Source organism: Salvelinus alpinus, chromosome 6, assembly GCF_045679555.1.
Source record: "Salvelinus alpinus chromosome 6, SLU_Salpinus.1, whole genome shotgun sequence".
Lineage (NCBI taxonomy): Eukaryota > Metazoa > Chordata > Actinopteri > Salmoniformes > Salmonidae > Salvelinus > Salvelinus alpinus.
Window position 1 is genome coordinate 29,505,058 of NC_092091.1, and position 72,089 is coordinate 29,577,146.

The 72,089-nt window shown below is 42.2% G+C and overlaps 2 protein-coding genes across 15 annotated transcripts in view; both read left to right on the top strand.

The window, feature by feature from the left end:
- LOC139578505 (ras-specific guanine nucleotide-releasing factor RalGPS2-like) overlaps positions 1-1,252 on the top strand; it is a 151,684-nt gene extending 150,432 nt beyond the window's left edge. For all 12 annotated transcript variants that reach the window (XM_071406191.1, XM_071406192.1, XM_071406193.1 and 9 more), the window contains one exon: positions 1-1,252. This exon is cut by the window's left edge. The gene's annotated coding sequence lies outside the window, so the exon portion shown is untranslated.
- A 3,146-nt stretch (positions 1,253-4,398) lies between these two features.
- Positions 4,399-22,548, top strand: fam20b (FAM20B glycosaminoglycan xylosylkinase). 3 transcript variants are annotated; one of them, XM_071406187.1, is made up of 10 exons: positions 4,399-4,633; positions 14,030-14,117; positions 17,779-18,108; positions 18,201-18,448; positions 18,651-18,737; positions 18,856-18,965; positions 19,149-19,320; positions 20,839-21,030; positions 21,814-21,873; positions 21,991-22,548. In XM_071406187.1, the coding sequence occupies exons 3-10, from the start codon at positions 17,980-17,982 to the stop codon at positions 22,220-22,222; spliced, it is 1,230 nt and encodes a 409-aa protein (XP_071262288.1). In that variant the 5' UTR covers positions 4,399-4,633; positions 14,030-14,117; positions 17,779-17,979; the 3' UTR covers positions 22,223-22,548. The 3 variants fall into 3 exon arrangements, with proteins under 3 accessions (XP_071262288.1, XP_071262287.1, XP_071262290.1); XM_071406186.1 differs by lacking the exon at positions 14,030-14,117; XM_071406189.1 differs by lacking the exons at positions 4,399-4,633; positions 14,030-14,117 and adding an exon at positions 17,587-17,671.
- Positions 22,549-72,089: the final 49,541 nt, after the last annotated feature.

Below are 72,089 nucleotides of genomic sequence, written 5' to 3' on the forward strand. Positions count from 1 at the left end.
CAGACAGAGCCTCATGGCTGCCATTTCTTCACTGTTGAGCAGTGGGTAAATCTGTATAGAATGTGGTATAGCATATTCTGTGTGGAGTGTGATTGAACAAGGAAGGATATAGTAGAAATAGAGGGGTGAATGGAACTCTGATGCAACAGGAGCTGTACAGAGAAGCAGGCAGACTGATGCTCCCCACAGAAGACCAGCAGAAGAGAAAGTAGTCTTTCTCCCTTCTTTTTTCCCCCCTCACAGACCCCTCCTTCACATCTCTCTCCCTTGGACATAGAGGGCTTCAATGCAGGCTGAAGAGAGCGGCAGATTAAATGGCAGACAGGAATGCTCCCATGTTACAGTGTAGTGTCAAACAGTGCTGAAGTGAGGGATGTGGATGCCTATAGGGAAAGGTTTAGGAGTGTGAGTTTTTACAATCTGTTATGGTGGGCTTTTTGTTTCTGAGAAATGTCAAAATGGTTTGTTTGTTTTTAGAGGTTTCCCTATTGTAACCAGAGTTTCCACAGTTTGTGTCCATGTACAAATACACAACCAGCTGTGTATTATTTACTGTCTAGAGTAAAGTTTATTTTTGGATTTGTCTGCAGTGTTAAAAAAAAAAATACTGAGAAATCCTTTAACAGATAAGATGAGATGACTCGGTAATGTGTGGTGGTGTTATGTGTGCTGTAGGGATGGAGAAGTTGCCCGCAGCTCAAGGGTCAACTTAATCCCCTTTAAATCCAAACTTTAACCATTAGGGGAAAATGTAAAACTGACTTTAGATCAGTTTCTAGAAGAGACATCTACCTACTCTATATGGCTCAGTTTGAGAGTGATGTTTATGATGTGTTGACGACGTCACTTAGCTTTGTCCATGTCCCATGACCTGTGGGGTGTGTCCACGTGCTATCCCTCTACCTCCTGTACTCCGACCCCAAGTGAGGACCCACCCATGTTACGTGACCTGGGTTTGAACTATGACCTCTGAATTGAGTGATGTGACCTGAGTTTCAGCCAGATAACCAATAAACACACTGCCCTTTTTATACTCTGCCCCTCGGTTCACTTTCATTTATATTAACATGGTTTCAGCTACATGTGGTGTATGTGTGCCGGGCCAGGAGTTTCTACTTACCACAACCTGTTAAATGTCCTGGACAGGGCATGTGGTTAGGAAAAATGTATGTGCTTAACCTAGTGTTAATACACTTTAGGTGTGGATTGATCTGTAATCTTTCCTACTGAAATAAAACCTACTTGAATTGAACTGGTGTAATGGTTTTTCAACTGGTGTAATGGTTTTTCAATTGACAGTCTCTTTCAAATAAACCCAACAATTTAACTCCCATTCTAAGACTTATCTTGTAAACCTAGTTAGTAATTTCCTGCTTTTTAGAGGGAAATGAGTGAGTTTCTATTCAACCCTGGGCAACCCTCTTTGTGTTGTGTAGGACACTGGAAATCCCAGGCAGAGGCTGCATCTCAATCTAAAGTGGCGTTCTTTCCTTATTTCCTCTCAACACGGATCTGAAAACACAAGACTAGTGAAAGCAATATGGCATACTGAGAAAATGGCTTTCACCTGTCCAGTTCTTCTTTCACTTAGGCTATTGGGATGCAGCTTCTGCCTGGAGAGGCTAATGTAGAATATTGACATGAAGCCGAGGAGGAGGGCATTTTACATTGGCATGCAGCTGTGGATTCCACAGTGTTGACCTACTGAGAGCAGATGTGTGCAGCTGGACTGGGAGGGGGCTGCTTGGGTGTGTTGGTGCTCAGCAGGAACTATGTGTGACCCCAGAAGCCTCCTTACACTTGGTCAGAGCGGGCTATGAAGAAATGCTTTGTGCCGTGTGCTGGCATTGATTGGGCCATCGATGTGTTTGGGAAAAGCGGCTGTTTAGTAGCCCCAGCGGAACTTAACTAGCTGCAGTGATCAAGACAAGCCTATGATGGTGACTCTATACACAAACCCACACCAGGAGACCTCTGTTTGGGATGCAGTTTTATACACACACAAGATCCATATGCTGTAATAGTTAACCCACCACACACAGCATGTACTGTATATCTAAGATGGGGCCGGAGAGGAAGGCAGACGTTTTACGTGTCCCCAACCTATTGTTTTTTTGTTAAGTTAAACAACGCAAATAAACTATTTTGTAGATAATGTTGCCGCTACCGTCTCTTATGACTGAAAAAACCTCTAGACATCAGGACTGCGATTACTCACCATGGACTAGCAGAATCCTTTTCTTTTCACGACTGATGAGCCCGACGCGAAGGATATAAAATCGACGAGCTACGCGGAAGATTAAACTACCAACGGGACATTAATAACTAACATCTTAGGCTTCACGGAGTCGTGGCTGAACGACGACACTATCAACATACAGCTGACTGGTTACACGCTATACCGGCAGGATAGAACAGCAGCGTCTGGTAAGACGAGGGGCGGCGGACTACGTATTTTTGTAAATAACAGCTGGTGCACAAAAGCTAAGGAAGTCTCAAGGATTTGCTCGCCTGAGGTAGAGTATCTCATGATAATCTGGAGAGCACACTATCTACCTAGAGGTTCTGTACTTTTCGTAGCTGTTTACATACCACCACAGTTAGGCTGGCACCAAGAAAGCATTGAATGAGCTGTATTCCACCATAAGCAAACAAGAACACTCACCCAGAGGCGGCGCTCCTAGTAGCCGGGGACTTTAATGCAGGGAAACTTAAATCTGTTTTAGCAAATTACTATAAGCATGTGCAACCAGAGGAAAAAGAAACTCTGGACCACCTATACTCGACACACAGAGATGCATACAAAGCACACCCTCCATTTGGCAAATCTGACCATAATTCTATCCTCCTGATTCCTGCTTACAAGCAAACATGAAAGCAGGAAGCACCAGTGACTAGATCAATAAAAAAAAGTGGTCAGATGAAGCAGATGCTAAGCTACAGGACTGTTTTGCTAGCACAGACTGGAATATGTTCCCGGGATTCCTCCGATGGTATTGAGGAGTACACCACATCAGTCATTGTCTTCATCAACAAGTGCATCGATGACGTCGTCTCCACAGTGACCGTACGTACATTCCCCAACCAGAAGCCATGGATTACAGGCAGCATCCACACTGAGCTAAAGGATAGAACTGCCACTTTCAAGGAGCGGGACTCTAACCCGGAAGCTTATAAGAAATCCCGCTATGCCCTCCAACGAACCATCAAACAGGCAAAGCGTCAATACAGGACTAAGATCGAATCGTACTACGCCGGCTCTGACGCTCATTTAGGCAGGGCTTGCAAACCATTACAGACTACAAAGGGAAGCACAGCCGAGAGCTGCCCAGTGACACGAGCCTACCAGACGAGCTAAACTGCTTCGAGGCAAATAACACTGAAACATGCATGAGAGCACCAGCTGTTCCGGAAGACTGATCACGCACTCCGCAGCCGATGTGCGTAAGACCTTTTAAACAGGTCAACATTCACAAGGCCACAGGGCCAGACGGATTACAGGCAAGTGTCTCTGACATTTTCAACCTCTCCCTGTCCGAGATTATTGTGGACTACAGGAAAAAGAGGACCGAGCACACCCCCATTCTCATCGATGGGGCTGCAGTGGAGCAGGTTGAGAGCTTCAAGTTCCTTGGTGTCCACATCACCAACAAACTAACATGGTCCAAGCACACCAAGACAGTCGAAGAGGGCACAACAAACCCTAGTCCCCCTCAGGAAACTGAAAAGATTTGGCATGGGTCCTCAGATCCTCAAAAGGTTCTACAGCTGCACCATCGAGAGCATCCTGTCTGGTTGCATCACTGCCTGGTATGGCAACTGCTCGGCCTCCGACCGCAAGGCACTACAGAGGGTCGTGCGAACAGCCCAGTACATCACTGGGGCCAAGCTTCCTGCCATCCAGGACCTCTATACCAGTGTCAGGGGAATGACCTAAAAATTGTCAGACTCCAGCCACCCTAGTCATAGACTGTTCTCTCTGCTACCACACGGCAAGCGGTGCCGGAGCGCCAAGTCTCGTAAGTATGCATTTCACTGTAAGGTCTTGTTGTATTCGGCGAATGTGACTAATAAGATTTGATATCTTTATGCTATAATGGTTCACATCTACAGTAATGCATGATTTACACGCACACCACCATGCACACACACAGACCTCTCTTCAACCCAGTGTGCAGGATATATTGAACTGGAACCATTTTTACTGGGAGACTCTCCCTAGAGAAGTATGCCTATGTCTAGGTCCATATCGAAATGAAGGTAATGCAGTGACGTGCATTACTTATGTGATAAATGCATAGCGATGACTGCTTAATTATAATACAACAGCGCTGCCTGGTGTCTAAATCGAAACCTGACATTAATAAACCCCATTATGTTGAATACATTGTCTACAATTAAATAGGTCCTGGTCTCTTTAAGATTTAGGTGGCGGTGTGCTTGAGGAAATGTTTCGGAAGTGTAAACGCTAAGGTAGGAGGAATCGAAGGAAAGGAGAGCAAAGGGATGGAGAAATTATCCCTTTTTGACAGCCTATTGGTGAATACACAGTTCCACACAAAATACCAAGCACACCCTGACTGGTGCATTGTCGTCGTTTGACATCCAGTAACGTTAGCGGTAATCGTGAAAGGTAAGCCATTTATTAGACTTACCAACTAGCTAAAGGCACATCTTTACAATTAACGTTGGCAAGCTAGCTAGCCTATATTCATACATTTTTGATAACGACTAATGTTAGTTTACTCGCTAGGTACTGTAGGTACAGTACTAGCTAGCTCGTCAGCAATCTACGCAAGCTTTGATGTGGAAAATATCGATGCAGTTCGTTAGCTAGGTACAGTAGCTACGTTAGTACTGTAAGTTGCTGCATTGCTGGAGCTTGCTAACGTTAGTTAGATGCTCTCGAGAACCCAAGCCAAGGTATGAAAGGTAGTTAACGTCTAGTATGGGCTACGTTGCTAGCTACAGAGTATATGTCTACCTAGCTGTGGGCCAGTTTCTAAACCATACTGTAACGTTATTGTCTTTGTGTGGGCCTTTGCTATTTCCAACCAACCAACCAACCAGCTAGCTAGAAGGCTAGCAATGTTGTTGGTCCCATGAAAGACCGATTGTGTGGAAGGCAGCTCGAGTCATTCCTGCCTGCGTGGCCACCGCTAGACAGATGTTTAACTTAGCCAGTTAACGTTAATTCACGGGTTGTCCTCAGTTACTGGTATGCCTTTTTCATTCATTTTCAACAAGACAGTTTCATGTGAACCAGAATCTGGCACAGGAGGCGTTGATATGGCGAATCATATCAATGTCTTCTGATCTGTAAAACCAGATTCTGGTTCAGTTTCATGTGTATGTATGTGGGTCATTTTTGGGCTCGGGTAATATTTCAGTCCCTCTGACTTTATTTCAAGTATTGGGTCACCAAAATGAAATGTTAAAAGATGTTGTATATAAATGGAAATGTCCAGCATAATGAATGGAAATAAATATAGCATTAATTTAAACTTTTATAAAAAATATTTATTTTTACTTGGGAAATGAATATTAAAATGTGCACATAATTAATTACTTTTGCCATTAATGCAAACTTGTTTTTGTTGCGAAAGTATAATTGAATAAAATCACACAATTTTCCCTCAGTCTACACTCAACCCCATCACACCAACTAAACCAACCAAAGTCCACCCTTATGCGCCGTCATTAACAGGAAGTGACATCATTCCACTTTTTTTTTTTTTTTTTACCTTGATTTAACCAGGTAGGTCAGTTGAGAACAAGTTCTCATTTACAACTGCTACCTGGTCAAGATAAAGCAAAGTGACAAAAAACAGAGTTACACATAGGATGAACAAAAGTACAGTCAATAACACAATCTATATACTGTGTGTGCAAATGGAGTAAGGCAATAAATAGGCCATAGTAATTAAAATTTAGCAAATTAACACAAGTTATAGATGTGCAGATGATGATGTGCAAGTAGAAATACTGGTGTGCAAAAAAAAAAGTAAAAAACAATATGGGGATGAGGTAGGTAGTTGGGTGGGCTATTTACAGATTGGCTATGTACAGCTGCAGTGATCGGTAAGCTGCTCAGATAGTTGATGCTTAAAGTTAGTGAGGGAGATATAAGTCTCCAACTTCAGCGATTTTTGCAATTCTTTCCAGTCATTGGCAGCAGAGAACTGGAAGGAAAGACGGCTAAAGTGGGTGTTGGCTTTGGGGATGACCAGTGAGATATACCTGCTGGAGCGCTTGCTACGGGTGGGTGTTATGGTGACCAGTGAGCTGAGAAGGCAGAGCTTTACCTAGCAAAGACTTATAGATGACCTGGAGCCAGTGGGTCTGGCGACGATTATGTAGCGAGGGCCAGCCGACGAGAGCATACAGGTCGCAGTGGTTGTTGTTGTCAACTGCATGGTACAGAAACAGGCAAGTAATCACATTCTTTTATTTCTGTATTTTGTTATTTTTTAAAGTCAGGTGGGGATCGTCGAGCTGACCAACTCAAACCCGTTACATGAAATAAAGATGGAAAACTAGTACTTTCAAAATGATACTTTAACCCATAAAGATATACAATCTATTAATTTCATGCACACCATCATATGGTCTCCTGTCCTTCACCACATGAGGAGCAGAGGCCATTTTGAACCAAAAAACTAAACCTGCGACAGCGTTGAGTTATTTACTTTATTTATGATGATTGCATCTAAACAAATTAATTATTCAATACATTATTTATATTCACTTATGAAACATGCTGTAATGTATTCCATGTGAACAAAAAAATTGATTTTAAGGCAGTTGTTCCTTTAAGTCGCTCTAGATCCTAAATTACTCAAGGATTATAGTGTATACTTGTATATATTCGAAGAATCTTTGATTTAACGTTATCCATTGAAACATCTAGGGAATGATGGCACCCACATCAACAGCAGAAAGACAAAGGCAGTGTCGTGCACGTCAAAATGCTGACCCAGAAAAAAGGGAACACTACCTTGAGAGAGAGAACGTCAGAGATGGAAAATAAATGTTACGGCAGGGAAAAAGATCAGTGATTTCAGTAAGAGACCAGCATCAGAAGCGTAAACAGTGGAGAACAGCATACGTAAGAAGCAATGAGAGGAAAGAAGCACTGAGGAACTTGACCACTCCTCCACAAAGTCCAGATCAGGTCATCACCCTTGCTCCTGGTGAGCTGATGTCAGCTGCCATTGTTCAACAAAGAAGGACCTACTCTGTGCATGCTTTAACACACAGCACTTCAGTTTCAGGCAGAAGGTCCTGGCTGCTCCAGAACAGCCAGCCAATGAGGAAAATCCCCAACCTGTGGACCAAATGCAGGTCTTCTTGGGCAGTGTATAGTGGAATACGATGATGACCTTTTTCCAGGCATCATCCTCAGAACGGATAAAAATGTGTGCAAGTGAAATGTATGCATCGTGTAGGACCTAACAGATTTTTCTGGCCTTCGAGACGACATCCACTGGTATCAGTTTGATGAAGTCCTTGAGATGATTCCACCACCACAGCGTGTGACATCCTGCCACGTAGAGGTTGAGAGAGACGTGTGGGCCAGAATGAGTGAATATGGTGCTCCTGAGAAGAAGGATAGTCATGCTGACACTCCTGCTGTAGTTACAGCTGTTCTCGCGTTCCAAATGCCCTTGGAAAATGTTCCTACAGTTTGATGACACTTTGAACTTTTCTGATGAAACCTGTTGAATGTTATTAATTACCCTAATGCCGGATGTTTTTATTTGTTTGGTTAATAAAACCCAGATTATTCTAAATATATATAATGTCCTTGTTACATGGTTGAATACAATGAAATTAAATGTTTGGATGGATTTTTTTTTTTTATATGGAAACCAATCTCTTCAACCCGTTACAGTATTCAACCCTGTCACCCTAGTCTCAACCCCGTCACATGACAATATGTTAAATAAAATGGCAAAGATTAATAAATATGAATTGAATGTTTTCTGAGCTCAGTCTGAAATGTTAAGGACAATCCCAAAAATATTAGATTTGTTAAAATTCTGAATTGAAAGTATTTTTTTATTTAAATGAGCCCACTGACACACAATGTGTCTATTTCAGGGTTTAATATAGCAAAATTCTGTTATTTTACATTTAATATTATAATAATTTCATTGGTTTGGGGGACACATGAGCATTAGGTAAATGTTGATTTTATAACAAGTATCTTTTATAATCATATTCAGACAACTTCCATATTGTCTGACGGGGTTGAAGATAAATAGTGTCCATATCAGACAAAAATGGACAACAATAAAAGGGCTTTAATGCCTGAAGTGGGAATGTTTTCTTGAAGGTTTAATATGTACTTAATGTTGTGGGGGTGTTAAGAAAATGCATTTATTTTAGTAAAACATTTTAGTAAAACATTTTATATATACAGTGAGGGAAAAAAGTATTTGATCCCCTGCTGATTTTGTACGTTTGCCCACTGACAAAGAAATGATCAGTCTATAATTTTAATGGTAGGTTTATTTGAACAGTGAGAGACAGAATAACAACAAAAATATCCAGAAAAACGCATGTCAAAAATGTTATAAATTGATTTGCATTTTAATGAGGGAAATAAGTATTTGACCCCCTCTCAATCAGAAAGACTTCTGGCTCCCAGGTGTCTTTCATACAGGTAACGAGCTGAGATTAGGAGCACACTCTTAAAGGGAGTGCTCCTAATCTCAGTTTCTTACCTGTATAAAAGACACCTGTCCACAGAAGCAATCAATCAATCAGATTCCAAACTCTCCACCATGGCCAAGACCAAAGAGCTCTCCAAGGATGTCAGGGACAAGATTGTAGATCTACACAAGGCTGGAATGGGCTACAAGACCATTGCCAAGCAGCTTGGTGAGAAGGTGACAACAGTTGGTGCGATTATTCGCAAATGGAAGAAACACAAAAGAACTGTCAAACTCCCTTGGCCTAGGGCTCCATGAAAGATCTCACCTCGTGGAGTTGCAATGATCATGAGAATGGTGAGGAATCAGCCCAGAACTACACAGGAGGATCTTGTCAATGATATCAAGGCAGCTGGGACCATAGTCACCAAGAAAACAATTGGTAACACACTACGCCGTGAAGGACTGAAATCCTGCAGCGCCCGCAAGGTCCCCCTGCTCAAGAAAGCACATATACATGCTCGTCTGAAGTTTGCCAATGAACATCTGAATGATTCAGAGGACAACTGGGTGAACGTGTTGTGGTCAGACGAGACCAAAATTGAGTTCTTTGGCATCAACTCAACTTGTCGTGTTTGGAGGAGGAGGAATGCTGCCTATGACCCCAAGAAACCATCCCCACCGTCAAACATGGAGGTGGAAACATTATGCTTTGGGGGTGTTTTTCTGCTAAGGGGACAGGACAACTTCACCGCATCAAAGGGACGATGGACGGGGCCATGTACCGTCAAATCTTGGGTGAAAACCTCCTTCCCTCAGCCAGGGTATTGAAAATGGGTCGTGGATGGGTATTCCAGCATGACAATGACCCAAAACACACGGCCAAGGCAACAAAGGAGTGGCTCAAGAAAAAGCACATTAAGGTCCTGGAGTGGCCTAGCCAGTCTCCAGACCTTAATCCCATAGAAAATCTGTGGAGGGAGCTGAAGGTTCGAGTTGCCAAACGTCAGCCTCGAAACCTTAATGACTTGAAGAAGATCTGCAAAGAGGAGTGGGACAAAATCCCTCCTGAGATGTGTGCAAACCTGGTGGCCAACTACAAGAAACATCTGACCTCTGTGATTGCCAACAAGGGTTTTGCCACCAAGTACTAAGTCATGTTTTGCAGAGGGGTCAAATACTTATTTCCCTCATTAAAATGCAAATCAATTTATAAAATTTTTGACATTGGATTTTTTTGTTGATATTCTGTCTCTCACTGTTCAAATAAACCTACCATTAAAATTACAGACTGATCATTTCAATGTCAGTGGGCAAACGAACAAAATCAGCAGGGGATCAAATACTTTTTTCCCTCACTGTATATATATTACCCCAGCCCAAGAATGACCCATATGTTGGGCTTCCTAATTGAAGCTCACAAGAGAGTCCTTTTCATTTGAAGGAAACATGATTGCTGTTGTTGATTATGCTTATTCCAGCTGACTGTCACACAAAAACCTGTTTTTGAAAAGTTTTTTGGAGCTATGGTGATTCTGACATTGACAGTGTCACTTTGACATATTATGGCAAGGACATGGTGCTCACGTCATTAGGTAGGGCAATCTGTCCTTTTTGAGTTGTGGAGAGCTCAAATAGTTGGATAGTTGCAGTATGCTTATGTTACTGAAGATGGCATATCCATTGTTATACAGGCCAATTGATTTGCAGGTATTTTGCTTATTTGCCCCAAATATCACAACAACCCCCATCTATGGACATGAAATCTGATCAATATCTTCGTCCTGAAAACACCCATTACCTACCGATCAATACATCCATCTCAGCTGAGCCTGACTTTACCCTTATTCATTATGACTCAAATTCCGTTTAATTACATTGAGCGCATTGAACATCGCCTTTAGCCTTGAGGAAGATTTTTCACTGTCTTTTTTACTGTTGTTTTTATTTCTTTACTTACCTATTGTTCACCTAATACCTTTTTTTGCACTGTTGGTTAGAGCCTGTAAGTAAGCATTTCACTGTAAGGTCTACACCTGTTGTATTCAGCGCACGTGACAAATAAACATTGATTTGAGATGGCCCTTTGCTGCCCAAATGTTCTGTCTTCGCAAATACGCCTCACACGCCATACAGTTTTGGAAACAATTGGAGCTTTCATATAAACTGGAAATAAATGTTCCAAATATAAAAGTTGCACCCGGCTATATTTTCAAGGACACAGCGTCCAACCAGTGTGCACTTCCTCCCCTCCAATTTCCGCTTCAAATGTCTCCGAGGAAGAATCTCAATTGGTTTCCTTTATCTCCTCGCCTCCTTCTCAAAATCCATTGGAGGAGGTCAGAGGGAAGAGAGAGAAAGCTAGGAATCAAGGAAACCAATTGAGATTCTCCCCAATGGGGTGTAACTGGGGAGGAAGTTTCAAACTATGTTTTTGAAAATTCTGCTGGATGCAACTTTGCTAAACTGCGTACAGTAAGTATATCATTTGTATTTGAAGTATTATTTCTAGCTGATGTGAAAGTTAAGTTCCAAAGGTTTCCAAAACCGTATCGCAAGGGAGGATTATTAACGTTCCGAAACGTTACAACTGAACATTCGTATTGTAGTTCATTGATCCAGCAGTCATCCATAGGGCTTTGATTGAGAACTCAAGGGCTGGCTAGCTATACACCCTTCAATTCTAGAGAGCTAAGCCTGACTGTATGAGAGTCTGAGAGAAGCCTAGCAAAACAATTTAACTCGTGTCCAGTTAGTCACGAAACGTGGCAATGCCTTCAATTGTGGAGGCAAGGCCACACATATTTACATAGACAAGGGATGTTTGTTTTTTGTTCCTATCACGAATGTTGAATAAAATTATATTTGAACTTACTCTACCGATTGTCCATGGTGTTCCTTCAGCTGGTTGATATGAGACAATGAACACAGGAAATTATTATTAAACAGACTTCTTCTAAATGGGGGTCTATGTGTTTTGCAATCAAGACAAAGTACACTTAACAGAAATATAAGGGTAGTGGATCAGAAAACCAGTCCGTATCTGGTGTGACCACCATTTGCCTCATGCAGCGCATCTCCTTTGCATGGAGTTAATCAGGCTGTTGATTGTGGCCTGTGGAATGTTGTCCCACTCTTCAATGACTGTGCGAAGTTGCGGGATATGGAACAATCTGCCGTTCACGTCAATCCAGAGCATCCCAAACATGCTCAATGGGTGACATGTCTGGTGAGTCTGCAGACCATGGAAGAACTGGGACATTTTCAGCTTCCAGGAATAGTGTACAGATCCTTGCGACATGTGGCGGTGCATTACCATACTGAAACATGAGATGAAGGCAGCGGATGAATGGCACGACAATAGGCCTCAGGATCTAGTCACAGTATCTCTGTGCATTCAAATTGCCATCGATAAAATGCAATTGTGTTCGTTGTCCGTAGCTTAAGCCTGCCAAACCATAACCCCACCGCGGGGCACTCTGTTCACAACGTTGACATCTGCAAACCACTCGCCCACACACTCTTTCTGCCATTTCCCTGGTACAGTTGAAACCAGGTTTCATCAGTGAAGTGCACACTTCTCCAGCGCCATCGAAGGTGAGCATTTATCCACTGAAGTCAGTTATGACACTGAACTGCTGTCAGGTCAAGACCCTGGTGAGGACAATGAGCATGCAGATGAGCTTCACTGAGACGGTTTCTGACAGGTTGAGCAGACCTTTTTTGGTTGTGCAAACCCACAGTTTCATCAGCTAACCGGGTGGCTCGTCTCAGACCATCCCGCAGGTGACGAAGCCTGATGTGGAGATCCTGGGCTGGCATGGTTACACGTGGTCTGCGGTTGAGAGACTGGTTGGGCATACTGCCAAATTCTCTAAAACGACGTTGGAGGTGGCTTATGGTAGAGAAATGAATATTAATTTCTCTGGCAACAGCTGTTGTGTGTATACCAGTTCTGTTACTCACAGACATTATTCAACCCGTTTTAGAAAGCTAAATCTAAATATACCAATGATATGCATATCCTAGCTTCTGGGCCTGAGTAGCAGGCAGTTTACTTTGGGCACGCTTTTCATCTGGAAGTGAAAATACTGCCCCCTAGCCCGAAGTTAACTTCATTTCCACTGTAAAAAGCATCTAGACATTAGTTCCCCATGCTTCTATCTTAACATTTGGTTTGCAACAGGGGTTTGTACAAACATTGCCATCCTTTCTCTAGACATTTGCAACAGTTTCAATATTGAAATTTGATCACACACAAAAATGTCAATAGAAACAGGTTCAACTAAATGAAATGCAGCTACTTTGCTGTTATTCTAGCTGCACGGTTTGACGTGACTGTGTTAGCTGTAGTTGGCTAGCTAGCATGCAAGGGATAAGAGCGTTGCCAGCCAGCATGGCTATGAAACATATAGAACGAACGACTGGGTCGCGTCCATAGATATATAATAAAAACACTTCACGACTGTCGAGTCTAACAACCTAACCGATAGAATGAACGGACATCTTTTGTCAGCCAGTCGAAATTACGAATCATCATCATTTTCATGGATATATAAAATCTAATTGTATTGGTCACATACACATATTTAGCAGATGTTATTGCGGGTGTATGGAAATGCTTGTGTTCCTAGCTCCAACAGTGCAGTAGTATAACAATTCACAGCAATACACAAATCTAAAAGTAAAAGAATGGAATTAAGAAATAAATAAATATTAGGACGAGCAATGTTGGAGTGGCATTGATAGAATGAACGGCCAGCCGGCTTGGCTAGCAACCATAGATGTCGGGATAAGGCCTATATTTTCATTGAGGAATGAAATAGTAGCATATGAATACATTTATTTAAATGTTTTTATTGAATTGCTAACCCGTTAATTGTACACAAGGTTGTACATAACTACTTTTTTTAGCATGGCTGTGCTGATCTACGGTACTCGGCAACCTCGTACCTATGACCGCAGCACAGCCGTGCTAAAAAAGTATTTTAGCACGCCCTCTCGTGTACAATTGCTAGTCGACACCGGTTAGGGTGTAGCACCGTGGCATGGTTATAGACATCAGGTGAAGTAGTTCCTGCTCCCAGGACTGCCGCACAGAGCAGCTTGTCTGTGATCGATTCATCCCAGCCTCTCTCCCTTCTCTACAGTGCATCTCCCCACATGTGCCACAGGGCTTCTTTAGTGTACATTCACTGTCTTTGTGTCCCCATCCGCATCTGAGACACCTGTCCTTCTGTTGGACCCAGGAGGACCGCTGTGCAGTATTCAACTTGGAAAAGTCGGTGCAGTTATTTGAAGTAGTGATTCTTAGAATCACAAGGGGCAAAAAGGCTTAAACCTGTCATTAACCCTGGTCTGTCCTTTGTTAGGTCCACTAGGCTTATGCTCTACCGTGACCTGGTGCACACCAGAGAGAGAGAAGGTGGTGCTCTCTGCAGGCCTCTCCGTGGGGTAGAGGTCAGTGGATTTCCTAGCTACCTGCATTACTGCCTCTTTCCTCACCAGCCAATCAGCAAAGTCTGTGTGTGTATGTCTGTGGGCCTCCATCTTGCAGTATTCCCTTGGGAAAAGTGCTCAGCTAAGATATCCCGGTAGGCTGTCCACATGGGACCCACAAAGGAGCTTGTTTAGAATACCCACCAGGCCTCCCACTGATAAAGTCCTCCAGCACCTGGGCATCTCCCACTCTGATGGAGGGTCATTCAGGATGGCAGACAACTCACCCTGTACCAGTTGTGGTTGACCATTTGCGCAGCTGCAAGGCTTACATGGCCCAGTGTTAAGGACACTACCTGTTTGTTAACTACCACTGCCTCTCCTCCAGTGGATCTATACAGGCATGTGGAGAGACTGTGGCAGATCGACACTCCTCTCTACAGAAATGAGAACCTTGTGACCTGCTCTAAACAAGACCATGGCAGTGGACATTCTTGAGGCTGAGACTGTTCGTGTGCCAGTGGGTGGTGTAGAGAGTTATGCCACCCCACTGCTGAGAAAAGGGGAGGCCCCCTGAGGCTTTGACGCCGCGCAGTACAGAGTGCCGCCTGGCTAAGGTCTCCACAGACTCCACCGCAGCGGAGAGGGGCCTGGGAATGATATCCGGTGTGGGCTCAGTCTCTATAGCAGGCAGCTCCTGATGACCAGTGGGGGCTGGGATCATGATGTGTCCCTGCCCGGTCTCAGTAGCAACCGTTAGAGGAGAGGCGGCTTCCTGCTGCTGAACTGCATAAGACCGTCCTATATCCTCCACTGCAACCTGTCGGAGACGGATCCCCTGATTGGAGGAAGCCTGGGATCTGGTCTGTTGTTGCAATAGGCAAATCAGACCCTCTATACTCAATATTCGATATTGGCAAAACATGCTTCCTGTACTCCATACAACATAGTCAGTGATGTCCACGGCGCTGCAACTCCCTGACACTGTTGGGGATGCAGCCCCACCTGGTGCCGAATACTATTCCACAGGTGGAGGTGACATCGCGGAAGCCCCTACCTGTCCCGGGGTGTAGGTATAATCCAAATGTGATGGCGCTGCGGCTCAAGGGGCATCACTGGCTGGGGGATAACTGGTAACATAGTCCCTCAAGGCCTCCTGCTCCGGACCACTCATGGGCTGGATGTCAGGTCCTCTGCAGGACCTCTGGAGGTTGCCATATATCATGTTCAGTAAGCCACACATTTGTGAGGTAGAACCTCCAGAATAAACAGGCCTGTGGCTTTACTGATACCTATCTCCTATTCGAGAGACAAGACAACCTCCAGAGTATTCCAAACAGATTACTTTATTGACCTATTACAGCTGGGTATAGGTCTAAAACAGAATAGAAACATGGAATGAAGCTATGATAAATACAATAACTACAATATACATGTAATGGATATAATAATGGAAGAAGTGGCACTGAATAGAATACTATGAATGGATGACAATAACGGGGAGTAACGGGACTGTATAAATACACAGGGAATGGCAGGCTATTACATAGTAACAAGCAATAAAAGCACTGTATGAAATGGATAACAAATAGATAATAGGAAGTACTGGCTAATTGTTACCGGCAATAATATAAGTAGCTATTAACACAATAGTAATGAGATGGAGAAACTAAGCAACACCAGCTATACTAGCACACAGTGCGATAAGAACAAATAATAAACTTAGATTCTTTCATGCAACCCAAACCCATGAATACAACCAAGCTCTCACAAGCAATTACACTGGGAAGGAAAAATACTATCTGAGAGGGGATTTACTTATACCCTTGTGAGAGCATGGTCTGGGCTGACTGTCCATTCACAAACCAGAAGCACTGCATCCTGGAGGTATGGGCAGGGATGAGGCACATGGCTACTCCCTGATTGGCTGGGCTGCAATCTAATGATCTCTCACATGTTGACTAAGAGGGGTAAGGATGGGTGAGACCTAGACAACACGGCACCAGCCAAATTAGGTAAACAGGTGGTAATTTAGCCTAACATCCTGGAGAGGGAATTCTTTACAATCAGCAATAGTTTTGGTAGTTTTGCTTTAAACAGTCAGTGTATATGGTCATTTTTAGATACACAGGGTAAAATTGATCATTTCATAACGAGGAATCACTTTTGCGAGGCACACTGCATGGCCAAAGCGGGAGGAAAAAAGAAGCTCACTAAACTTCTAAACAGTCAAAACCATTTGATTTTGAAATGGGGGTGAAATCTAAAGTTATCCTATATGCTCATTGGCTATGTCACAGCTGAATTGTAAGTTGATAAATTAATATCTAAAACACATCTGCAACAATGACAAGTTCATTAGTGAGTGATGGTGATTTCTGTGAGATGTAGTGGGGTGGTAGATGTCTAGTCTCTCTTGATGGCTCAGGTCAGGTACCTACTTAAACACAAATGTTAGTGCACTGAATTGTTTCAAACTGAACCGTATCGGAGCCCATGTACATAGATAGATACGTATCGAATCGTCTTGAAAGGGAAAGATTAACATCCAGTTTTTTATAAAATTGCATTCTATGGATCCCCCTACCAAAACCAAAAAAGATCTGTTGTGCAGGCTGCTCTTTCTTTGCCCGATTACCCATCCACTTCGCCCGCTAAAATGAATGTATGTAGTGATAGAGCAGCAGTATTAGACTGAGTCGTCAGGCAATCTCCTTCTCCGTTAACTAACAAACGGCTCCCTTGTCTGAGGTAGCGTAAAATTATATAGAGATTTTTTAAATTACTATGGGATATCAGCACCCAAAGAATAGTATGCAGTTAAATAGGAAAATCAGGTACATGGTAAGCATTAAAGAATGTAAAAATGTCCAGGTACTGACTGATACTGAACAAAAATATAGACGCAACATATAAACACACAAAAAGCTTATTTCTCTCACATTTTGTGCACATTTGTTTTACATCCTTGTTAGTGAGTATTTCTCCTATGCCAAGATACTCCATCCACCTGACAGGTGTGGCATTTCAAAAAGCTGATTAAACAGAATTATCATTACACAGGTGCACCTTGTGCTGGGGACAAAAGGCCACTAAAATGTTACATTTTGTCACAACACAATGCCACAGATGTCTCACGTTTTGAGGGAGAATGCATTTGGCATGCTGACTGCAGGAATGTCCACCAGAGCTGTTGCCAGAGAATTTAGTTAATTTCTCTACCATAAGCCGCCTCAAGTTGTTTTAGAGAATTTGGCACTGCATCTAACTGGCCTCACAACCGCAGACCACATGTAACCATGCCAGCCCAGGACCTCAGGGATGGATCCTTTACCCATTCTAAAGAAGAGAGTGCTAGAACAAACAGTAGGTTTGGTAGGGTTTGAGGTTGTCAGTAAAGGTGTGGTTTAAAACCCAGGTTGTGGAACCAGGAGTCAGTCAGGTTTGTCAGGTATGGGTGTGTCTCTAAGCCACAATGACACACAAATGACTGCAATATGTTACTGAGCCCAATAATAGTACATTACTTTGTCATGCTCCTGCCTGGCGCATCTAGGCTCCTGCTGTTTCTGTCTGTATGTCTGTCTACATTTTTGGATTTATAATCAAACTTATTTTGTATTTATATCAAACTGTTTTTCATCACTAATGTCCTCTCTGTCCTCCTCTACTCTCTCTACAGGGTGGTTGCTGATAAATTAGGGACCAGCGCTAGCTGTGGGTCTGGTGGTGAGACAGTGAGCCATACCTCCTGCCCCTCTGAAATAGTGTGTGTGAGAGAGAGGCGACTGGAGGGGGAGGCAGGTGCCATGCTCCAGGGGTGAGGCGGGGGAGAGAGACACACACACAGGGCTCAGGGGTGGTGGGTGAGGTTGCCAAGGAGATGAAGTTGAAACAGCGCGTGGTGTTGCTGGTTGCCGTGCTACTCCTGTTGGGGCTGGCCAAACTCTTTCTGCTGGATGGAGGAGAGGGGTCCGCAGCCAGTCGACGAGACCTCCGGGCCTTCCGCAAGGTACGGCTGTCTGTGTGCTTGTCAATGTTTATATCTGTGTGTGTACTGTGTGTGCGTACTTGTGAGCATTAAATGTGGAAGTCTGTTCCCAGATGGAGGCAGGCCTGTCTCTCTCACGCGGTGACCGGCTAACACACACCCTCCAGTCTCCATGGGAGGTGGCAAACCAATGGGTGGGCCCTAGGGAGGTGTACCCTGAGGAGACCCCCGAGCTGGCAGCCGTCCTCTCCGCGCTGGGCACTGCCCGAGTGGAGCGGGCAGATGTGGGCTACAAGGGCACCCAGCTCAAAGCTCTACTAGTACTGGACGGGGGGCAGAAGGTGGTCTTCAAACCCAAGAGGTGAGAGAGGTAGAATACACACACACACACACACACACACACACACACACACACACACACAGAGTCCTCTGGTTCTCTGCTGCGGAGTTGTATGGTTTTTGTTGGGTCAGATTAGGCACGGTGCTTTTATTCTGTGTCTTACGTAAGAGGATAACTCTCTCAATCACGCCCTCCCTCTCCATTTCTCTCGCTCTTTTTCCAGGTATAGTAGAGGCTATGTGGTAGAAGGAGAGCCTTATGCAGGTTATGACAGACACAACGCAGAGGTGGCAGCTTTTCACCTGGACAGGTACACACACACGTATCGGCCTAATGCATTAAAATATATACGTTTTAGTTTTGGCCATCTGGATACTGGTGTTGCTAGTGGTACGTGACTGTCTGTCCTGTGTATCTATCTGCTGTAGGATCCTGGGTTTCAGAAGAGCACCCCTAGTGGTCGGGAGGTTTGTCAACCTGAGGACTGAGATCAAACCTGTCGCTACGGACCAGCTACTCAGTACCTTTCTAATGCAGGGTGAGACACACACACACTAGAGGGCTCTTTTCAGTCCCACCCATAATGTTTTCTTAGACGTACCACTCCCTATAAAGTTGATAAGATAACGTTGTGTGTCTGGGTTCAAGCAGCAGTGGGCTGGATCTCTCTCTAAATGGAAATGGTTAACCATTTTCTCTCTGGCCCTTCCTCTCTCTCCAGGTAATAATAGTTGTTTCTATGGGAAGTGTTACTACTGTAGAGAGAGTGAGCCGGCGTGTGCGGAAGGAGAGATGATGGAGGGATCAGTAACTCTCTGGCTGCCAGATGTCTGGCCGCTCCAGAAACACAGACACCCCTGGGGACGCACCTACAGGGAGGGCAAACTGGCCAGGTAGGGGTGTGTGCATTTGTGCTTGCATGTTAAAGTCCTACTCACCTCATTTAATACCCAATTTACTTAACAAAAAATCTAAATAGGTGGTCCAGGTATCCTCATGACATGGCACAAGTTGCCTTGTCTTGTTCCTCAAGCAAGGGGGAGGCCAATGACATCAGACCAACTCCTTTTTTCTATAAAAAAACAACACTATTTTGCTCAAAACATAGTTTTACCCTTAAGAGAAGTTAAATTGATTTACAGTAGTTGTAAAAAAAAAAAAAAAAAAAAAAGAATGTAAATGCCATGTCATAGAAGGGTCCAGACACCTCTTGTGATTTCAGTAGTTTGAGAAACTTACCCCAACAGCAAATCACTTCCTCATCGTCATTGTGTAGTATGGGGGCTTTGAAAAAACATGAACAAAGACAACAAAAAACATCAAAATACGTATTTTTTGGAACAACAAAGCTCTCAGTATAGTGATGCAGGTCTTTTAGATATGAAATAGTGTCAGTCCACAACGTTGTATTCCATTTTGTTGTGACTCGAGTGATACCTCTAAATCCATTCTTCAGGTAACTGACAAAATACTGTGAGTAAATATACAAAGTATATTGGAAGCATGGGGTGCTTCCAAATAGGAAGTTCCGGACACTTGTGAATCTATGCCAAGGCGCATTGAAGCTGTCCTGGCAGCTTTTGGTGGCCCAACTCCTTGTTGAGACACTGTTGGTGTTTCCTTTATTTAGGCACCTGTAGCAGCAGGCTACATGGAGAATGGAACAGCTACATATGGGAAATGGCTCAAGTCGCACAAATGGAATATAACGTTGCTGTTAAAGTTCAGATTGGCACAATTTCATGTGAACAACATCTAAAGACCTGCTTTGCTGTTTCTAAAAGGACGTATTTGGAGCCTTTGTTCATGTTTTTTCAGGCCCCCATACTACACAACGACGAGGAGGAAGTGATTTGCTATTTGGGGTAATTTTCTCAAAAACAACTGAAATCACAAAAAAGGACACTTCTATAACATGCAATTTATATCCAAAATAGAGATTTGGTTGTAAAAATTAGCTTCTCCTTTAAATGTATCAATTGACCATTTCGGCACATAACATTTCATCCAGTATTGCCATGCGTCACATGTTTTTTGTTTGTATTATCTTTTACCAGATCTAATATGTTATATTCTCCCACAAACTTCAAAGTGTTTCCTTTCAAATGGTACCAAGAATATGCATATCCTTGCTTCAGCTCCTGAGCTACAGGCTGTTAGATGTCATTTTAGGCGAAATTGGGGGAAAAGGGGTCAGATTCTTTTTAAGAGGGCGTCAGGTAGCCTAGCGGTTAAGAGCGTTGGGCCAGTAACTGAAAGGTCGCTGGTTCAAATCCCCAAGTTGATTAGGTGAAAAATCTACCAATGTTTCTTATTGATCCTGTAAGTTGCTAAATTACAAAAATGTACTCTGCTTATACTTCTCTTTTAAACAGGAAAAGTAAAAAACTAAATGCTTTAACTGTGTGTAGGTGGGAGTATGATGAGAGCTACTGTGATGCGGTGAAGAAGATGCCTCCGTACGACGCCGGTCCCAGACTGCTGGACGTCATAGACACAGCCATCTTTGATTACCTCATCGGCAACGCCGACCGACATCACTACGAGAGTTTCCAAGACGACGGAGGAGCCAGCATGCTCATCCTGCTGGATAACGCAAAGAGGTGAAGAACACAAACACATCACTAAGTGTAAACACAAAGAAACTCTAGACATGCTGGCAACTCCTTTCACCTCTAACTCCATCCCCCAGTCCACTCCTCTTTTACCTCGGTCCCTGTTGATTGATCTGCTGAGCTAAGTGTGAAATAGAGTAGTGTTTCCCAACCCTGGTCCTCCAGAACCCCCAACAGCACACAGTTTCATTATAGCTCTGGACAAACACGCCTCATTCAGCACATGAGGGCTTGATGATTAAAATGACCAGATGAATCAGGTGTTACAATAAAATGTGTACTGTTGGGGGTACTGGAGGACCAGGGTTGGTAAACACTGTGCTAGAATGTGTGTTATGAAAGTGTGTCAGGGTTTAACTTGTCAAATCAAATTTTATTGGTCATATACACATATTTAGCTGATGTTTTGCGTGTGTAGCGAAATGCTTGTGTTCCTAGCTCCAACAGTTTAGTAATATCTAACAATACACAAATCTAAAAGTAAAAGAATGGAGTTAAGAAATATATAAATATTAGAACAAGCAATGTCGGAGTGGCATTGACTAAAATACAGTAGAATAGAATACAGTATATACAGATGAGTAAAGCAGTATGTAAACATTATTAAAAGTGACCGGTGATTCCATGGCTCTGTATATAGGGTAGCAGCCTCGAAGGTGTAGGGTTGAGTAACCGGGTGTTAGCCGGCTAGTGATGGCTATTTAACAGTATCATGGCCTTGAGATAGAAGCTGTCTTCAGATGCCTTACTATGGTGTTTTGTTGTTTGCAGTTTTGGGAATGCAGCTCTGGATGAAAGAAGCATTCTGGCCCCTCTATATCAGTGTTGCATGTGAGTAGACACACACACTGAAAATACCAACATTTCCTCAAAGGAATCACAACCCATTTCTAGTGTTTATGAACAGTTCTCTCTTACTCTCCCTCTATTCCTCCCTCCCGCCGTCAGGGTGCGTGTGTCTACGTGGAACAGGTTGAACCTGCTGAGAGCTGGGGCTCTGAGTTCAGCCCTAAGACAGGCCCTGACCTTTGACCCCATTAACCCTGTCCTGGCCGAGCCCCACCTGGCTGCCCTGGACAGACGGCTGTCTGGTGTCATAGCAACCATCCAGCAGTGTGTGGAGTCGCTGGGCCCCGACAACACACTGATAGAGGACCGCATGATCTTGCCACACCCTTAGAAAAGGTCAGGAGGGAGGGAGGAAGGAGAGAAAGGATAACCTGTCTCGCCTCGGGGGAGAGAGGGTTGAGCCATGGGAGGAGGAGCTGGATGATAAACCCCTCCTCTCATGGCCCCCCAGAAAGGAACAGGAAATGACCCCAGCAGCAGGAAGTGACTTGATAAAGGACTGGGTGTTGAGTCCTCTATAAACTGTTCCCCTCCACACTAGGACCTACTGGATACCTAACTTTTCTCCTGACATCTCCTCTCCCACACACACACACACACCTTCTGCCAAAACCTCTCTCTCCATCCAGTGTAAAGGAGGGAACCAAGGCCAAAGGACTCAACCCAAAGACTCAGGATAGCGGGGGGGGGGGGGGGGGGGGGGTCGCTCGCTCGCTCACAGGTCAGTGGCGAGAGAGAGACTGGCTAACTGACCATGGGGGGGGGGGGGGGGATTTTGGGGTCAGTCTGATTGTGACTGACAGACAGATGTGGCTGTATCCAAAATGGCATCCAATTCCCTGTATAGTGCAGAAGGCTCCAAAAGTAGTGCACTGTATAGAGGGAATTGGCTGCCATTTCACATCTGCTCCATGTGAGCTGTCTGACCAGTGACTAGGGATGCTATTCCACTAGTTTCAGCCCCTGTTTCTCAGACCCAATTCCTGTTCCTGGACTAAAAGCACTTTCAATAGAGATTCTTTATACATGCCATAAAGAGATCAATGGACCGCAGACCGTGGGGGATAGAAGAGGGACACTGTCATTGGTGCCCATTCAAAAAATCTGATTTAACAAAGTGGATATTCGTCAATTCTCTCATGATGTACACTGAATGTAGAAAACATTAGGAACATCTTCCTAATATTGAGTTGCACCCCCTCCTTTTTGCCCTCAGAACAGCCTCAATTCATCAGGGCATGGACTCTACAAGGTGTCAAGTGTTCCACAGGGATTCTGGCCCATGTTAACGCCAATGCTTCCTACAGTTGTCAAATTGGCTGTACATCCTTTGGGTGGTGGACCATTCTTGATACACACGGGAAACTGTTGGATGTGAAAAACTCAACAGCGTTGCAGTTTGACACACTCAAACCGGTGCACCTGGCACCTACTACCATACCCCGTTCAAGGGCACATTAATCATTTTTTGGGGCATTTCAGCCTCAATGGCACACATACACAATCCATGTCTCAAGGCTTCTTTAACCTGTCTCCTTAATTTACAATGATTTTAAAGTGGATTTAACAAATTACATCAATAAGGGATCATAGCCTTCACCTGGGTTCATCTGGCCAGTCTGTCTTTTTCTAACTGTAATGCAGTTGATTGGTAACAATGATATGAACATGTATTGGGGTTGACATCCATACCAGCATTATACTCAGATTTTTACCCCAACATAGTTTGAAATACACATTGTGGTCCCGTGTGGCTCAGTTGGTAGAGCATGGCGCTTGCAACGCCAGGGTTGTGGGTTCATTCCCCACGGGGGGACCAGGATGAATATGTATGAACTTTCCAATTTGTAAGTCGCTCTGGATAAGAGCGTCTGCTAAATGACTTAAATGTAAATGTAAATGTAAACACATACATTTTGATGGCCGGCAATGAGGAGATTCTGGATTTATACCCCACGGAGGGACACGTGTGGCATTACCATTATTTTGGTCGAGTTCGATTGATGTCTTTACCACATGTATTGAGCATGCTTTTTTAGTCTGGGATTAGACTTGATCTGGGTCCCAGGAACTAGCCTTTGGGGCCCTGGTCAGGACTGGTGCACTATTTGAGGACTAGGGGGCCATTTGGGATATGACCAGTGTGTACATACTGAACTGTTGAATAGCATAAGAGAGAATTATAATATTAAAAGAAACCTAATTTAGTGTCAAGTTTGGATGGTGTGTGTACGTTTTTGCGTGTGGTGTGTGTGTCTGTGTGCATGAGTCCAATGTTTCCCCAAAAATATTTGTTTTTGCAGCAGTGGAAAAGGTCGCGGGGGGTGGGGCAGGCACAGGGGACATGCCCCCCCCAGACAGTTTTTAATAGGACTGTGAGAATGTCATTTCTTTTTAAAAGGACGTTCTACTCTAATATGAATGAAAATCGAATTATGCCGACATCATCCGTCTATGATCTCCCCCCATAAATGAGCCCAATAACATATTGCAAAAAATAAAATAATGTATGTTTAGGGCTGACTCTTACCATAGCCTATACATGGCACCATATTATCAGGCAAGTGTGCTATTAGCAATAAGCACTTTTCTGGATTAAAACAGGGCTACTTTCCTGCAATTATATAACTTTTTCCATGGAGCTGACATAAAATGTGGCAATGTGAAAGCTAATTTCCTGCAATTCTACACATTTTGCAACTGACATTAAAGAATTTGGGAAATTGAGGGGGTTGCTGGGAAGTTTGGGACTATGTTTTCAACATTAAAAATGATCTTTAAATATGCTGTATTTCAGTGTTTAACAAAAAAAGTAATGGTTCCACTTCAATTGGCTGCTCTTGTATAGATTGTTTATGGATGCTTTTGTGTAGATGCTCCTGTATAGGGGGTCTAGAGATGCTCAAACTATCAACTGTTACTGTCTATATACAACCTGCATTTTTAGTGTTCCTCCCTTAGAGGGAGCCAGATCATTACAGTAGAGATATCTAAATACAGACTATCAACTTAGACATCGCATCATTTTATCGGTCCCATAATGGCATCTGTGGGAGAACCCATTGTATGAAAAAGCCACATGTCCCTCCCCTTTGAGAAGGAGAGAGGACGCGAGAAGTATGCAATTGAGATCGTCCCCATGAGAGCGCGGGCAGCGCCATTGAGGCCATCTTCATTTTGAAGTAGTACATTTCTATGAGTTGGCAAACAAACTTGAAAGGGTGCATACTGCCACCTGGAGTGTGTTGTTTGAACAGGTATAAAGCCAAGGCTGGTGATTTACTGCCACCTGCAGTTTTGGAATGTTTGCTCACGAGTATAATTAATTGGCTGATCCCTCCTGGTGACCTAGATGGAATTATGTTATCTTTCCTTAACCCATTGGAAGTCCCACCCAGTTGACTACTTCAACATGGTGAAAGTCCTCACTGTTGCTGCCCATGCTAAAATGGGCTTTTGGGCACTAGTCCTCTATTGGACAACCAATGCCACCACTTTCTCTCCTCCTTCCCTCCCTCTTCTGTCTCTCTTTTCTATCTGGCACAAACGGTCTGGTCATCTGTGGCATCGCCAGGTGTCGACAGATTAAAACGAGTTTCCAATCAGAGGAGAGAGAACAGAGCGTGTGAAAGGCCTTGTGGGACCAGTGGTGGTGGTAGCCTCATGACCACACAGTTTCTAATCAAACTGAACTTTGGAATTTCCAACTGTGACTGGCTGGCCTGAATATTGTGTTTGTCTGCTGGGAGGTGTTGGGTGTTGTTAATTACCCTTTAATGATGGCATATATACAGACACAGTCATCATAGTTCTGAATATTAATGTCACGAAGGGGGTCTGTTTCCGGTAAGTCAATCTTTGTTGAGTGGAAGAATTCCAAGAACAGAATTGCTAACTAAAAACCTAACTTTGTGTTAGAGATGGAGCTGTCAGATACAAACAGACAAACAGGGGGAGTCCCATGGACAACACCACTGGAGAACGGGCCTTCTCCCCATCTCTGGGGGGATGGTGGTACACCACTAATATTATGTGCATAACAGCCCATTCATACCCAGTCAGGCCTGGTCTCCCAGTATCAGGGTGGGAGGAACAGGCACATACATACACACGGGGAGACCCCCTAGGACTGTATGTGGAACAGATCCAGCACTGACCTGCATCCACCCATCATTTCCACTAACCCCAGCTCTCAGCTGTCTGCGTAACAAAATAACACACATTTTTATTTTCCATTGAATCGTGCTTACAGAGATGCTTGGTTTCATGCTATTTTTCTTCCTCTCCTCCACCCGTCTCTCTCTTCTTTGATGCACTTTTGCAGGTTCACTATGAGTCAGCGACATCAAAAACATGTCACACAAACACCTCCCTCAGAAATCAGATGGGGGGGATGTATAGGGGCCAGGATAGTGTTTTTCAGAGGCAGCTCTGCAGAATGGTCACAAGCCAGCTAACAATTCTAGGGGTAGAGTGTGTTTTTGTAATGTTACCTGTAATGTTCCCCTAATGTTTGAGTTTCCAGTTCTCAGTTAGGGGAACATTCTGTTAGCAAAACCCTTCTCAGAACCTTTTTAGCATGTTTTGACATTAGTTAGGAAAACATCCCCTTAATGTCAAACAGAACATACCCAGAATGTGGTTGACACGTTTCATGAGAACGTTGCAAGAACATTCATGTGTCCAGTTTTCTGAAGGTTAGGAGAATATTCCCTTAATGTCAAACTGAACATACCTAGAATGTGGTTGGCAGGTTCTCAGAATATAAGATATTAATGCCCTAGACACGTGTCATGGGAACATTGCAAAAACATTTGTGTATCAGTTGTCAAGACATCACCTGATGGTCCTGAAGAAACTTTGTTTCATTACACATCATACCTTGTTACTGTTGCAAAGTCAATCAAAGCCCTGATTGGTGAACCACTGATAGCTCTTTGTCTGTTGCCAAGGTCAGGCATTATCACACAGTGCTTTTAACATTTAGTGTTTTCAACTTACACTACCTTTCAAAAGTTTGGGGTCACTTAGAAATGTCCTTCTTATTGAAAGAAAAATATTTTTTTTGCCCATTTAAAATAACATCAAATTGATCAAAAATACAGTGTAGACGTTAACAATGTTGTAAATTACTATTGTAGCTGGAAACGGCAGGTTTATATGGAATATCTACATAGGTGTACAGAGGCCCATTATCAGCAACCATCAACTGGCTCTAACCAGAATAGAAAGAGTGGGAGGCCCCGGTGCACAACTGAGCAAGAGGACAAGTACATTAGTGTCTAGTTTGAGAAACAGACGCCTCAATAGTCCTCAACTGGCAGCTTCATTAAATAGTACCCGCAAAACATCAGTCTCAACGTCAACAGTGAAGAGGCGACTCCGGGATGCTGGCCTCCTAGGGAGAGTTCCTCTATCCAGTGTCTGTGTTCTTTTCCCAATCTCAATCTTTACTTTTTTTTGGGCCAGTCTCAGAAATGTATTTTTCTTTGCAACTCTGCCTAGAAGGCCAGCATCCCAGAGTCGGCTCTTCACTGTTGATGTTGAGACTGGTGTTTTGTGGGTACTATTTAATGAAGCTGCCATTTGAGGACTTGTGGGGTCTGTCTCTCAAACTAGACACTCCAATGTACTTGTCCTCTTGCTCAGTTGTGCACCGGGGCCTCCCACTCTTTCTATTCTGGTTAGAGCCAGTTTGCGCTGTTCTGTGAAGGGAGTAGTACACAGCGTTGTATGAGCTCTTCAGTTTCTTGGCAATTTCTTGTGTGGAATAGCCTTCATTTCTCAGAACAAGAATAGACTGACGAGTTTCAGAAGAAAGTTCTTTGTTCCTGGCTATTTTGAGCCTGTAATCGAACACACAAAAGCTGATGCTTCAGATACTCAACTAGTCTAAAGAAGGCCAGTTTTATTGCTTCTTTAGCACAGTTAAACTTTTGTTCTGATTAACATAATTGCCAAAGGGTTGTCTAATGTTAAATTAGCCTTTTAAAAATTGTAAACTTGGATTAGCTAACACAACGTGCCATTGGAACACAGGAGTGATGGTTGCTGATAATGGGCCTCTGTACGCCTATGTAGATATTCCATTAAAAAAAGCAGTTTCCAGCTACAATAGTAATTTACAACATTGTCTACACTGAATTTCTGATCAATTGGATGTTATTTTAATAGACAAAAGTGCTTTTGTTTCAAAAACAAGGACATTTCTAAGTGACCCATAACTTTTGAACAGTAGTGTACATATACAACTCACTTTGTACATGTTGAACAATGATTATTTTGTAAGTGAACGTGTCCTCACCTGGGATTTGATCTCACAATCTCTTAGTTCACGGTACTCCGGTCTTCCTGCTACACCACCATGTCCGTTTCATGTGTTGGCTAATGTGAATATTCTCATAGTTGATTGAGGCCTAGTTATTTCAGCAATTTAAGAACTTTCAATATAGTTGTCTAAAGTTTTTCATGGGAACATTGCAAGAAAATGAATATGTCCAGATTTCAGTACCTCACCTGATGGTCCCAAAAACGTTTTCATTACACATCGGGCCTTATTGTTGCCACGGCAATCAAAGCCCTGATTAGTGTACCACTGATAGTGCTTTATTTGTTGGAAAGGGATACTCACAGCACTTAAGTGTTTTCAACTTATATATTTGACACACATTATTACATTGTACATGTTCATTTATACAATGATTATTATTCAACATGTCCTCACCTGGGATTTGATCTCACAACCTCTTGGTTCATAGAACTCCGATCTTCCCACTATGTCACCATGTCAGGTATCAGTTACTCTGACTATTCTCAATGGCTTGACTTATTTCAGCAATTTAAGGGCTTTCTGTATAATGTTGTTGGGGAATGTTAACCTGTTAATAATACTCCTAAATTGTTTTTAATTGCATGTACTTATTAACAGAGCTGAGATTTACTTCAAAGTGCACTCACCTTATTGCTTACACCTATCAAGTTGTTTAATCTACATAAGTGTCTAGATTAGGAGGGGTTAGGGTTTCTTCTGGACAGGACCTAACGATACTGTCCCAATAACCACACACCCTAGAGATATCCCTTATTGTGACATTTTAATTAGATCAGATATGTTAGTCATTATTTGGCAACATTTACAACACGTGCCCCCTGTATATAGCCTCGCTACTGTTATTTTGTTGCTCTGTTTTATTTTAGTAAATACTTTAACACTTATTTTTCTTAACTGCATTGTTGGTTAAGGGCTTGTAAGTAAGCATTTCACTGTAAGGTCTACACCTGTTGTATTCGGCGCATGTGACATATAACGATTTGATATTTTGCTAAGAATGTGACAGTAGCGTGACTGCCGTAGTTGGTCTTAAACCCAGGCCACCAGCACCAATGACAAAAACCCTAACCACTGTTTCAATAAGGGATATCTCTAGGATTTGCTTATTGAGCCAGTAAAGTTAGGCCCTGTCCTGTCCAGAATAAACCCTAACCCCTCCTCCCTAGGCACTAGAGTAGATCTGAAACAACTTGATAGGTGTAAGGCTCTAAGCAATAGGGTGAAGGCACTTCAGTACATTTCAGCTCTGTTAAAAGTACACTCATGAAAAAGTTTAACAGGTTAACATGCCCCACCAACATCGTGGCCAAAAGTTGAGAATGACACAAATATTAATTTCCACAAAGTTTGCTGCTTTGCTGCTTCAGTGTCTTTAGATATTTTAGTCAGATGTTACTATGGAATACTGAAGTATAATTACAAGCATTTCATAAGTGTCAACGGCTTTTGACAATTACATGAAGTTGATGCAAAGAGTCAATATTTGCAGTGTTGACCCTTCTTTTTCAAGACCTCTGCAATCTGTCCTGGCATGCTGTCAATTAACTTCTGGGCCACATCCTGACATAATCAATGCTTGGAGTTTGTCAGAATTTGTGGGTTTTTGTTTGTCCACCCCTCTCTTGATGATTGACCACAAGTTCTCAATGGGATTAAGGTCTGGGGAGTTTCCTGGCCATGGACCCAAAATATCAATGTTTTGTTCCCCGGGCCACTTAGTTATCACTTTTGCCTTATGGCAAGGTGCTCCATCATGCTGGAAAAGGCATTGTTCGTCACCAAACTGTTCCTGGATGGTTGGGAGAAGTTGCTCTCGGAGGATGTGTTGGTACCATTCTTTATTCATGGCTGTGTTCTTAGGCAAAATTGTGAGTGAGCCCACTCCCTTGGCTGAGAAGCAACCCCACACATGAATGGTCTCAGGATGCTTTACTGTTGGCATGACACAGGACTGATGGTAGCGCTCACCTTGTCTTCTCCGGACAAGCTTTTTTACGGATGCCCCAAACAATCGGAAAGGGGATTCAGAGAAAATGACTTTACCCCAGTCCTCAGCAGTTCAATCTCTGTACCTTTTGCAGAATATCAGTCTGTCCCTGACAGTTTTCCTGGAGAGAAGTGGCTTCTTTGCTGCCCTTCTTGACACCAGGCCATCCTCCAAAAGTCTTCGCCTCACTGTGTGTGCAGATGCACTCACACCTGCCTGCTGCGCTTGCTGGACTTTCTTGGGCGCCCTGAAGCCTTCTTCACAACAATTGAACCGCTCTCCTTGAAGTTCTTGATGATCCGATAAATGGTTGATTTAGATGCAATCTTACTGGCAGCAATATCCTTGCCTGTGAAGTCCTTTTTGTGCAAAGCAGTGATGACGGCACGTGTGTCCTTGCAGGTAACCATGATTGACAGAGGAAGAACAATGATTCCAAGCACCACCCTCCCTTTGAGTTTGAATAACAGACTGGAAGCTTCAATCAGCATGACAGAGTGATCTCCAGCCTTGTCCTCGTCAACACTCACACCTGTGGTAACGAGAGAATCACTGACATGTCAGCTGGTCCTTTTGTGGCAGGGCTGAAATGCAGTGGAAATGTTTTTGGGGTATTCAGTTCATTTGCATGGCAAAGAGGGACGTTGCAATTAATCGCAATTCATCTGATCACTCTTCATAACATTCTGGAGTATATGCAAATTGCCATCATACAAACTGAGGCAACAGACTGTGAAAATTAATATTTGTGCCATTCTCAAAACTTTTGGCCACGACTGTATACAGAAAGCCCTTAAAATTCTGAAAAGTCAAATCAATGATGAGAATAGTCAGAGTACCTGACATGGTGACATAGTGGGAAGATGGGGGTTCTGTGAACCAAGAGGTTGGGAGTTCAAATCTCAGGTGAGGACATGTTGAATAATAAACACTGTATAAATGAACATGCACAATGTAATAATGTGTGTCAAATATATAAGTTGAAAACACTGTTAAGTGCTGTGAGAGCTCTGTTGGCAAGGGATACTATCAGTGGTACACTAATCAGGGTTTTGATTACCGTGGCAACAATAACAAGGCCTGGGGTGTAAAGAAAGTTTTTGGGACCATCAGGTGAGGTCCTGAAATCTGGACACATTAATATTCTTGCAACGTTCCCATGAAATGCATCTACATGTCTTCACTGGGTGGTTGTGAACTATGCTAGTAGGATGATGAGTAACCATGCCTGAGACCTGAAGATTTGTGTCTAACTGTTCTAAATGTGTTGTACCAATGCCATTTGTTCTAAGCTAGTCTGTATATGGAACCTCAGAAGTAAAAGGTTATCTTGAAAAATGTGCAATATTTTTACAACTTGGGGGATATCAAGAGAGAATAGCTGTTTATTAGAACATGTCCAGACATGTAATACCAACCTCTGTCTCTCTGACCTATATCAACCAGCTAACTGGAACCAGAGCTCACTTCTTCAAGCTGTTGTTTGATGCTTATGTCACTGACTGTAAATCAGCATCACTGACCGAGAAATAGGGGGGGAAACTGTTTATACAGGAGAAAAGAGAGAAAGCACCATGGTACGGGAGTGAGAGTGATTAATCTGTCACCACATCCCATCCTGATGAAACATATCACAACTACATATTGTACAGCCCCTAATGGGAGCTACTGCTCTGTGGGTGAGAGGGGTATTTACTGACCTGCATAATCATGCACACGCACTTCAAATAACATTTCATATGTCAGATGCTTCGTAAACAACAGGTGTGGACTAACAGTGAAACGCTTATTTTCGGGCCCTTTTCCAACAATGCAGAGAAAGAAAATGGAGAAATACCCACACACACAAAGTCAGTGGGTGGGTGCTCATTCGTGATTTCTGGGAACTGTAACGTCAACACACTATTGTCAGAGGGCTTGGAAAACAGACACACACAAACAGACCGGCTCAACTCAGTGTGAGAGCCCTTGTTTAATGATCATGCTGGTTGTAGTCCAGTCAATTATTTGCAGTGTTTCCTATCATGACAACACTGGGATCGAATCACGATGGTTCAACTCTAACACACAGTTTAGATCAGAAGGAAAACAGTGACTCAGGATGCATGGGCGGAAATCCCAGGGGGGACACGACCCCACCATCCTGGGAAAAATATAATTTGTCCCCCCCAATATATCACTGGAAACATAACTGTAATTTCAATAATATGCAATGAAAGCACTTGTGCTGATTATAGACACTTAATAGCGTGTTTTTAAGTTTCAAAAGATTGCGAACCCCCGCCCTTTGCTTCACAACATGATGCAGGTACTGTGGGAATCTGACAGTGTCTGTCGTTGGTGGCTGACCTCCAGTAAGTAGTTCAAACAAAGGATATATTAGACATTTCTTTACTTCTACCACTCAATACAATACACATTTATAACCGTCACCAGTCTTCATTTTCGCTGCATTAAATTACAGGCCACTCTTTATGTTAGCTAGCGGTTAGCTGATTGCTAGCTAGCTACAGTAACATCAACCAGTGTTTGCAGCTATTTGAATTTGAGTCAATGAGAGAAGCTAGCAATGCAATGTAGTGTTCCTTAGCTGGCAAGGTAACAGGGGGTTCGTGACTACCGTCTGAAAGGCACCCAATGCACGTAACTAACGTGAGGTTAATCCAGTCAATCGCACCATAGCGATGTTTTGTTGGCAGGGTTCACACACACTATAGCTGAATTTGCAGACCTAGCGAGCAAACTAAAGCAAACATTAACTATCAAGCTACCTAGTACCTATTCCATTTATGTGGCGTTGTCAAAGATGGAATCTTTACTATCGTCAGTTTATTCCAGGATCAGCATGCAGCTGTAGTGCTTCGAAGTCCCTGTGATAAGGTTAGCGATAAACTGAAGTCCAACTGATAAACTGAAGTCCAACTGAACATTACTACACTCTCTTCTACCATTGTCTTAAATATCTTTAATGGTCTCGTTGCAAAAGCTAAATTGTCGCTAGGGGACTTTGAAGCACCGGTGTGCCGATCTTGGAGTAAACTGACGATAGCAAAGATTATATAGCAAACACCACAGAAACGGAATTGGTGCTCGCTAGCTCTGCAAATTCAGCTATTGTTGGAAGCCAGCCAATATAAAACAAACTATATTAAAATTACAAAAGGTTGCAGCCTACGTTGTGTAAATGGTGAACTCATACAGCTGTCAACCCTCGTCACTGCAATCCATTTCACATTTGCTAGCTGACTAGCTAGCTACCTTATAGATCGAAGCACATCTAGAATGATATAAGATGATAGAAGCCCATCTCCTACTGTAAATATCCTGCATACTGTGTGTGTGTGTGTGTGTGTGTGTGTGTGTGTGTGTGTGTGTAGCCAGCCAGCCAGGTAGAAAAATGGCAGACATCAGTATTTTTCAGTACACCAAAACGCAAAGTAAGAACAGTAGTAGTAGCCAGTATAGTAGTATAGTAGTAGCTAGTATAGTAGCCTAATATCTCAAAGTCTAGTTGATAAAATGTTCATAATAAGAAGTGAAATGCTAATGGAAATGTTTCACAATGATGTCATTAGGCAGAGCAGGCAATAGATGGCACACAGACAGCAGAGCTGGGGACAGATGGGCAGGGACAGACTGGCAGAGACAGATGGGCAGGGACAGACTGGCAGAGACAGATGGGCAGGGACAGACTGGCAGAGACAGGGAGTCTCAGGTAAGTTTGTTGAGTCTTTGTTTGGCAACATGAAAGGTTCTCAATTAATTTTTTTGACTTGTAAAATAGGGACATAATTGGAAAATGCCATGGATACCCCCACTCTCAACTTAAACTGGTGACTGAACTATGATTTGTTTAAGGCAATGGTATTGTTGTTGTGATTGTGTAGTTTTGGGTACCGGTAGTTAGGAGTACGGAAAACACATTATTTATTTTCTAGGCGACAGACTGAGGCAGTGAGGGTGGTGAAAGGGAAAGAGCCAAGGAGAGGGACTTCAGAGGACAGTGTCAGCCACGGCAGGACCAGGTGTCAACCTTGTTGCCAGCTGCACCAGTATCCCTCAGTGATGGTAAAAAACCATATCAGCCACACCCACAATTTATAGAACCGCAAACTCTTGCCAACATATTGTTGACGTTTCAAGAGAGATGGTTTCGCGATTTCCCCTGGCTACATTATAATCCATCAATAAAAGGAGTGTTGTGTTTTCAAGCCAGCCATCTTTTGGCCAAAGAGCAGATGCTGCCTTCATTAGTGCAGGATTTAGGAACTGGAGAAAAGCCATTGTAAAATTCACAGCACATCAAAACTGCCAAACCCACCGCCACTTTGTAACTGTAACAGCACACCAGCTAAATCCAATCAGTGTCCAGTTATCCAGCGTGTGGGGCAAACAGCAGAAATGACAAAGCTACCTTCACTGTATGAGAAAGCAACACCATTGATTGAATCCATTGAGACACACTCAAGATGATTTACTGGCAAAGCAGTGGATCACTATAGGGCAGAATCTTTTAAAGTGTTGGATGATGTGGAGGTCAGTTTGGCGACCGTTTTGACCAGGACAGTCTAAACGTCCTGCAAACATTGGAAAGAGTGCTTCTCACGGGGGAGTTGGATGAGTCTCTAGATCAGTACCCTGAGCTGAACATAGATTCTCTTTCAGTGCAGTTGCCTCTCTTTCACAACAAATACCCCTGTAGCAGCAGTGGAGAGGCAGCAGAGGTCCTCAGGAGGCTTCCAGTGGAGGTGCGGGGGTTGGTTAACCAAGTTGAGGTGCTGATCAGAATTTTGTCTGTAGTGTACATAAAGACAGGCTGGACAGTCTTGAGGGAAAATATCTGCCAGCAATTTGTTGGATCCATTGAAACCCGCAAACATGTTCCGTTCTTTTGTTCAGTAGTGTGTATAGCAGTGGTTCTCAACCTTTTTTGAGTACTGGAACCCCTGCATATTTTGAGGCAAGGCAGGCAAGGTTTTGAGTGGTCCTCAGGGACCTCCACCCCCTCTATATTATATGTAAAGTTACTGGAATCCTTGTGCTGCTGAATACCTTCATTACACTTTTTTTATTTCATGGACCCCTTGCCATTACACCAGGGACCCCCACGGACCCCTGTTTGAGAACCCCTGGTGTATAGTATGATATTTTTTATTTTGTTTAGTAGTTTTTAGTACATGACGGTACACTTACTAATTATTTATTTTATTTAAAATTGCATACTTTGTGTGACATACTTTTCCATAGCTGTTTGAAGAGTTGAGACACTGACTGAACAATAACTAAGTATTTCTGAAGGATATTTTGGTTGATTTGTTTGGGTTATTCATTGAAGTAGTTCTCTCGCTTTTAGAACTGTACTTATTCTGAGCGTTTTGTTCTTGTAAAGATGTTGTAATAGACTCAAACCAGTGGCACATATTTAATGACTATATAAATGAATCAGAAAAAGTTAAATAAAAAGGTCAGTTCAGTGCGGAGACCAACTTTGTGATGGTTCTCAATGGAGATTCTTTGAGATGAGATCGCACCATGTTCATTGTATTTACGAAAACTGCACCCATACAGTGTACAGTACCATTACCACCTACTGGCCTTTTTTGTTATTGCTGGTTGTAAATACAAATACCTGCATACATACTGGACTGATAAGGAACACTGCTATAACTATTATTAGTAGTAGTATTATAATGATTTAAACATTTGAACAAGTTGGGACAACCCTTCAGTTAACTACTGTACCTATCAATTATCCAGTAGTAGTAATTATGGTTCCTCAATATACATTTAACATATTACAACAGGCTATGTGTTACAGCACTACTTTTGGTGTCCCGCTCAGGAAGAGAAAATTTAATGTAATTGTCCCCTCCAAAGTTGATATCAGATTTTCGCCCCTGTCAGGATGTAACGGGTGGAAAAGCGGGTGCATTGTGACGCACGGCTCACCGCAGAGTGAGTTTCCCACCTTCATCAGAAGGGAAAAATCTAAGGCTGATAAAAAAAATTGTGGGGGAGTAAAAGTGTGTGAGATTTAGATCACAATGACACTACTGTGACCTTAGATTTGGTGAACCTATAAAAACAAAATTTCTGTCTGTGTCAAATATCCGAATAAATTCTCTGAATCTGATAAAATAACTTGTGTAAACATAAACAGAATATGATGCAGTGTTCAATCGTCAGGAAATGCTGTACAGCTCTGTTTACTGGAGTACTGCACTGCTGTCCATTTCCTGATGCAACTATTTAAAATAATAAAATAAAAAATACAGCATGTTGCAGTTTATGCTTAATCAATAAAGCTGAGTCTGAGGATAGGTATTTAGTAGATTAATAGATTCAAGTAAAATGTTACTTTTTACTGACAAAAGCCTCAGCTCTAAATAGTCAGCCAGTCTAACAATGGATAACCAGTGGATTATTTCACATAGTCTTTTCTACATGTGGGTCCAACAGAGTTCACATTTGCAGTTCTGATTGGTACCTTTATAAAACAGAGGTGTCAACCCAGCGATAACTGGAGAGACTGGATGATCTGAATCAGTTGGGTTAGTTCCGGGCTGGAACAAAAGCCTGCACCCGTGCAGCTCTCAACGACCCTAGTATGAATGCAAACTGGCCAGTATTCACTTTTTCACAGCCTTTAACTTTTACAGGAACAGACAAAAAGTAGTTGGTATGTTACTTACACAGATACAAGTTGCAGTTATGTTCAGTTGAATGTTCAGTTAAAACATTTATGGCACCCACTGAAGCAGGAGTAGGCAACTCTGTTCCTGGAGTACTGCAGGATTCTGTTCCAACTAGTCACCACACCCGACCAACTGAGCGAACTGATCAGTTCAGTGATTGCCTAAATTCAGCACACCTTGTCTTCCAAGTCGGCTAAATCAAAAACATGAAGTGTCTGCAGCACTCCGGGACCAGGGTTTCCTAGCCCTGCACTGTAGCATTGACAAGATGCAGTCCAACAGGTGCCCTGTAGAGGAGCTGTTTCAGAGATACTGGTACATTGACCTCTTGTGCTTCCCATTCTGCATACTTGGCTACGTTTTTTATGACTCATTTAACTATACTGAACAGAACTATAAACGCAACATGTAAAGTGTTGGTCCCATGTTCCATGAGGTGAAATAAAAGATCACTGCAATTTTCCCAATGCACAAAAAGCTTATTTCTCTCAAATTTTGTGCACAAATTTGTTTACATCCCCGTTAGTGAGCATTTCTCATTTGCCAAGATAATCCATCCACATGACAAGTGTGGCATATCAAGAAGCTGATTAAACAGCATGATCATTACACAGGTCCACCTTGTGCTGGGGACAATAAAAGGTCACTAAAATGTGCAGTTTTGTCACACAACACAATGCCACAGATGTCTCAAGTTAAGGGAGCGTGCAATTGGCATGCTGACTGCAGGAATGTCCAACGGAGCTGATGCCAGATAATTGAATGTTCATTTCTCTACGATAAGCTGCCTCCAACATCGTTTTAGAGAATTTGGCAGTACGTCCAACCGGCTTCACAACCTCAGGCCACGAGTAACCATGCCAGCCCAGGACCTCCACATCTGGCTTCTTCACCTGCGGGATCGTCTGAGACCAGCCACCCAGACAGCTGATGAAACTAAGAAGTATTTCAGTCTGTAATAAATCCCTTTTATGGGGAAAAACACATTCTGATTGGCTGGGCCTGGCTCCCCAGTAGGTGGATCTTGCTCCCAAGTGGGTGGGACTATGCCCGCCCACCCATGGCTACACCCCTTCCCAGTCATGTGAAAAACATATATTAGGGCCTACTGAATTTATTTAAATTCACTGATTTCCTTATATGAACTGTAACTCAGTAAAATTGTTGAATGTTGTGTTTATATTTTTGTTCAGTAGATGTTGCCCAAATGTAAGAGGTAGGAAATACCTGTTTTTGTAGGGTTTCTCTCAGATCAGCCTTGGGAGGTTGAGCAACAAACAGAGCTGTGTCCCTGTTGCCCAACACATTTAACTCACTACAGTACTTAGTATTAGTGGCACTTTTCATAATTGTATAGGGTGAAAAGTTTTAAAATAACTCACTGTATACAGCCCCTCAGATTATGTGGTTAATATCATGGAGCATCCACCTGCAATACATCCCAATACCTATGACAGGTTAGGCCCCCTTCACCAAGGCAGTAGTAATGAAAAGACAGTTCTGCTTTAAAATAATGAAAGTATATTGTCAGTTTTAGGCAACAACACAACAGGCACAATTTCAAGGTTCACAGAATAGCCTACTGTAACCTACCTCACATGCATGTGTAGCCTAACTGGAAGAGATGCAATGAAAACATAGCAATACAACCCAGCAGTCTCACAGCATTTATCTCAAATATCACAATAACAAACACACAAACAAAAACAAAGAATGACAGACGTTTCTGTGTTCATGGAGTCTGTATGAGGGCTGGCAGGGACTAAAATAATAGAAGTAGTCTGCAACGTTGTCACAGTAATATTATTCTCCTTTGAATGGCTAATTAGGCCTAAATGTTCATTTTCAACAGTGTCCCTTCTTATCCTTGCACTACTATGTAATGTCAAACAACTGAAAAGTCCACAACTTTAGATTCCTCCTCTTCCTTCCTCTTCTTTCAGGACATAAACAGAAAGTGAAATTACTTCCATAGGAATCTTTTATAACTAGGTTGAGTCATGCGTTCTCTGAAACATGACCCGCCAAGCCGTGCTTCTTAACACCCACTTGCTTAACCTGGAAGTCAGCTGCACCAATGTGTCGGAAGAAACTGTTCAACTGACGACTGAAGTCAGCCTGCAGGCACCCGGCCCGCCACAAGGAATCGCTAGAGCGTGGTGAGCCAAGTAAAGCCCCCCCGGCCAAACCCTCCCCTAACCCGGACTATGGGATCAAACCCCAGGCTGTAGTGACTCCGCAGTGCCTTAGATTGCTGTGCCATTAGGGAGGCCAGAACTAATTTAGTCCAGCAATATGAGTCTGCCAGATGTTGTCACGCTGGATGGGGATGGTCATGGAGGCCTTGGAGGTCCACACAACGAACAAGTCCCTTCAAAGTGATGTTGAGCTGCCCCCGGACCTGGTGCCAGTAAGGACAGTCTTCATGGAGGCGGTAAGACCTTTCACTGCCTTATCAATGGTAAGGTCCCCTTGCACCATAGGGACACTTGACCTTCACTACTGCCTTGATGCCCTCCTCTTTGTTATCTGTGCCTCACTTAACAGACAACACCCCATCCAACGACTGATCAGAGGACCCTTTTTAGCACTTGGCCCTAACCACTGAAGATCCTCCTCTGTGGGCTCCAGGGACAGAGGCTTGTAGTCATCAGCTGGGTACAGGTCATCCACTGACTGACATCCGCACAGCCGATATTGTGAACTGGAGAAATAGTCAATGCAGCTGCATGGCAACACTTATGAGCTCCACGGGGGCATTCGCTTCTGGTAGAGAGAATCCCCTGGTCACCTGTAGAGACCTGCCATGAGGAAGGATGTTAAGTGCCACGTGCCTTTCAATACATGACTATGAACACCTTGAAATGCATATGCTGGAAGACATGTGCTATATAAATTAAGTTGGATTTGATTGATGACATAACAGCTGTAGAATATTTAATACACTTATTTTCACGAGGACAAGTGCAGTTTTTCTTGATAACTCAGGATTTTATCACTTGACATATCAATCATACAGTGGGAAGGATCACATAAATCAAGACTGTGTGAATGCATGTACCACTCCCAATAAATGCTGTGCCTTTGAAGATTTGTCTCTGGTCATGTGACTACAATACAGGCTGGATGTCTAAACAAAGTCAGATATTCTGAATGTCAAGAGATTTACAGTTTCATTCTAATCAATGACAACATTCCAGAATGGAGTTATCACTCATCTAAGTCTGGTATCCGGAGTAATCTGGTTAGTGATTACATAATTGATTAAGTGGGCTCTTTCCTTGTAGAATGTTGACTGCTGTATAGAACACATTGTATTGCTAAAATGCTCAAGCTTAACTTAATAGCTACACTCATCAACACAGGATAAACTTTATCCCTCATGCTGGCGCTGACCAAACCGGTCAGTTTCCCCTCACTATAGCTTCACTTCTCCACATGACCAGATTTATAGTGACCTTCTCCCCTTTTAATGCTCTTATGCTCATCCTTGAAAATTGCAATAAGGTCTGTACTAGGCATCAAAGTCAACATACTTTATAACCAATTATCTAGGCTATGTAAAACAAAAAGATTGATCTACTGCTCTGCTTACTAGCTAGCAAAAGTTTAGTCAGTGTCTTGCTTAGACAGAGAAAGGGGATGCAAGAAGTTCAGTGCTGGTGAACAGTAGCTGACAGTGTCGGCTAGGGATGACGTGCAGGAGCTGCTTGCAGGAATTTGTAATCTTGCTGAGGTCTTCTCTGTTGATAATTAGCATAGACGAATATATTAATAAAACTCACCTTGCCAAGAGAGAATTACACGTTTATCAACACGTCACGCCAAGGTAAGCCTACACCAAACACATACTTAATTTGAAGCGTTTGTAAAAATCACTATGTGAAAAATTATTTTATGGGTGAACCGTCCACTGTGGGGCTCTATACCCTGCCATACCAAATGGACGCTCCTTGTTCCAGAATGACATAATAGCTAGTGAGAAAGCTACCTACTCCTCCTAGCTATTAGCAAGATATACTAGTAAGCTAGCTACATTACGAAGGTTGCTGTGTTCTAAATTGGGAGTCATTTTACAGCTTGCACTGATGGTATTACATTTCTATAACTCAATATTTCAATTAAACACACAAACATGATTTTATCTGGTACTAGTTTGTCGAACAGAGATCTTGCTCAGCTGTGTATAAACAACCCCTATATATGTAAAAGGTGATTGGCAGACGTGATCAACAGAGATAGTACCATGGATAGTACACACATTTTTATGGATTTACAGTTTAGTAATCTGCGGCGTTTGCCTGTCCAGCTAGCGAACATAAAAGTAAGTACAAACAATATGTAAAAACCAGCTCCTCCCTCGAAAGAGATCGATCATCTCGAAAACTAGAGTGGATAGCTCGCTGTAGCCCACCACCAACAACAACAAGAAGAAAAGCAGATGAACTGTCACTATAACTGACTGAGCTGTCAATCACACTGTAATCTCTCTCCTCCTCCTCACTTTACCCCTCCTACTGTAGCCTATGTATGACCCCCCCACACACACACCAAAAAATCCTATTGGTTTTCAAGTTTCATGCATAGGCCTTACCATGGCTGATACAATACCAGTAACTGGAAAAAGTGCACCATTTGAAAAGGGTTCACCTATTTTGAATGCAGCTGTTCAATGACATTGTTTAAGGGAGAAGAGTGAAACACACAGGTTTCACTCTTAGAAATAACCTAGAACCTTAAAGAGTTATTCGGATGTCCCAATTGGAGAACCCTTTGAAGAAACCTTTTTGGTTCCAAGTAGAACCCCTTTGGTTCCACGTAGAACCTTTTTGAATTCCATGTAGAACCTTTTACACAGAGGGTTCTACATGGAACCAAAAATAATTCTACCTGGAACCAAAATGGGTTCTCTTATGGGGACAGCAGAAGAACCCTTTTGGAACCCTTTTTTTCTAAGAGTGTTTTATAGTTTTGAGCCAGGCTAATATTATGGCCTCCAGTGCTAATAGAAGCCTATTCTCCAGTGTTGTGCCAAGGTTTGAGAGTTTGACACGCTATTCAAATCAAATCAGTTTTTATTGCGGGTGTAGCGAAAGGCTTGTGTTCCTAGCTCCAACAGTGCAGTAGTATCTAACAATTCACCACAATACACAAATCTAAAAGTAAAAGAATGGAATTAAGAAATATATAAATATTAGGACGAGCAATGTCAGAGTGGCATTGACTAAAATACAGTAGAATAGAATACAGTATATGGTTGATTTTGTAAATATGGGAACTTTTGGATGTTAAATGTTTTGGAAAATTAAACCTCTTGAAACTCCTTTTTATCTAGCTGAATATTTTCTTCACTCTGTCTGGAAACAAGATCTAATAGTGCCTGAGACCATACTATTTAAGAATATAAAGATTTTTATCGGTTTCCCCAAATACCTGAGGGGAAAATGTCATTACCACCATGTCATAAAATTTGCTATTTTAGTTGAAAAAGAAATTACAGAAATTGTGCCTGAGGTATTTTATATAACATTTCACATGAATTGTATTTTTTCATGTTATTTATTTACAATTTGGAAGTTTTCTTAATTATATGTATTCATCATTGTCATGTCTAAATGTCCATATATGTCTTGATGATACTCAGAAACATGTATTTACATCAAAATCTTAATATTTTACATTACTTTAGAAATTATCTTAAAAACAAGTATATAAAGGTGCACATATGGGAAAAATCAATATCAATTGTAATTTAATGCACCTTTGCCTCAAAAATATGTACCGTGATGGTAATGATTTAGCATTGTGGTAATGACAGAGTGTGGTGGAAATTACATTTCATATAAAACATCTGATGAAAAATACCATTAAACATTTTTATGTCACAGTTGTACATGTTTAATTTTATTGAAGATATATAACAGACCATTCGTTCCAATTCATCCAAAAGGAGTTCGATGGGGTTGAGGTCAGGGCTCTGTGCAGGCCAGTCAAGTTCTTCCACACCGGCTCAACAAACCATTTACAGTGGGGCAAAAAAGTATTTAGTCAGCCACCAATTGTGCAAGTTCTCCCACTTAAAAAGATGAGAGAGGCCTGTAATTTTCATCATTAGGTACACTTCAACTATGACAGACAAAATGAGGGGAAATAATCCAGAAAATCACAGGACTGAATTTGATTTGACTGAATTTATTTGCAAATTATGGTGGAAAATAAGTATTTGGTCACCTACAAACAAGCAAGATTTCTGGCTCTCACAGACCTGTAACTTCTTCTTTAAGAGGCTCCTCTGTCCTCCACTCGTTACCTGTATTAATGGCACCTGTTTGAACTTGTTATCAATATAAAAGACACCTGTCCACAACCTCAAACAGTCACACTCCAAACTCCACTATGGCCAAGACCAAAGAGCTGTCAAAGGACACCAGAAACACCAGAAACAAAATTGTAGACCTGCACCAGGCTGGGAAGACTGAATCTGCAATAGGTAAGCAGCTTGGTTTGAAGAAATCAACTGTGGGAGCAATTATTAGGAAATGGAAGACATACAAGACCACTGATAATCTCCCTTGATCTGGGGCTCCACGCAAGATTTCACCCCGTGGGGTCAAAATGATCACAAGAACGGTGAGCAAAAAATCCCAGAACCACACGGGGGGACCTAGTGAATGACCTGCAGAGAGCTGGGACCAAAGTAACAAAGCCTACCATCAGTAACACACTACGCCGCCAGGGACTCAAATCCTGCAGTGCCAGACGTGTCCCCCTGCTTAAGCCAGTACATGTCCAGGCCCGTCTGAAGTTTGCTAGAGAGCATTTGGATGATCCAGAAGAAGATTGGGAGAATGTCATGTGGTCAGATGAAACCAAAATAGAACTTTTTGGTAAAAACTCAACTTGTCTTGTTTGGAGGACAAAGAATGCTGAGTTGCATCCAAAGATCACCATACCTACTGTGAAGCATGGGGGTGGAAACATCATGCTTTGGGGCTGTGTTTCTGCAAAGGGACCAGGACGACTGATCCGTGTAAAGGACAGAATGAATGGGGCCATGTATCGTGATATTTTGAGTGAAAACCTCCTTCCATCAGCAAGGGCATTGAAGATGAAACGTGGCTGGGTCTTTCAGCATGACAATGATCCCAAACACACCGCCCGGGCAACGAAGGAGTGGCTTCGTAAGAAGCATTTCAAGGTCCTGGAGTGGCCTAGCCAGTCTCCAGATCTCAACCCCATAGAAAATCTTTGGAGGGAGTTGAAAGTCCGTGTTGCCCAGCAACAGCCCCAAAACAGCACTGCTCTAGAGGAGATCTGCATGGAGGAATGGGCCAAAATACCAGCAACAGTGTGTGAAAACCTTGTGAAGACTTACAGAAAACGTTTGACCTCTGTCATTGCCAACAAAGGGTATATAACAAAGTATTGAGATAAACTTTTGTTATTGACCAAATACTTATTTTCCACCATAATTTGCAAATAAATTCATAAAAAATCCTACAATGTGATTTTCTGGATTTTTTTTACTCATTTTGTCTGTCATAGTTGAAGTGTACCTATGATGAAAATTACAGGCCTCTCTCATCTTTTTAAGTGGGAGAACTTGCACATTTGGTGGCTGACTAAATACTTTTTTGCCCCACTGTATGTATGGACCTCGCTTTGTGCACGGGGGCATTGCCATGCTAAAACAGGAAAGGGCCTTCCCCAAAACTGCTGCCACAAAGTTGGAAGCACAGAATCGTCTAGAATGTAATTGTCTGCAGTAGCGTTAAGATTTCCCTTCACTGGAACTGAAGGCCTAGCACAAACCATTAAAAACAGCCCCAGACCATTATTCCTCCTCCACCAAACTTTACAGTTGGCAATCTGCATTGGGGCAGGTAGCATTCTCCTGGCATCCACCAAACCCAGTCATCCGTCGGACTGCCAGATGTTGAAGCGTGATTCATCACTCCAGGGAACGCGTTTCCACTGCTCCAGAGTCAAATGGTGGCTAGCTTTACACCACTCCAGCTTGGCATTGTGCATGGTGATCTTGTGCTTGTGTGTGGCTGGAAACCCATTTAATGAAGCTCCCGACGAACAGTTATTTTGCTGACGTTGCTTCCAGAGGCAGTTTGGAACTCGGTAGTGAGTTACAATGTAGGACAGACGATTTGTATGCGCTACACGCCTCAGCACTTGGTGGTTCCGTTCTGTGAGCTTGTGTGGCCTACCACTTCGCGGATGATCCGTTGTTGCTCCTAGACGTTTCCACTTCACAATAACAGCACTTACAGTTGACCGGGGCAGCTCTAGCAGGGCAGAAATTTGACGAACTTACTTGTTGGAAAGGTGGCATCCTATGACGGTACATACGGTGTCCATATACTTTTGTATATATAGTGTATGTCCTTGTCCTCTCCTTGGTTGATTTAGGGAGCATCTTATAGAAACATTGAATATAAATAACCGAAGTCAGTAATAACCATAGTAAGTCACATAAATAGACATCAAAATCACTCAATCAACCTAACATAATACAATATGTAATGGTCTTATTTAGCAAATACGTGTTCAATTTCAACTTAACCATGATCATATATGTCATGTGTTTGTCTTTCAGGTAAGTAAAAATTCTGTCCTTACCATCACAGTTCATTATGTGCTGGTAATGACATTTTTACAGTATTTGGTCATAAATAGCAGGGATTCTAGCATGCTAACTCCAGTTGAACAGATAGCATACAATGTATCCTAAATGCATATAATTAGCCTATTTGGCAATGATGTACAATACAAATGTTATCTTCTCAAGTCATATTTACCTTTATTTTTCTATAATTTCCTGGCATCAAAATTGGAATTCCCCTCCACTATTCATGTCCATGGTAATCAAGTAAACAAACTTTTTAAAAAGTTATCATATAATTTTCTTGTCGTGGTGGTAATGACACAATACTTAGAGACGACTGTATTTTGTGTACAAAAAGTATGAAATGGCTTATTCACATCTAATATGTATATAGTTTCCATTTATTTGACTATTTTTTTTAAAACAGGTGCATTAAATATTTTTTTAATTATCAAGAGTTTTGTAAGTGTAATACATAGAAAAATGTCACAAGTCTGGGTGTGAGACAGGACAAAAACAGTGCAAAACAGTGAAATCCAGACATGAAATGCTTTGGAAAATAAAATAATAAAAACATTTTGAAAGCTGAAAAAAAAGGTTTGTTATTTTAGTCTCTACTTAATTTAGATTTCTTCCCCACATCCATTAACATTTTATCTTAAAAATCTAACCCTGGGACACAAAAAAGGCCCGTATTTGCAAAATCCCCCGTATACATATTACTTCCAAGGAAGATTTTATTATCATGAAGGAGCGTGCAGTTCAGTGTTAGCAGTTTCTATAGCGGTTCCTTCTGTATTATATAAACAGAACTTCCATTTAAAACCCGTTCCTGCAGTCAAATGACCAAATCGCCCTCTAGTGGCCTCATGGGTAGAATGATATTAATCTTTTTCATAATCAGCATTATTAAAAAACAACTGCAGATTTGTTATATTTAAGTCTTCTGTGATGTATATAAAGTGTAATATTGGGATGAGAATTCCAAATTGAATATCTTTCTACTCTATATCTGACATGGTACAGGTGTCTTCTTTTTTTTAAGCCCATAACCATGTGTATAAGGTGTATACTTTTGTTTCAAAGTAGATTTGTTTAAAACTACCAAGAAACACTCTGTGTAACCCAGTGTAGCCCAATGCAGTAAAAGGTTAAAGCCAAAGATTGTAGTGAACGGAAGCTATTATTATCACTCCCTGCCCTGACTGCCAAATAACTTCCTCTACCTGACTGGATGTAAATTGTTGTTTATTAGTCATATCCCTTTCAAATCCAATCAACATTCATTTATTCATGAATGAGTGTGTGTGCTGTAATATACTCCACTGTGCTGTCCCAGACACACACTACAGCACAAATCTGACAAACAACCTGCCCACATGGCAGTGGATGAATGGCCTTAAGTACTGTAATCAAGAGGGTAGAGATGCTGTTAAGGCTTGGCTGCGTAGGGCAGTCATGTGAAATAGGTTTGGCTACTTAGGCCTTGCATAGGTGTGGCTCAGGTGTAGCCAGCAAACAAACATTGCTTCATGACCATGATGATGAGAAACACTGCACCTGCTGAACTTTCACTTTCTAAATGGTTCCTGCGATGGAACAAACGCTTACGCAATGACCTCGGGCACAGTATCACACAATGAACACCCGGTCTTTGGCTGACAGACAGATCTGGGCCCTGGAAAAACTTTTAAATCAGCACTGATGACTGGGTATTTGATGTGAGGCTGTGCAGTTTTTTCATATGAAATACTTTATTTGATCCAAAGCATAGTAAATATTCAGAACATTCACTATGACAGGAAAAGCACTGTGTTAAAATACAGTGCAAGATCAGAATTTCTTAGATAATAAAAGAGTCCTCTTATATCATGCCATTTAGCTAAAGCGACTTACGTGCATATATGTTTTTAGTATGGGTGGTCCTGGGAATCGAACCCACTATCCTGGCTTTGCAAGAAAAATGCTCTACCAACTGACCTACAGAGGACCACAATATAATTACAAAGACAACATATTTACATACAATCATATTCCACCAGCTTATTATTACATTTAATCACTTTGTAACTTCATGGTTGATCAATACGTTTTACAACTAAAATATTATAGAAAATATAAGGTATTTATGTCTTTCTTGGGATTCCCTGTCCCCTAACATTCTGATAACATACAATAACGATACCAGTATACACATACACTGAGTGTACAAAACATTAGGAACACCTGCTCTTTCCATGACAAAGACTGATCAGGTGAATGCTATAATCCCGTTTTGATGTGACTTGTTAAATCCACTTCAATCAGTGTAGATGAAGGGGAGGAGACAGGTTAAAGAAGGATTTTTAAGCTTTGAGATAATTGAGACATTGATTGTGTATGTGTGCCATTCAGAGGGTGAACTGCAACGCTGCTGGGTTTTTCACACTCAACATTGTCTTGTGTGTATCAAGAACGGTCCACCATCCAAATGACATCCAGCCAACTTGGCACATCTGTGGGAAGCATTGGAGTCAACATGGGCCAGCATCCCTGTGGAACGCTTTCAACACCTTGTAGAGTTAAATTCCCCAACGAATTGAGGCTGTTCTGAAGGCAAAAGGGGGTGCAACTCAATATTAGGAAGGTGTTCCTAATGTTTTGTACAATCAATGTATAATTATTGTACACAAGTGAACACGTATGCATGTAATGTATCAGTATTTACTGCCGATTCTTTTAAGCAAATGTTACGATTTTAAGTTGCATTTAGAAATGTATCAGCTCCGTTGTTTATGTTTTGTTGTTGACTCAGTCTTTAACGGTATCTTACAGAGTGTGGCATAACACTTCTAGACTGTACTGTTTCAGTCTGGTCACTGCTCGGCGAGCTCGTAGACTGAGAAAGTGCTCTCTTTCAGGTTGGGTTTGCCCACGTTGAAGACTAGGTAAACCCGACCGCCTTTCAACAACTTGACCTCGGTAGCGAAGGTGATCTCAGGGCAGGTTCCGTTGTTGGTTTTGATCTTACGGCTGCTTTTGAGTTTCCAAAACAGGTAGACTTTCCCCTTGCCGTCTGCCATCGTCACCTGGCCATGGATGAAATAGATGGCGTCCTTTGGGGCGATGAAGATGTCATAGTCGAATTCGTCTGTTTCTTCTTCTGACGGTTTGCCCTCTAAAGACAGACAGTTACCATCTGTGTATTGGATACGCAGTTGTTCTTGCCATAACCAGAGCCTTGTGTCTATTGCTGTGTCTACTTATTTCATTACACTGAGAGACAGTTAACATACACTTATAAAGGACGTACAAAGTACTACCTGAGGTGGACATTACTGTGTGATATGAAGACCATAGGAGAATAAAGACAGAAGCATTAACCTTGAAGTATGAAGGTCTTGTTGAATTTCTCTGTGCAAATTGCTTGTCCAGTTCCCTAGAGAGAGAGAGAGAGAGAGATGAGAAATACAACTTTGCACACACACACACACACACACACACACACACACACAGGTCCTTACCTGTGTGGCTCTCTGGGTGTAGAACCCAATGCAGAACCCCACCAATAGAGCCATGATCACGAGCCCCATCACTGATACCAAGGCCACCACACACCTGAACCAGGGGGCTGCTGGTGAGAGGGGCCCAGGAAGGAACACCTTGGTGTCTATATGTCTGTCTGCCTGTTTGTCCATCTGTAAGTTTACCTGACAGTCTACCAGTCTCTCCATTCTGATGTGTGTGAGTAGTGTGTCTACTTGTCTGACTGGCAGTCCTGACTGTGTTCTTTATTAATAGGAGGGATCTCCTTTCTTCCCACAGACTGTTATAAGGTGTCTGGCCGGCCCCCAGCCAGCACGACATACTTCATTCTCTTCTCTTTGGCCCGCCTACAAACACTGCTCTACACACACTCTTGCCCTGCTCCTTTTTAATGGCACATGCACAAAGAGGAAGGAAACATTCTGTTACGGACAGCCAGGCCGCTGTGTGCGCGTGCATGTGTGAGCGTACTTGAGTTTGTTGCATGCAAGTGCACGTTGGTGAGTGTCCCAGGCTGTTCCCAGTGCCAAGGCCGTTTCCATGCAGACGTCAGTATGTGTCAGGCTGCCAGCAACAGCCAGACCTCTATATCACTCATGTATTCTTCTAAAACAGTCAGTTCGGTTGGAAAGTTACTCAGTTGTTAATATTGCAGCTCACTTTTACAACCCGTGCAACACATACACACTATTTATTTGATTGATATCATACTTCTTCATGGTATCATAATAGGAGAGATGTTCCATTATCAGATCCAGCTGAGGTCTAGACCTTAGGGAATGATTGGTACCAAATACTATGCTCTTAGTCTTAGATATATTCACGACTAATTTATTACAGACCACACATTCTGAAACTAACTGCAACTCTCTGTTTAGATTTGCAGCGATTTCACTATCTTGTGGCCGCTGACGTGTATAGGGTTGAATCATAAGCATACATAGACACACAGGCTGTGTTTCAGTGCTGCAAAGAAAGACATACTAAAGCTAGCTACAGCTGGCCCAAAACAGAGCAGCACATCTCACACTTTATTGTTCACATAGAGCTAATGTCAACTAAATGCATGTTGACCTTCCTGGCTCAAAGTAGAGGAGAGATTGTCTGCATCACTTCTCGTTTTTGTAAGAAATATGAATGTGTTTAAAACTAAAAACGGTCTATTCAATCAACTAACATACAGCTCTGAAACACATTCATATTCCACAAGACATGCAACCAGAAGTCTTTTCACAGTCCCTATAGCCAAAATTAATTCAAAGCTACACACAGTAATATATAGAGCCATGATAGCATGGATCTCCCTGGAATCACAAATCACTCAAGCAAGCAACAAAAGCAGCAACATTTGCTTTAAAAAACAAGTAAAACAGCACATCACAGCACCTCTGACCTAAATAGCTTGTAGCATCTTCCTCCCAAGCACATCTGGTGTTTGGGTTCAAGTTAAAGATATGATGTGCCCTTGGCATTAGTATATCAGGGCCTGCTTCAGAAATCAATTGTAAGAAAGGCCTCAGTAGAGTAAGGACTTCAGCCGTGCTCCATATGATATGATACTCTGCGCAGCTCACTGACTAACCCATGTAACAATCTCTCAGGATGTTTAAAGAACATTTGAGCAATGACATTAGGATATCAGGGCCTGCCTTCGAGCAAAGTATTATTGATGTATGGAATGTAAGGCTTCAGTGTATAAAGTGTGTATTCTTATTTTAAATGTAAATATTTTTGTCATTGAGTTGATACCTAAGTATATACTGATATGTGTGCATATGTGTGACTGGTGGACGCTGCTTGGTGTGAATGTGGTGTAGGGAAATGAAGGTGGAAATGTAAGACAAGTTGCTGATGTGGAAACCATTAAGTAGAAACTTTAGAGGAAGGAAACTACACACGATTCAAGTGTGCTTCATTAATGTCTGTTAACTTGCCTAGTTAAGTAAATGTAAAAAATGTACGCTCATCACGGTGGCAGAGGTGAAGGCCTCAGTGGGAGCCAAGGACCTTGGGTAAACTCCCCTCTGATTCTGGTTCATATAATATGAACAGGAGTGTAACAACTATCTGATTCATGGGGACCTTGTTCATTTTATGAGCAGGTCCATACCTCAGCTAGCCCGTCATGGGCGGTAGACTGTAACAAGGCTCAAGATTCAAGGCCTAGTTATTTCATGTTGCTGTTTACCTAATGAAACCCATGGCAGGTGGTAACTATATAACAAAAGGCCTACAAATTTAAGAAGTTACATGTTATCCCAGGAAACCCATTGCGGGTGGAAACTGTAAAAAGTCTACTTTATCACTGGATACCCATTACGGGTGGTAACTGTAAAAAGTCTACTTTATCACTGGATACCCATTACGGGTGGTAACTGTAAAAAGTCTACTTTATCACTGGATATCCATTACGGGTGGTAACTGTAAAAAGTCTACTTTATCACTGGATACCCATTACGGGTGGTAACTGTAAAAAGTCTACTTTATCACTGGATACCCATTACGGGTGGTAACTGTAAAAAGTCTACTTTATCACTGGATACCCATTACGGGTGGTAACTGTAAAAAGTCTACTTTATCACTGGATACCCATTACGGGTGGTAACTGTAAAAAGTCTACTTTATCACTGGATACCCATTACGGGTGGTAACTGTAAAAAGTCTACTTTATCACTGGATACCCATTACGGGTGGTAACTGTAAAAAGTCTACTTTATCACTGGATACCCATTACGGGTGGTAACTTTAGAAACAAGGTTGCTTTATTCACTCAGGGGAATTCAGAGAAGTGTTAAGGACAACAATGGAACTAAGTTTAAGATTTATTGTGTTATCCTTGATGATTTTCTTAAATAGTATGTGGAGGCGTCACCGTCTGGAGTGCCCTTTTTTTGTATCAAATAAATTCAATCAATATTCATTTTTGTTTTTGTGTGTTGCACTTGCTTTCAGTAGGTCTATGAATCACATCATAAAGACATACATGTATGAAAGCATGCATGTGACACACACATATGTATGGTTATATTTTGTTTTTTTATGGAGCCATCCCTTGTATCATTTTTCTAGGCCTCCCAGGTATCTGCATTGAAAGTAATGTACTGTACAGTGTCTTCAGAAAGTATTCACACCCCTTAACTTTTTCCACATTTTGTTGTGTTAGAGCCTGAATGGATTACATTTTGAGTTTGTGTCACTGGCCTACACACAATACCCCGTAATGTCAAAGTGGAATTCTGTTTTTAGAAATGTTTCCAAATTAATTAAAAATTAAAAGCTGAAATGTCTTTAGTCAATGTGGATAGAATACGTAGTATATCTGAAGAATACGAAGGATAGAATAGTATATGTACAGCAATAGTTGGCTAGGATGGCCTTGACTAGAATACAGTATATACATATTAAATGGGTAAAACAGTATGTAAACATTATTAAAGTGGAACTGACAGCATTTTAGCAAAATGTTATTTTATTAAAATCTGCTCATATACATCCCAGGAAGAATACGACACCTTTAAAAAAATAAAAAACTGACACGCGAGATATGGTCATTTTCACAAATTCATAGAATGTTTGAGAATGACGATATATTCCCACTCTATAACAACAGAGTGGGAAAGCAGCCATACATCTGGACAATTAATAGGCACTGCCAGGGGCATAACTTTCACCGGGGACATGTCCCCCCCAGTTTTATCATTGCACTGTGATACAAAACGCAGCTCTGCTGTGCTTTAGGACCATGCGGACGCCCCAGAGCGGTGGGGTAGGTTGTTTTCCAGTTTCACCGGATGGATTTAGGAACGCACAGACACCACAGAGCATGCGGACAGGGTTGACAAGGCTGGCGTATAGGACCAATATGGGAGATATGAACAGAGGCAGCTGCTGTCTGTGTTTTCTAAGTCTTGTAAAAGCAAGCAGAGCAGAAACTGGCCACTCTTTAGTTGACTGATCTAGCTGGCAAGGTAACTGCTGTTTGACAGAAATAATTTTGTTTTATTTCCAGTGCTGAGCTAGTAGTGTAACTGACATGTTACAGTAGCTACCACAGCCAGTTTAGCTCTGTCAGGTAGCAGTATCTAACAGCTGTTGTGTGTATGGAAATGTATTCTGGGCTTTGTTTTGTCCCATTTCAACAGAAGTAAATTTGATGATGTACCATTGTAGCATTAGCTAGCAGAGCTAGCCAATAGTTGACTAACGTTAGCTAACTAGCTTTAGCCATTATGTTTGCCTCAATCACACTAGATCTGAATCAAATGATGAAACTAGCAGGCAAAAAATGTAAGACTGATATTCAGACTTTTTTATTAGTCAGTATAGCAATGTAACGTTATTAATCTGTCAGTTTCCCTAGCTAATTCCCTACTTTTCACACGGCATAAACAGCTCTACAGGCTTCACTATCATTGTACACAGTCAGTACACAACACTATGCTCATCACGTCTTAGCACGATAAGATGGTGACAGGTGTCCCAGCAGGGTCAGACTGCCAGGGAAGACCAGTCTTGGGAGCTCAGGTGAATGTTGCAGTACATTATAACAATCAGTGAATGGATACAAAGTTCCATCTTGAGTTGATGGGTAGGCTACAGTCTGAGATCTGGGAATAATGGTCATTTCAATTATTTAACCATTATATTATCCATGAATAGAATACATGTATAAATGTACACCAATGTAATTCTTTGTCATGCCTCATCTGAGCAGGATCAGATGGTGACAGGGGTCTCATCAGGGTCAGGCAGCCAGGGAAGACCAGTCTGTGACAGAGCTGAGCTGAATTTTTGCAGATATAATGTATTTTCCCTGTGCAGCAAACACTGGACAAGCGAAAAGCTTCAAAGATTTAAACTATTTTAAGGCAGTCTGAGAAATCTCTAAAGTTGATTTCCAAACTGTACCAAGAATTGATAAAAGGCTTTTCCAGATGACACAAAACTATAAAGTGAGGAAGACCTGGGAGATGCCATTGATGATGATGAATGGATACAGATATATTAGAATGCCTAGTCATGTTCATATCATCTCAAATATAAATGACTGCAGTTTAAGACCATTCATAGAATGTACTATATGCCAGTGAAACGGAATATTATGCACACAGAAATGTAACTATTCTGTTGGGGGTGTTAAACACAAAAGGGAACATATTTGCCTTTGTTATGGTCTTGTGAAGGCTGGCTGAATTCTGGCAAAGAGTATGTTCTTTTATCTCAGCATGTCTACAGATTCTCCCTTCCCTGTTTTTGTTTGCTTGGGAATGTTGATACTGGAGTCTGTTATCAGAAGAAACTGTGTAACCTAGCATTTATAGCGGCTAAGAAATGCATTGCCAATAACTGAAAGGTTGGTTAGTAATGTCAAGTTGTGTGTCACTAGATTTGATTTATTACAAGATTAATGGTATACTGTGCAACTTTCATAAGGTCTGGATGCCTTATATGGAATATGGTATGACAAAAGTCTGTATTGAAAACATGCCCACATTAGGGGATAGACCTATTTAGGCAATCCCTAGCTGCTGGGCTGCTCAGTCCTGGCCCTGGGGGTCTGCTGTACTGTTGGTTGACACTCTGGCCTTGGCCTAACACACCTGGAACCAATAATGAATGTTTCACTAAGAACCTAAAGCTCACTGGGGTGTGTTGGGTTGGGGCGCTGCAGGGTCGTGGACCCCTATGGGCAGGACGGGGTAACCAAGCTATATTGTGTGCAAGTAAAAAGAGCTCAAATCAAATGTTATTTGTCACGCGCCAAATACAACAGCTGTACACCTTAGTGAAATGCTTACTTACCAACAATGCTTACAGTGAAAAGCCCTTAACCAACAAAGTTAATAGCAAATAATTGTTAAGTAAAAAAATAGATAGGCAGAAAATTGAAAATAAAAGTAACAAATAATTAAACAGCAGCAGTAAAATAATAAGCGTGGCTATATACAGGAGGTACTGGTACAGAGTCAATGTGCGGGGGCACCAGGTTGGTCGAGGTAATTGAGGTTATAAACTCAGGGAAAAAAAAGAGACGTCCCTTTTTCAGGACCCTGTCTTTCAAAGATAATTCGTAAAAATCCAAATAACTTCACAGATCTTCATTGTAAAGGGTTTAAACACTGTTTCCCATGCTTGTTCAATGAACCAGAAACAATTAATGAACATGCACCTGTGGAACGGTCATTAAGACACTAACAGCTCTCCCGGGTGGCGCAGTGGTCTAGGGCACTGCATCGCAGTGCTATGCTGCGCCACCAGAGTCTGGGTTCGCGCCCAGGCTCTGTCGCAGCCGGCCGCGACCGGGAGGTCCGTGGGGCGACGCACAATTGGCTTAGCGTCGTCCGGGTTAGGGAGGGTTTGGCCGGTAGGGATATCCTTGTCTCATCGCGCTCCAGCGACTCCTGTGGCGGGCCGGGCGCAGTGCGCGCTAACTGAGGGGGGCGGGTGCACGGTGTTTCCTCCGACACATTGGTGCGGCTGGCTTCCGGGTTGGAGGCGCGCTGTGTTAAGAAGCAGTGCGGCTGGTTGGGTTGTGCTTCGGAGGACGCATGACTTTCGACCTTCGTCTCTCCCGAGCCCGTACGGGAGTTGTAGCGATGAGACAAGATAGTAATTACTAGCGATTGGATACCACGAAAAATTGGGGAGAAAAGGGGATAAAATTTAAAAAAAAAAAAAAAAAAAAAAAAAAAAGACACTAACAGCTTACAGACGGTAGGCAATTAAGGTCACAGTCATGAAAACCTAGGACACTAAAGAGGCCTTTGGTTAGTCACGTCTGTGGAACTTGTTCAGTTTGTCTGTTTTTGAATCTTGTTATATTCATACAAATATTTACACATGTTAAGTCTGCTGAAAATAAACACAGTTGACAGTGAGAGGACGTTTCTTTATGTACATGTAGGTAGAGATAAAGTGACTATGCATAGATTATAAACTGACAGTAGCAGCAGTGTAAAAGAGCAGTCTGGGTATCCCTTTGATTAACTGTTCAGGAGTCTTATGGCTTATGGGTAGAAGCTGTTAAGAAGCCTTTTGGACCTCGACTTGGCGCTCCGGTACCACTTGCCGTGCGGTAGCAGAGAGAACAGTCTATGACTAGGGTGGCTGGAGTCTTTGCCAATTTTTAGGGCCTTCCTCTGACACCGCCTGGTATAAAGGTGCTGGATGGCAGGAAGCTTGGCCCCAGTGATGTACTGGGCCGTACGCACTAGCCTCTGTAGTGCCTTGCAGTCGGAGCCCGAGCAGTTACCATACCAGGCAGTGATGCAACCAATCAGGATCTGGGGACCCATGCCAAATCTTTTCAGTCTCCTGAGGGGGAATAGGCTTTGTCATGCCCTCTTCACGACTGTCTTCGTGTGTTTGGACCATGAGTTTGTTGGTGATGTGGACACCAAGGAACTTGAAGCGCTCAACCTGCTCCACTACAGCCCCGTCGATGAGAATAGGGGCGTGCTCGGTCCTCCTTTTCCTGTAGTCCACAATCATTTCCTTTTGTCTTGGTCACGCCATGCAGTCATGAGTGAACAGGAAGTACAGGAGGGGACTGAGCACGCATCCGTGAGGGGTCCCTGTGTTGAGGATCAGCGTGGCAGATATGTTGTTACCTACCCTTACCACCTGGGGGCGGCCCGTCAGGAAGTCTAGGATCCAGTTGCAGAGGGAGGTGTTTAGTCCCAGGGTCCTTAGCTTATTGATAAGCTTTGAGGGCACTATGGTATTGAATGCTGAGCTGTAGTCAATGAATAGCACTCTCACATAGGTGTTCCTTTAGTCCAGGTGAGAAAGGACTGTGTTGAGTGCAATAGAGATTGCATCATCTGTGGATCTGTTGGGGCGGTATGCAAATTGGAGTGCGTCTAGGGTTTCTGGGATAATGGTGTTGATGTGAGCCATGACCAGCCTTTCAAGCACTTCACGGCTACAGACGTGAGTGCTACGAGTTGGTAGTAATTTAGGCAGGTTACCTTAGTGTTCTTGGGCACAGGGACTATGGTGGTCTGCTTGAAACATGTTGGTATTACAGATTGAAAATGTTAGTGAAGACACCTGCCAGTTGGTCAGCGCATGCTCGGAGTACATGTCCTGGTAATCTGTTTGGCCCTGCGGCCTTGTGAATGTTGACCTGTTGAAAGGTCTTACTCACATCGGCTACGGAGAGCGTGATCACAGTCGTCCGGAACAGCTGGTGCTCTCATGCATGTTTCAATGTTACTTGCCTCGAAGGGAGCATAGAAGTCATTTAGCTCGTCTGGTAGGTTTGTGTCTAGGCAGCTTGTGGCTTTGCTTCCCTTTGTAGTCTGTAATAGTTTGTAAGCCCTGCAACATCCGACGAGCATCGGAGCTGGTGTAGTACAATTCAATCTTAGTCCTGTATTGACGCTTTGCCTGTTTGATGGTTTGTCGGAGGGCATAGCGGGATTTCTTATAAGCTTCCGGGTTATAGGAGTCCCACTCTTTGAAAGCTCTACCCTTTAGCTCAATGCAGATGTTGGCTGTAATCCATGGCTTCTGGTTGGGGTATGTACGTATGGTCACTGTGGGGACGACGTCGTCGATGCACTTATTGATGAAGCCAGTGACTGATGTGGTGTACTCCTCAATGCCATCGGAAGAATCCCGGAACATATTCCAGTCTGTGCTATTATTAGACCTATGATATGAATTATATGGAGGGCGTACTGTTTCTGTGTAGATCTTTTTTACAAAACTTTTGTTTTCCAAACCTTTCCCAAGTTGTGTGGCGAGAGAGTTGACTTATTGACTAGACTGGTTGGTGGTTGGGCGTGCAGGCCGCTCGAGCTGGCTTGGCAGTCTGGCAGAAATTTGATATAGAGGTTGTCTTAATAAAGACAACCAAAAGTATTTGTACTTTATTTGTAAGAGTTGTTCATTTGTTAGGCTATTGGTTAAATTGCAACACAATATTGATGATTGAATTATCATTGATCTAGTTCAGTCTTATCAATCACTTAAACGTCTTATCAATCACTTAAACATATCTTACCTAGCTTGATGACTGGGTAATTTTGTGTACTTTGTTGTTCTAAATAGAGACGGCTAGAAGGGCCATATTAGATCGTGTAGAAATGCAGGAAATTAGCTTTAGATGCCCCCCAAAATGGGAGGACCCCCAGACCCCTCACCAAGTTATGTCCCTCCCACGCAAAGCGATGAACATTTATTGCTAGCTAACCAAATGACACCTGCAGTATCTCTAGCTGTAGCCAATGAAAAACAATATGAGGGGAAAAGTTTGGTCACTCACCCACTGCTCCAATGACATGACTAGCTAGGTAATGTTAGGCTCCGAGTTTTTAGCTTGTTAAATAAATAGCGAGTTACATAAATGGATATGCTAGCCCAGGGGTGTCAAACTCAATCAGTACACAGGCCATATAGAAAAAAACAACGGATTCGCGGACGAGACATAGCCTATTTGTTTTACAAAAAACGTGCAACTGACACCCAAACTGGCCATTGTTTTATAAAACAATATTGCCCTTTATAATGTTAACTTATGCACATAGGATGCTATATATAGCATTTTAACATATTAACCCTCCTGTTATGTTGCGGGTCAATTTGACCCATTTCCACTTTTGAGTTGTCTAAAATACTAGTTAACCTATCTTTTTATCCATGAAATTAAAATACTTTTCCTCATTTAGGGTCATGAACCTAACTTCAAAATGTGGACACACTGATGTGTTGTGGAATGTCTGTGTAGATTTTGTAGTCAAACATGATGTTGTGGGTCATTTTGACCCAGAGGCTTTCATGTGTATAGATATTTGCACAGGTCCAAAATAAACAAGTGTCTTTGATGTATTTTGTTTTGACTGGTTCTGGTTGCACTTTTAGAATTATGTTTGGGTGTAAATGACTTTCCCAAGTTTCTCCTTCTCAGTGCGAGAGCAACAGATCTCTGACACAGACAGTCAAAAATGAGCTCCAAAAGATTTTCAGTCAATGAAGCCTCATCACAAATTCTGGACTGACAGATTGTGAATTTTTATTTGGTAAAGAGAATTCAGAGGAGTCTGCCATAGCATCCCCTCCATCAGATAAGAGAGCATGCAACAACCATCATCCAGAGAAGAGAGGACAGTCTAAAGATGGTAATATGGAATGGGCACCGTCACCACAATGAAGTCAAGGTAGACTGTCAGCTTCCAATGTAATCAACATTTTCCCAGGGCCTACACGATTTGCTCTGCTCCGCTTGCTAAGACAGTAAAACCAGCACCACCTGTGTAGAATGCAATAAATTAATCTGCAGAAAGCACACAGGTACATTGTATTCAACATGTGGAGAGAAAAACTGAAGGGATAATTTTGACCAATAGGGTCAAATCCCACCTAAGTGTTACTGTGAAATACAACAAAAATGCCTACTTGGAGAAACAGAAAATGCTTGTTTGTGAGAAAGGAAATTTGCTTAACAAATAGTTCTTAAATATAGAGTTTTTGAAATCAAATGTTTTTGCATTTCTTCTTTCTGAAAGGTCTGACAACAAAATAACGTTTTGGCTGTTTTGACTTGATTCTTTGACTGTCTTGCGTGTTTAAACTGTGCGGGTCAATCTCACCCATACCACAATGGATGTTATGCTTGCAGATGTGCATAATATGCTGCAACCTTAACAAAAAAGTATTTAATAACTCAAAATAACACAAACTTAGCTATAGGTTGTTGTTGTAACATTTAAACTTAAAACAAGTTTTTCATTTTTTTGCACCACATGCATCACCGGTGTGGTTGAACGCAGCATTGCTGTATGGTGCACTCAAAATGTATTGTAGTTGAGTAGCCAAGTTGAATTCACCGATGCGAACACATAAGGCTGTAATTTCATAAAGTAGATGACTCAACTGTTGACTCATTTAGACTTGCTGGTGTGTCCAATTAGCCACGCTATGACTGACTTGTGATTGTTGCTAGTTTGACTGCATTGACATTCTCAGCCTTCGTTATAGTCGTCCGTTTTTGTTTAAAATATTGACTCATTGAAACTGAAACGGTGCATCCCGAGAGGTTGGGGGAAGGAAACAATGTACCAGGCCCAGGGGCGAAAATCTGATATCAACCTTGGAGGGGACAATTACATGACATTTTCTCAGGAGCAATTCCTGAGGGGGACACCAAAAGTAGTGCTGTAACACATAGACTATGTTGTAATATGTTAAATGTATATTGAGGGACCATAATCACTACTACTGGATAATTGTTAGGTACAGTAGTTAACTGAAGGGTTGTCCCAACTTGTTTAAATCATTATAATACTACTAATAATAATAGTTATAGCAGTGTTCCTTATCAGTGCAGTGTTCCTCTCTCTTGAAACGTCAACACTCTGTTTGCAAGAGTTTGCGGTTCTATAAATTGTGGGTGTGGCTGATATGGTTCTGTGTCATCACTGAGGTAACTGGACGATGCTGTGCCACTGTCCCCTATACTGGTGCTGCTGGCAACAAGGGTGACACCTGGTCCTGCCGTGGCTGTGACACTGTCCTCTGAAGTCTCTCTCCTTGGCTCTTTCCCTTTCACCACCCTCACTGACTCAGTCTGTCTCCTAGAAAAGAAATAAGGTGTTTGCTGTACTCCTAACTACCGGTACCCAAAACTACACAATTAATCACAACAGCAATACCATTGCCTTAAACAAATCTTAGTTTAGTCACCAGTTTAAGTTGAGAGCTGGGGTATCCATGGCATTTTCCAATTATGTCCCTATTTTACAAGTTAAAAAAATGGAGAACCTTTCATAATGTTGCCAAACAAAGACTCAACAAACTTACCTGAGACTCCCTGTCTCTGCCAGTCTGTCCCTGCCAGTCTGTCCCTGCCTATCTGTCCACAGCTCTGCTGTCTGTGTGCCATCTGTTGCCTGCTCTGCCTAATGACATCATTGTGAAACATTCCATTAGCATTTCACTTCTTTCTTATGAACATTTTATCAACTGGTCTTTGAGATATTAGGCTACTAGAGTTCTTACTTTGCGTTTTGGTGTCCTGAAAAATACTCTGATGTCCGTCTTTTTTCTGACATTTTTCTACCTGGCTGGCTGGCTGGCTGGCTGACCGGTCTAGCTGCACACACACACATTTACACAACACATGCTGCAACGTTTTGAAATTTTAACCTAGTTTGTTTCATATTGGCAGGCTTCCAACAATAGCTGAATTTGCAAAGCTAGCGAGCACCAATTCCGTTTCTGTGGTGTTTGCTATAATCTTTGCTACCTGGTTAAAGGTGGAAAAAAAAAAAATATTCACTAGCGACAATTTTGCTTTTGCAACGAGACCATTTAATATATTTAAGACAATGGTATAAGAGAGTGTAGTTCTGTTCAGTTTGGACTTCAGTTTATCGCTAACCTTATCACGGGGACTTTGAAGCACTACAGCTGCATGCTAATCTTGGAATAAACTCACGATAGCAAATATTCCATCTTTGACGACGCCACATAAATGGAATAGGTACTAGCTAGCTTGATAGTTAATGTTTGCTTTAGTTTGCGCGCTAGCTCTGCAAATTCAGCTAGTGTGTGAACCCTGCAACATTAAGAAAATATATACATTGCTATGGCGCGATTGACTGGATTACCTCACGTCAGTTACGTACACTGAGTGCCTTTCGGACAGTAGATACGAACCCTCTATTACCTTGCAAGCTAAAGAACTGGCAGTGGATCAAATCATTGTGGGGCAAAGGGCGGGGGGGTCGCAATCTTGTGAAACTTAAAAACGCGCTATTAAGTGTCTATAATCAGCACAAGTGCTTTCATTGCGTATTATTAATATTATTGAAATTACATAGTTATGTTTACAGTGATATATTGGGGGGGACAAATCATATTTTTCCCAGGATGGGGGGGGTCGTGTCCCCCCCGTCCCCCCTGGGATTTCCGCCTATGACCAGGCCATCTGATTCACAATCTGATAGCAATATTGTTTGGACTACCAAGAAATGTATTGTCGAATTATATTAACCCTTCAGACCGACCACAATAGAATTCTAGAATGCTGCTGTAGATTACTGAACATTTTCAAGAGAAAGCTAATTTTCCTCACACATTTAAACAAAAAAAAGACATAGCTCAAAAACAAAACGAATGACAATTACAAATTAACTTAGTTTTAAAGAGCACAACCTCTTATTTAATATGACACCACATTCATGTCAATAGGAATAACACTCATTTTGTCTTCTATTGTGTAAAGACACTCACAATCAAAAACATATTAACACTCAACACAACAAAAAACCCTGGAGTACTTAAATTGTAGTTATTTGACTAAATTACTCACTCAATATGTACCAAGTATAATATACTTCTAAATATTGTTTACATATAAATAATTATCCAAAATGTGACCAGAGGACAACATTCAGAAAGTGTTATAAAATCACACGAAGTAGACTATTTGATTGTTACAGAAGTAAGAAAAAACTATTCAGACTATTTCAAAATGTAGGTAACCTCTCTCAATAAGATTGAGTACAGACCAGGCCTGAAACTAAATGTAGAAATAGTAGCCTACTTTGACAACAATTCAGTAAATGCAACAAGTATTAGATGTTCAGATAAAGAAAGAAGATATAAAACACAACTGTTCAGAGACAATAAAATATTTTTAGGACAAATTCATATTTCACACTAGAGGTCGACCGATTAATCGGAATGGACGATTAATTAGGGCCGATTTCAAGTTTTCATAACAATCGGTAATCAGCATTTTTGGACACCGATCATGGCCGATTACATTGCACTCCACGAGGAGACTGCGTGGCAGGCTGACTACCTGTTACGCGAGTGCAGCAAGAAGCCAAGGTAAGGTGCTAGCTAGCATTAAACGTATCTTATAAAAAACAATCAATCTTAACATAATCACTAGTTAACTACACATGGTTGATGATATTACTAGTTTATCTAGCTTGTCCTGCGTTGCATATAATCGTTGCGGTGCCTGTTAATTTATCATTGAATCACAGCCTACTTCGCCAAACGGGTGATTTAACAAGTGTATTCGCGAAAAAAGCACTGTCGTTGCACCAATGTGTATCTAACCATAAACATCAACGCCTTTCTTAAAATCAATACACAAGTATATATTTTTAAACCTGCATATTTAGTTAATATTGCCTGCTAACATGAATTTCTTTTAACTAGGGAAATTGTGTCACTTCTCTTGCGTTCATTGCACGCAGAGTCAGGGTATATGCAGCAGTTTGGGCCGCAAGGCTCGTTGCGAACTGTGTGAAGACCAACTTCGCCAAACGGGGGATGACTTAACAAAAGCGCATTTGCGAAAAAAGCACAATCGTTGCACGAATGTACCTAACCATAAACATCAATGCCTTTCTTAAAATCAATACACAGAGGTATACTTCTTTAAACCCGCATGTTTAGTTAAAAGAAATCCAGGTTAGCAGGCAATATTAAACTAGGGAAATATTAAACTAGGGAAATTGTGTCACATCTCTTGCGTTCATTGCACGCAGAGTCAGGGTATATGCAACAGTTTAGGCAGCCTGGCTCGTTACGAACTAATTTGCCAGAATTTTACGTAATTATGACATAACATTGAAGGTTGTGCAATGTAACAGGAATATTTAGACTTATGGATGCGTTTTTTTCACTGAAAGAATAAACGTTTCGTTTTCGAAATGATAGTTTCCGGATTTAGCCATATTAATGACCTAAGGCTCATATTTCTGTGTGTTATTATGTTATAATTAAGTCTAAGATTTGATAGAGCAGTCTGACTGAGCGGTGGTAGGCAGCAGCAGGCTCATAAGCATTCATTCAAACAGCACTTTCGTGCATTTGCCAGCAGCTCTTCCCTGTGCTTCAAGCATTGAGCTGTTTATGACTTCCAAGCCTATCAACTCCCAAGATTAGGCCGGTGTAACCGATGTGAAATGGCTAGCTGGTTAGCGGGGTGCGCGCCAATAGCGTTTCAATCGGTGACGTAACTCGCTCTGAGACCTTGAAGTAGTTGGCCCTTGCAGAGCAAGGGGAACGTGGCTTGTGTGGAGCGATGGGTAACGATGATTCGAGGGTGGCTGTTGTCGATGTGTTTCTGGTTCGAGCCCAGGTAGGGACGAGGAGAGGGACGGAAGCTATACTGTTACACTGGCAATACTAAAGTGCCTATAAGAACATCCAATAGTCAAAGGTATATGAAATACAAGTGGTATAGAGAGAAATAGTCCTATAATTCCTATAATAACCTCAACCTAAAACTTCTTACCTGGGAATATTGAAGACTCATGTTAAAAGGAACCACCAGCTTTCATATGTTCTCATGTTCTGAGCAAGGAACTTAAACGTTAGCTTTTTTACATGGCATATAATTGCACTTTTACTTTCTTCTCCAACACTTTGTTTTTGCATTATTTAAACCAAATTGAACATGTTTCATTATTTATTTGAGGCTAAATTGATTTTATTGATGTATTATATTAAGTTAAAATAAAAGTGTTCATTCAGTATTGTTGTAATTGTCATTATTACAAATAGATTAAAAAAAAAAAAAAATTGTACGATTAATCGGTATCGGCTTTTTTTGGTCCCCCATAAATCGGTATCGGCGTTGAAAAATCAGAATCGGTCGACCTCTATTTCACACTGTCACTTTAGTATTTGCATTTAGCATACAACATGTCGTGGAACTTCTGGAACTGTCCTGCAATGTGGCACAGAACACGTAGAGCACCCAAAGAAGGTTTCTACACATCTCCCACTCTTCGCCATGTGTCCACTCCAGATGCACACCACCCACCCTCTCTTGCGTCCTTCAAACGTCACCTTATTTCAAATGAGTTACAACTTGGTCCACACACCCTGGTGCCACACTCTTGGCTCCCCTCTTCCCCCACACAATGTGTGCATTTATGATGACAATGTGGAGCATCCCCCAAAACACATACTTCCACAATTTTCTGCCTGTGCGTCCCACATTGTAATAGTTCCTCAGTTGGTCAAGATGGTCAACCCCGCCCATTTTCTTCTTGTAATCCATTACAAGCTCTGGAACATATATTAGTTCCGACCACTTTTAAAAACAACTCCAAAACCCCTGCATCTGTCACTTTCAGGCCCAGGCTGTGTTGTACAAGGGTTAATGGTGAGAGTTTGGGAGAACACACTCCATGGAAATGTACGCGCCCCTCTTGGGTGATCTCTCCCTCTTCCCTTCCCTCTTCCTCTGCTTCAGCCTCTCCCTCTGTTTCCGCCTCTTCTCTCCACTCCTCTTCCTCCTCCACTCCTTCACTCTCACTTCCCTCTCCTCTTCCTCCACATCTCTATCCCTCCAGTCATCTCTAACTCCTCTTCCTCCCTGCCTTTTGCTGCTGACATACACTTATTATTCTAACAGCTTTTTTGTTAGTAGAGTATTTAATTGTCTTAAAATACAGTTACATTTATTTTTGTAAGATAGAAAATGTGGTGTTTTGTTTGTAAATGTACATTTGTGAATATGAAATTTGGGCAAAAGAATAATGAAATTAATTACATAAAAATGTTTCAACTTATTTCTATCATAGGTAAAGAATCCAAGCAGTACATCTCTCCACAATAGTGTAAAATCTTCATAAATGTGTTAAATTATAAATCTACTGATGTCCTACCACCGTTTTCTTACATGAATACAATGCCAAAAAAGATGCAACACTGTTTCTGGCTGGTCATTTCAAAAGGAGCAATTTGAGTTGATGTTTTCCTTAAACTTCTTCATATAGTGGTTGGCAGGATAATATTTATGAATAATTTTAAAGGAAACTTCCTTAAGTTTGTTAACAAGTAGGTATGTGTGTGGCAACATCCAAACTTTTCCCCAACAGATATTATCAATAAATCCATTCCAATAAGGCATGTCATAAGGTATAATAGATCCAACATCCTGCTGAAACAAGGTTCGTATCACTCTGTTGTTGAATGGACCAAAAGAGAACAAATATTTCCTACTGATGAGTCAACAGGGTCAACGGAAGGTAGGCTCTGAGGGTCAGGTCTTGACACGTTCCTGAATAATAAAGCAAAACCTGAGGGAATGGCATCTAAAACAATTGCAAAATCTTTAGGTGTTACAGGAACCTTGTAAAGTGATAATAATTCCTTATAACTGAGTAAAAGACCCTCTTCATTTACCAGTTGGCTCACCAATAGGATATTATTTCGGAACCAATATTCTAAAAACAAAATCTGTATTTTTATACAATATATCCCGATTATTCCATATATAATATCTGTGTGGAGAAAAATTATGCTTAAAAATTAAGGACCATGACAAGAAAACCTGCCGATGAAAAGCAGAAAGTTTCACTGGAACTTTGTCAATATTATAATTGCAAACCAACATGAAGTTAAGGCCACCAAAAGTAGAGTAGACATGATGAGGAATAAAATTCCACATAGAAGTGGGTCTTCTTAGGAATTGTTTTATCCAATTGATCTTAAAAGTATTATTTAAGGTAGTAAAGTCCAGAAAATTCAGCCCATTATTCTCATAAATGTTCATTACAACAGTTTTCCTAATGTAATGGGTTCGGTTTCTCCACAGAAAGTTGAAAAGCATCTGGTCTATCTCCTTGCTTATTTTACTGTCAAGATATAAAGATAGAGCGCCATATGTTAGTCTAGAGATACCTTCAGCCTTGGTTATTAGGACTCTTCCTTTTAAAGATAGCCCTGACTCTCCACATCACGTCTGTCATGACGTTGGCCTGTGGGTAAGGTTTATGACCACCCCATAAATACCTTTCTCCCTTCCCTCTCTCTTGACTCTACAGAGGGACTCTTGAATAGCCTTTGTTAAACAGAGATTATGGGAATATCAGAAGGTGGGGGGAAATTAACCATATTTTGGGAATCCAACCAGTTGAACATATGCGTTGGTACTTAATGAATATGATGTCAGTTCGGTTGTCATCTGAGACATTCTCATCAATGATAGGATGACATAAACGGTACAGTGGAAAGTCTACACATTATAGTTATCAGATTCACACGGAATTGTTGTGCAATTCAAATGTTTAAATATAAACATACACTGCTCAAAAAAATAAAGGGAACACTTAAACAACACAATGTAACTCCAAGTCAATCACACTTCTGTGAAATCAAACTGTCCACTTAGGAAGCAACACTGATTGACAATAAATTTCACATGCTGTTGTGCAAATGGAATAGACAACAGATGGAAATTATAGGCAATTAGCAAGACACCCCCAATAAAGGAGTGGTTCTGCAGGTGGTGACCACAGACCACTTCTCAGTTCCTATGCTTCCTGGCTGATGTTTTGGTCACTTTTGAATGCTGGCGGTGCTTTCACTCTAGTGGTAGCATGAGACGGAGTCTACAACCCACACAAGTGGCTCAGGTAGTGCAGCTCATCCAGGATGGCACATCAATGCAAGCTGTGGCAAGAAGGTTTGCTGTGTCTGTCAGCGTAGTGTCCAGAGCATGGAGGCGCTACCAGGAGACAGGCCAGTACATCAGGAGATGTGGAGGAGGCCGTAGGAGGGCAACAACCCAGCAGCAGGACCGCTACCTCCGCCTTTGTGCAAGGAGTAGCACTGCCAGAGCCCTGCAAAATGACCTCCAGCAGGGCACAAATGTGCATGTGTCTGCTCAAACGGTCAGAAACAGACTCCATGAGGGTGGTATGAGGGCCCAACGTCCACAGGTGGGGGTTGTGCTTACAGCCCAACACCGTGCACGAATTTTGGCATTTGCCAGAGAACACCAAGATTGGCAAATTCACCACTGGCGCCCTGTGCTCTTCACAGATGAAAGCAGGTTCACACTGAGCACATGTGACAGACGTGACAGTCTGGAGATGCCGTGGAGAACGTTCTGCTGCCTGCAACATCCTCCAGCATGACCGGTTTGGCGGTGGGTCAGTCATGGTGTGGGGTGGCATTTCTTTGGGGGGCCGCACAGCCCTCCATGGGCTCGCCAGAGGTAGCCTGACTGCCATTAGGTACCGAGATGAGATCCTCAGACCCCTTGTGAGACCATATGCTGGTGCGGTTGGCCCTGGGTTCCTCCTAATGCAAGACAATGCTAGACCTCATGTGGCTGGAGTGTGTCAGCAGTTCCTGCAAGAGGAAGGCATTGATGCTATGGACTGGCCCGCCCGTTCCCCAGACCTGAATCCAATTTAGCACATCTGGGACATCATGTCTCGCTCCATCCACCAACGCCACGTTGCACCACAGACTGTCCAGGAGTTGGCGGATGCTTTAGTCCAGGTCTGGGAGGAGATCCCTCAGGAGACCATCCGCCATCTCATCAGGAGCATGCCCAGGCGTTGTAGGGAGGCCATACAGGCACGTGGAGGCCACACACACTACTGAGCCTCATTTGAACTTGTTTTAAGGACATTACATCAAAGTTGGATCAGCCTGTAGTGTGGTTTTCCACTTTAATTTTGAGTGTGACTCCAAATCCAGACCTCCATGGGTTGATACATTTTATTTCCTTTGATAATTTTTGTGTGATTTTGTTGTCAGCACATTCAACTATGTAAAGAAAAAAGTATTTAATAAGAATATTTCATTCATTCAGATCTAGGATGTGTTATTTTAGTGTTCCCTTTATTTTTTTGAGCAGTGTATATATTGGTGAAAAGATTATATGTAATTTTAGCTTCCAAATGAAAGATTTGGGTTTTCATAAGGTTAGGGCTCTGCTCAATCAGTGGCCCGCCCCTGTGAAGAGACATGGGTTTTAAAACTATGAAAACACACCCTTCTCCTTCCACGAAAATGTAACCTTCTGTTCCGGGTACATTAGTATGACGATCCAATGTCAGAAGGGTTCAGATAATAACTACAGAACGAAGCCAACCTCAGCGTGAGCTTTGGTTGCGAATGGTATGAACTTTGAACTCCTATTCACTACAGAAGTGGTACCTCCTAGCCGTTGAGTTAGCAACAGCAGCTGCAAACGTGGGCTAGGAAAGGACAGACAGAGTATCCCGTATACCGCACAACGACGTTACTACAACGTATCCAATTTACCACCAGAAACATTCTTTAAATGACAAAGGACTCTGTTGGGCAACACAGCCTTCCATCTACCACCAACCTAGCGAAGCGCAGCTCTGAGTAAATATTTATTGCATTTTCCTTTTCCAAATGGCCGGTAATTTAGAATGCATAAGATTCTGTATTTACGATAGAGTAGTTGCCTACGGACCGATAGAGACATCGCTTCTCCCTTTGTTCTTCAGTCTTCCCGCTCTTTCACTCAAACCCAGCCCACTTTCCTTTGGGTAACCAGCTGTCATATCTGTTCTGTCCGCTAGGGACGTTTTCCTTTATGACGTAATTTGTAATCAAGGTATGATTCATTCTGTGTATATGTAATTCTGTGTGATTAGTTAGGTATTTAGTAAATAAATAATTAAACCCAATGTCGTATTGCTGATTCAACTTGTTAGCCAGGGTTCGTGAAGATAACCAAGAATGTACAACTTTCAGATGAGACTGAAATAAGGTGACGATTAATATTGACTGCTATTGATGTAAAATATTACTAGGTCTTTAAGAGTTTATTCGGAAGATAACTGCTCTATAAATATTATTTTGTGGTGCCCCGACTTTCTAGTTAATACAATTTACATGATTAGCTCAATCAGGTCATATTAATTACAGAAAAAGGATTTTATAGAATAGCATGTCATATCACTTAATCCGGCATAGCCAAAGGCACGACAGTTCCTTTGCTTTCACTGACCTAGAGGGACAGAGGGAGAAGAGCAACACATAGGATACAATTGTGGTCAGGAAAATAATCTCTCATACACAGGGGGACACGGTGTGTGAGACTTGCTCTCTCACTTTCTTTTTCTCAACAATAAAACAAAACTTTTCCTAATAAGGGGTTTCCATAATAAATTGTGTGGTAAAGTTACACGCCTCCCATTCCACACACAAGCTCTCTCTCCTCCAATCAACTATTACTTTCTTGCATGACAGGCTGAACTACAGAGTTCGCCAATGTTAGCTGATTAGTTACGAAGCTGGGACAGTTTCCAAATGAATTGCATCCGTAGAAACAGGAAAAAACTAGCTATTTGTTTCCAGGCTATGTAAACACAAATGATTCAAGCCTTCATGTCGGTGGCTAGTTAGCTGGATATCTGTATTGCTAGCTAGTGAAAGTAACAGCAGAGGTTGACACTTCGTGAGCGCAGCCCAAATTTACCGCTACACACATTTTCTTGCCTGACAGACTAACGTTAATTAACTAGCTAGCTATAGCAAGCAGCTTGAGCCGTTTCCATATGAATTACATCGGTAGAAACAAAACAACCAACTAGTTAGTTGACTATATACACAACTAAACACTGCAACTATTTCCATGAGACAGAGAGCAATTATTCGAGCTCCACCGCTGATGTGCTCGCCTGTACCAACCACGTTATTATGACATTACAGGATTTGCTAATCCGAGAGCTAGTCCCCAAATTTCAAAGCATCAAACATCAACAACACCAAACATTTATCTGCTTTTTACTTATTTCACTCACCTCGACATCATCGCTTTTAAAGTGCAAGGACGTTTCCGAATCTATATCACCAACCAACGTAGATACAGCCTCTTTCACAGTGAAAAGCCTTGTCTGCGTTGGCGCCGTCATTTTGAGTAATGAAGAAAAAAACAATTGAAAAGTAAAATGACAGCAAACCCTGTTTCCGGTTGATGACAACAGCCACGCGGATACGGCAAGCAAGTTCATTTTGCGATATTGACAGATATTATTGTTAGAAAAACAAGGCAGTTCGCGACCGCTATTGTAATTTAAAGAAATGCCGTCCATGGCTGCTACGGGTTCTAAAGAGTTATTAATCATGCATTAAACTGCATCCATCTATTCTGCCAACAATGCCTTACTTTACAGCATGGATTTTTTTTGTCAAATATAACCTATTTTTCAAACCTCTTTTAAAGTTGGGTTTGAAGCGTAAACTGGGAATTTGATATAAGTTATAGTGTACCGACCCTGGGTTTATAAGCGCGGAAATCGACTCTGCCGCACGAGCATGCTTTTGCGGCACAGTCCATAGAGCGCCGGACCTCGGGCTAGAAGGTCGAGGGTTCGAGACCTGCTCCCTGCTGTTTCATTACATTGGCGTCAGGGTCGTTACAATATTATGATTGTCTGTTTGTTTCATATCTGCAAAGTAGTTAAAACGCTGTCAGTTCCACTTTAAAGTGACCAGTGTTCCATGTCTATGTAAACTCCGCAAAAAAGAAACGTCCTCTCACTGTCAACTGTGTTTATTTTCAGCAAATTTAACATTTAACATGTGTAAATATTTGTATGAACATAACAAGATTCAACAACTGAGACATAAACTGAACAAGTTCCACAGACATGTGACTAACATAAATGGATTTGCCAGTTCTTGCTGTGAGATGTTACCCCACTCTTCCACCAAGGCACCTGCTAGTTCCCGGGACATTCCTGGGGGGAATGGCCCTAGTGTAACCGATGTGAAATGGCTAGCTAGTTAGCGAGGTGCGCGCTAATAGCGTTTCAATCGGTGACATCACTCGCTCTGAGACCTTGAGTAGTTGTTCCCCTTGCTCTGCAAGGGCCATGGTTTTTGTGGAGCGATGGGTAGCGATGCTTCGAGGGTGCCTGTTGTCGATGTGTGCAGAGGGTCCCTGGTTTGAGCCCAGGTACTGGCGAGGAGAGGGACGGAAGCTATACTGTTACATTGATGCTGTTGACCCGGATCACTGGCTGCTGCGGAAAAGGGGGGTGAGTGTAACCGATGTGAAATGGCTAGCTAGTTAGCGAGGTGCGTGCTAATAGCGTTTCGATCGGTGACGTCACTCTCTCTGAGACCTTGAGTAGTTGTTCCCCTTGCTCTGCAAGGGCCATGGCTTTTGTGGAGCGATGGGTAACGATGCTTCGTGGGAGGCAGTTGTTGATGTGTGCAGAGCCCAAGTATGGGCGAGGTAGAGGGACGGAAGCTATACTGTTACATTAGCCCTCACCTTCTGCT

Coding starts and splice junctions, on each gene's coding strand:
- fam20b (XM_071406187.1), top strand. CDS start 17,980: ATGAAGTTGAAACAGCGCGTGGTGTTGCTGGTTGCCGTGCTACTCCTG. Junction 19,321..20,838: donor AGGGAGGGCAAACTGGCCAG/GTAGGGGTGTGT, acceptor AACTGTGTGTAG/GTGGGAGTATGATGAGAGCT. Junction 21,874..21,990: donor CCTCTATATCAGTGTTGCAT/GTGAGTAGACAC, acceptor TCCCGCCGTCAG/GGTGCGTGTGTCTACGTGGA.